We start from the raw sequence: 72089 nt of genomic DNA on the forward strand, positions 1-72089 counted from the left end.
CCCTTTTGATTTTCGGTCGTCGGATCTCGGTTCTTCGGCCCGGATTAGACCGGCCAATTCTTATACCCCTTCGGTCCACCATGGACCGGTGGACCGATGCCCTTTCAGTGGTCCACAAGCCCGTGGACCAATTCCATGTCATTTCCAATTAAGAAATAATTCAGTAATTGTTTTATTGCGTCATAATCCAATTTCCAGTATAAAATTATTTCGGTTTACTCTCTGGAAAACATGTAAAACTTGCAGTTTAGTCCCTACATCTTCAAAAGCTTATAACTTTTTGCTCGTAGCTCCGATTTTGGCGATTTTTGCGTCAAATCGTTTGTAGCGTCGTGTAGAATCTTTTTGTAGAGTTTTTGAATAGTTTCAGTACTGTTTGGTGTGCTGTTCTTAGAGTTTTGTTTGGTTTGTGTTTTTCCGGTCCGTCGTTTAGGAGCTGAGCAGTTCGGCAACCTCCAAGACCAAGTTTTCGAGGACTTTGAGCAGCAATCCGGTGAAGGCAAGTGCCCTTGAGCATTTCTATACCAGTTTTAGGACTTGCAGGTGTAGTCTTTATCCTTCAATATGCATGCTGTCCAAAATGATATCCCATGCTAGGGTTTACTAGTTTTGTCTCAATATTTTCCTTGTCGCCGTTGATGTATCGGGTTAAGAAGATGGGTAGATCATGCTAGCGCTGTCCGGGTGGGAAAATGGTTAATATTGACTAATGAACCCTGTAACACTGTCCCGGTGGAAAAATGATAATTCTTTGTAGCAACATGGTATAGGTCTTCCCCAACAGAATGGATGGATTGTGGTGGTGCCTATGGCAAGTTTGTGTATGTATCTGTTTGGGGTCCTAAGGACCGGTTCTTGGGCATGTAACCAAGTTATATCCGTACAACCACGAGGCCTATATGGGTACGGCCTGGCCAAATAATTAGCGACCACCGGTTCTGTGGGCATCACTGGTCGAGTATGTGGCACAAGAGGGGGCTTCTGCAGCGACTCGGTCGGCTGTTAGCGGTGAAACCTTAGTGGGTGCCTACAAATCGGCGGGAGTTTTGTAAAGGCCTTGTAGTGAGACCCCGACTCCTTACCCCGGAAGTATGGAGTAACAAGGGAATCACGACTCGTGGATCTGTGCAAACTCTGCAGAGTATCAAACTGGTCGATCAGCCGTGCTCACGGTCAAGAGCGAGCTTGGACTTCTTCAAGATTAGTTGGATCTGGGTTTTGGTATGGTTGGTCGGGTAGCCAGGTAATGGGATTATCTGGTGAGCTTTGGGGTAACCGGGTATGGGATACCCGGTGAGTCAATCCCTTTGGTTATAACAAGTGTCTTCACACCTAGTAAATAGGATGCCTGTTGTTAGGAGTATAGGTTAAGGCATCGTTTTAGTTGCTTAGTGCTAATAACCCCTGTCAAGCCTTTTTCTTGTGTAAAGCCTCATACCCTACTTTCCCCCTGCACTTGCGGAGTACAACCTTTTGTACTCACCCTTGTTATTCTCCCTTGCATTCTTTCGCCAATCAGAAGCTGTCTTTGAAGCTGGTACCTTCGACCTCGATGACTTCGATCCCGAGCTGCTGTTCTAGGCTGTGGAGCCCCCGGTTGACGTCTTCGCCTGTGGAAGCTGGAGCCGCTGACGCTGAAGACCCCTCTTGTCTCCCGCTGTGTTTTCTTTCAGACCCTCGGGTCATTTTGTAATAAGGTTAAGTACGATATATCTTTTGCACTGTGATGATAACACTAATGATGTAAGCGCATGTATGGAAATTGTTCCTGGCATACATGTGTTGTGCCCGGTTTTGTTTCCTTTAAAACTGGGTGTTACAGAAGTGGTATCAGAGCCGTGTTGACCGTAGGACGCAGCCTAGGTAGACTGGACACGCTAAGGACTTATGTTTGTACAAAATTTACCTTCACAAAATTGTTTTCCTCCAGTTATTTCTTTCTCAGTCTGCTGCTTTTTATAAAATGGTTACTAATTTCTGACTTTTCCAAAATTTTAGATGGCCCGTACGAAGATCACCCCACGCAAGCGCGTGCTGGTTCCCGACGTGGAGGTTCCTGCGGGTGCAGTCTGGAGGTACCAACCCCCAGCTGAGTTCTACTCCGACGGACAGCTGGCAGGGTACTTCGCCCGCACGTTGTGGTATCTGCTGCAGGGTCTTGGCTACCACGACGCTCCACTCTTCAAAGGCGTCAGAGTTCCGCTTGGAGACCGTGGTTACTCCTGGACAGTGGAGGTAACAATGTTCGAGAAGCCCTCCGCCGACGACCTTCGCCGAGTCCGCCGAGTCCACACAGCCACCGCCCCCAGAGCTACGTTCGAAGCAGGGATCGAGGACGCTGCTCGCCAGGCTCTGGCTGTTCTCTGCCGGGAGAACAGACAGGACCTCCGCCTCACCCAGTTCGGGAAGTTCCCGCAGCGCCCGTCAGGCAGTCTGGAGGTCATCTTCGCGCCCGTCAACAATGAGCCGGATCTCCGGTTGCGAGAGCAGGTCCGCCTCACCGCCGCCCTCTACGCCGAGCTGGACAGAGCACTCGATGAGTTGGAGGATCTTCACCAGCGCCACGCCGAGCAGGAGCAAATGATCTACGAGCTAGAGATCATGCTGCAGGATCCCGACCAGCACCCCGACGAGGCTCCACCAGCACCGCCTTCCGCCCCTGCACCGCCCCGCTCTCCTTCGCGCAAGAGGCTCCGTCAGGCAGATGTTGCAGGACCTTCAGGCACCGCCGACCAGGAGTAGAGTCGAGCTAGGAAGATGTCCCCTAGCAGAATAAGTCGTTTAGACTCGTGTCATTTGTAGTAGGGTGTGCTTGTGCTTGTGCCTGTTCTGTGTAGACCTTGTTTTGAGTTGGATCTTTGCTTGAGTGTTGGTGTGATGTAGGGGTTTCCCCTCTACATTTCATCAGTTATTATAATAATAGTCGGGAGTCCTTTCTTTCCGTTCCCTTCAGTTTCTTTCAGTTCTTGTCTCGTCTTCCGTCCCTGTTTTTCCCTTATGCTTCTCGCGCCTTGGCAACAACAGATGGTGAACACCCGACGTAGCAACAACACCAACGACAACATCAACAACAACACTGTCAACAACAACGCTGCCAACAATAACAACCTTCCTCCCCCGCCACCCCTCATGGACGCTAACCAAGTCATGACTCTTCTTCAAGGTTTGGTCCAAGCCATCAACCAGCAGCCTCAGGCTCAGCAGGCACCGCTGCAGCAGCCACAGTCTAGACTCAGGACTTTCTTGAGCACCCAGCCACCTACCTTTTCTCAGGCAATAGAGCCAATGGAGGCAGATGATTGGCTAAGTACAATCGACAGCAAGCTTCAGATAGCTCAGTGCAATGGAAGAGAAAAAGTTCTCTTTGCATCCCACCAACTCAGTGGGCCAGCTCAGGAGTGGTGGACTGCTTACACTGCCGCTCATGAGGACCCCCAGGAGATCACCTGGGCAGAATTCCGAAGCAGTTTCCGCGCTCACCATGTTCCTATCGGAGAAATAAAACTGAAAAGGAAGGAGTTCCTCAGTCTCAAGCAAGGCCCTATGTCTGTAAGAGAGTACCTCACTAAGTTCACTCAACTGTCTCGCTACGCCCCCAGTGATGTTGACACAGATGAGAAGAAGCAGGACTGTTTTCTTGAAGGTCTAAACTCCGGTCTACAGTATGCCCTCTCTGCCAACGAGTACCCTAATTTTCAGAAATTGGTGGATAGAGCTTTCATATTAGAAAAGAAGCGCCAGAATCTAGGTGAAGAACGTAAGCGCCATCTGCAGGGTCAGTCTTCTGGCAGTAACACTCGCCCCCGTTTCAACGCCCCTGCCACTGGTCCGATGTTCCGCCAGGGAGGTCAGAACCAGCTGCAGCAAAACCAGCAGAGGTCGCCACAGAAGATGCAAAGCCAGGTTACAGGGTCTTACAAGCCCCCGATTCAGCAACAACAACAGCCTCGCCCCAACTTCCAGCAGCAGCGACCCAACCACAACCAGCCACAACCGCAGAAACGCACAGGTCAGGGGTCAGGCAACATTGGTCCGTGTTTCAGTTGCGGCCAATTCGGGCATCTTTCCAAGCAATGCCCTAAGAAGCAGCAAGGTCAGGCCCAAGGTAGCAACAACCAGCAGCAGCAGCCCCGCCAGAACGCGATGCATGGTCGCGTCAACCACGTTGCAGTGGAGGAAGCCCAAGAAGCTCCCGACGTAGTGCTGGGTATGTTCTCTGCAAACTCTCACCCCGCAACAGTATTATTCGATTCAGGTGCTACGCATTCTTTCATATCATACCAGTTTGTGAATGCTTATAAATTGCCAAGAGCATTAATGAAAAATAGAGTACTAGTAAGTTCTCCTGGAGGAGCAATGGAATCAAGGCAGGTATGCCCTAAAGTAAATATAAGCATAAGGGGGGTAGATTTTCTTGCCAATCTCATCATTCTGGAATCCAAAGGAATCGATATCATTTTGGGAATGGATTGGCTGACCAAGTACAAAGGAGTCATAGGATGTGCAACAAAGACAGTACAGCTGACGCATACTGATGGTACCAAAGTGGAATTCCAAGCTACAACAGAGTCAGCCATCAACGCCAGATTGAACAAAACCAATGCAGTGGAAGATAGCAGGGTGGTCAGCGAATTTCCTGATGTCTTCCCGGAAGATTTACCAGGTATGCCACCTGATCGAGAAATTGAATTTGCCATTGAATTAGTACCTGGAACGGCTCCTATATATAAGAGGCCATATAGAATGGATGCCAATCAGTTGGCTGAGCTCAAGGAGCAAATGCAAGAGCTACTAGACAAAGGGTTTATTCGCCCCAGTTCTTCGCCCTGGGGAGCCCCTGTAATCTTCGTTCCAAAGAAGGATGGTACACAGAGGATGTGTATAGACTATCGAGCTCTGAATGAAGTAACAATCAAAAACAAATACCCTCTGCCTCGCATTGAAGATCTGTTCGATATGCTGATAGGAGCATGTGTGTTTTCCAAGATTGATCTTAGATCTGGATATCACCAGCTGAAGATTCGTGCTTCGGATATCCCCAAGACTGCATTTGTTACTCGGTACGGTCTATACGAGTACACAGTAATGTCTTTTGGACTGACCAATGCCCCAGCATACTTCATGTATCTGATGAACAAGGTTTTTATGGAATATTTGGACAAGTTCGTGGTGGTATTCATCGATGACATCCTGGTTTACTCCCAGAACGAAGTAGAACATGAGGAGCATTTAAGGATGGTATTGCAGAAACTCAGGGAGAACCAGTTGTTTGCCAAACTGAGCAAATGTGAATTTTGGTTGAAGGAAGTTCCTTTCCTCGGTCACATCATATCAGCAGGAGGTGTGTCCGTAGATCCATCCAAGGTAAGAGACGTTCTGAATTGGAAGCCACCGCAGAATGTGTCTGAGATTCGTAGTTTTCTGGGTTTAGCAGGATACTATCGTCGATTTATTGAAGGTTTCTCCAAGATAGCGAAGCCAATGACCGAACTGTTAGGGAAGGGAGCAGAGTTTAAGTGGACAACAGCTAGAGAAGCCAGTTTCAATGAATTAAAGAAAAGATTGACCTCAGCACCAGTTTTGATCATGCCAGACACTCAGAAGCCATTCTCGATATATTGTGATGCATCCCGTCAAGGTTTGGGATGTGTGCTTATGCAAGAAGGCCACGTTATAGCTTATGCATCTCGGCAGCTAAGAAAGCATGAAGAGAATTATCCAACGCATGATTTGGAGCTAGCCGCAGTTGTTCATGCACTCAAGATTTGGAGGCATTACCTGATTGGACAAAGATGTGAGATATATTCTGATCATAAGAGCTTAAAATATATTTTCACTCAGCCGGATCTTAACCTAAGACAACGCAGATGGTTAGAGCTTATTAAGGACTATAATTTGGGAATCAACTATCATCCAGGAAAGGCGAACGTAGTAGCCGATGCCTTGAGCAGAAAATCTCAGGTTAATTCTATGACTCTCCAAGAGTTGAGTCCCGAGCTATGCAAAGAATTCGAGAGGTTGAATCTAAGTATGGTGTGTAATACCGAGATGATTGCTATGGAAATAGACTCAACACTTGAACAAGATATAAGGAAGGGTCAGCTTGAAGATGACAAGATTTTGGAGATCAAGCAGTTGATCAAAGCAGGCAAAGCCCCGGACTTTTCTGAAGACAAGCAGGGTACAATATGGTATAAGCATAGGATTTGTGTTCCGGACATAAAGTCTATTCGGGATACTATTTTAAAGGAAGCTCATGATTCAGCGTATTCTATTCACCCTGGGAGCACCAAGATGTATCAAGATCTTAAGGATCAGTACTGGTGGTATGGAATGAAACGTGCAGTAGCAGAACACGTAGCTTTGTGTGATATCTGTCATTGGGTCAAAGCTGAACATCAAAGACCCGCAGGACTGCTACAGCCACTAAAAATACCTGAATGGAAGTGGGAAGAAATTAGCATGGATTTCATAGTGGGTCTACCACGAACGCAATCAGGATATGATTCTATATGGGTTGTGGTTGATCGGTTGACGAAAGTGGCTCACTTTATTCCAGTTAAGGAATCCTATCGAGGTCCAAAGTTAGCCGAGTTGTACATGTCCAAGGTTGTATGTCTGCATGGAGTGCCTAAGATAATTGTATCTGATCGTGGCAGTCAGTTTACTTCAAGGTTCTGGCGACGTCTGCATGAATCGCTGGATACAAGGTTGAATTTTAGCTCAGCCTATCACCCACAGACTGATGGGCAAACGGAAAGAGTAAATCAAATTCTTGAAGATATGCTGAGAGCATGTGCACTCAAGAATGGTAACAGTTGGGACAAGAATCTACCGTATGCAGAATTCTCATACAATAACAGCTTCCAAGCTAGTTTGAAGATGTCCCCTTTTGAAGCTTTGTATGGGAGAAAATGTAGAACCCCGTTGTTCTGGAATCAAACCGGGGAAAGCCAAGTTTTTGGTCCTGAAGTCCTGAGAGAAGCAGAAAGGCAAGTACACGAGATCCGGGATAATTTGAAAACCGCACAGTCAAGGCAGAAGAGTTATGCGGATCATCGACGTCGGGAACTAACCTTTGAAATAGGAGACTTTGTGTATCTCAAAGTATCACCAATCCGAGGGCTACGTAGATTCAAAGTCAAAGGCAAGCTATCACCTCGGTTTATTGGTCCGTACCAGATACTGGGAAGACGAGGAGAAGTAGCTTACCAGCTGAAGTTACCACCTCAACTTTCAGGAGTACACGATGTCTTTCACGTATCACAGTTAAAAAAGTGCTTAAGAGTTCCAGAGGAACAGTTACCAGTAGAAGACCTGGATGTGCGAGAAGATCTGTCTTATGCCGAATATCCGATCAAGATTCTTGAGACGTCAGAACGAGTTACCAGGAACAAGAGAGTCAAAATGTGCAGAGTGCAGTGGAAGCATCACTCAGAAGAAGAAGCCACCTGGGAAAGAGAAGACGATTTGAAGACGGAGTTTCCCCATCTCTTCTCCGATCTTTTCGAATCTCGAGGGCGAGATTCATCGTAAGGGGGGTAGGTTTGTAACACCCAAAACTTCAAAATTTGCAGTAATTTAAAATTTTGCTAGAAATTAAATAAGTGGATTTCATTTTAGCTCTATAGGAAATTAACTTCTAAATTTAATTTGGAATAGGTTGAATGTTTGTCGCATTCATGCCGTTGTAATTGCAATAAGGTTTTATTGTGTGGGAAATTCTTTTTGCTAAAATTCGCTAGAGTTCGCTCGGTTAAAATCTCTTTTGGAAAATAAGTGTGAAAACCTAAAGCAAGGAAGAAAAGAAAAGGATTTCTCTAATGGAAAACCTTCCTGGGCCGTCTTCCCCGCGCCGGCCCAACCCGCCTCTTTCCCCCTCCCTTTTCTCTCCCGCCGTGGGCCGCGCCCCTCCTTTTTCCGCGCCGGCCCGCAGGCCGAGCCGGCCTACCGCGCCCACCGAGCCGCTCGCCTCTGCCCGCCTCGCTGCCAAGTGGGCCCAGCTCTGAGCCGAGCCACCCTCCCGCCCGAGCCGCCGAGCCGCCGGCTCGCCTTCTTCCTCATTCCGCCGCCGGACACCGACGCCCCCAAATCGCCGCGACCGTTTCAAATCGAAGCCTCCCCGTGCTTTAACTCTCCAATCAAACCACACCACCGTGATCGCCGCCCCCTATTTCCTCCATTTGAGCCGTTTCCCCCTTGAATACCCACTCGTTTGCATGGAAACCGAAGTTTTTAAGTGCTTTCAAGCCGCCGGCCGACTCTCCTCGAATCCGGCCGTTCCACTCCTCCTCTCGGGTATTTAAGAGCTCTATCGGCATCCTTGTTCGGTTCCGCACCCGAATACCCCATCTCCCCTCTCTCTTGTGCACGGATTCGAGCCGCCGCCGTCACCTCCATTGCCGCCGGTAAGGAGCTCGGTCGCCACTCTCTTTCTCCTCAACCGAACCGTGATTAAGCTCGTTCTTCGCTCTTTTGGTGCCGTCGGACCTCTAGGAGCTCACCCCGGCGCTTCTTGGAGCTTCACCCGCCGTCGAACGCCGTTCCCGCCAAGCCGCTTCACCTCCGCCCGCCGTTCTCCGTCGCCGGCCATCTTCGGACCTCCTCCGCCGCCGTCAAGCCCGCAGTAAGTTTCCCCGCGAGCTCCTCGATGCTTTGCGCCTAGTCCCGAAGCAAACCGTGGCCGGATGCGCCTTTTGCGCATCGCCGGCGAGCCCGCCACCGTCCCCGTCGTCGCCGGCCGCCGCTCCCACTGTTGAAACCGCCGGTGCCACCCCCTTTTGATTTTCGGCCGTCGGATCTCGGTTCTTCGGCCCGGATTAGACCGGCCAATTCTTATACCCCTTCGGTCCACCATGGACCGGTGGACCGATGCCCTTTCAGTGGTCCACAAGCCCGTGGACCAATTCCATGTCATTTCCAATTAAGAAATAATTCAGTAATTGTTTTATTGCGTCATAATCCAATTTCCAGTATAAAATTATTTCGGTTTACTCTCTGGAAAACATGTAAAACTTGCAGTTTAGTCCCTACATCTTCAAAAGCTTATAACTTTTTGCTCGTAGCTCCGATTTTGGCGATTTTTGCGTCAAATCGTTTGTAGCGTCGTGTAGAATCTTTTTGTAGAGTTTTTGAATAGTTTCAGTACTGTTTGGTGTGCTGTTCTTAGAGTTTTGTTTGGTTTGTGTTTTTCCGGTCCGTCGTTTAGGAGCTGAGCAGTTCGGCAACCTCCAAGACCAAGTTTTCGAGGACTTTGAGCAGCAATCCGGTGAAGGCAAGTGCCCTTGAGCATTTCTATACCAGTTTTAGGACTTGCAGGTGTAGTCTTTATCCTTCAATATGCATGCTGTCCAAAATGATATCCCATGCTAGGGTTTACTAGTTTTGTCTCAATATTTTCCTTGTCGCCGTTGATGTATCGGGTTAAGAAGATGGGTAGATCATGCTAGCGCTGTCCGGGTGGGAAAATGGTTAATATTGACTAATGAACCCTGTAACACTGTCCCGGTGGAAAAATGATAATTCTTTGTAGCAACATGGTATAGGTCTTCCCCAACAGAATGGATGGATTGTGGTGGTGCCTATGGCAAGTTTGTGTATGTATCTGTTTGGGGTCCTAAGGACCGGTTCTTGGGCATGTAACCAAGTTATATCCGTACAACCACGAGGCCTATATGGGTACGGCCTGGCCAAATAATTAGCGACCACCGGTTCTGTGGGCATCACTGGTCGAGTATGTGGCACAAGAGGGGGCTTCTGCAGCGACTCGGTCGGCTGTTAGCGGTGAAACCTTAGTGGGTGCCTACAAATCGGCGGGAGTTTTGTAAAGGCCTTGTAGTGAGACCCCGACTCCTTACCCCGGAAGTATGGAGTAACAAGGGAATCACGACTCGTGGATCTGTGCAAACTCTGCAGAGTATCAAACTGGTCGATCAGCCGTGCTCACGGTCAAGAGCGAGCTTGGACTTCTTCAAGATTAGTTGGATCTGGGTTTTGGTATGGTTGGTCGGGTAGCCAGGTAATGGGATTATCTGGTGAGCTTTGGGGTAACCGGGTATGGGATACCCGGTGAGTCAATCCCTTTGGTTATAACAAGTGTCTTCACACCTAGTAAATAGGATGCCTGTTGTTAGGAGTATAGGTTAAGGCATCGTTTTAGTTGCTTAGTGCTAATAACCCCTGTCAAGCCTTTTTCTTGTGTAAAGCCTCATACCCTACTTTCCCCCTGCACTTGCGGAGTACAACCTTTTGTACTCACCCTTGTTATTCTCCCTTGCATTCTTTCGCCAATCAGAAGCTGTCTTTGAAGCTGGTACCTTCGACCTCGATGACTTCGATCCCGAGCTGCTGTTCTAGGCTGTGGAGCCCCCGGTTGACGTCTTCGCCTGTGGAAGCTGGAGCCGCTGACGCTGAAGACCCCTCTTGTCTCCCGCTGTGTTTTCTTTCAGACCCTCGGGTCATTTTGTAATAAGGTTAAGTACGATATATCTTTTGCACTGTGATGATAACACTAATGATGTAAGCGCATGTATGGAAATTGTTCCTGGCATACATGTGTTGTGCCCGGTTTTGTTTCCTTTAAAACTGGGTGTTACATGTGACCTTCGAGTAATTACTTGAGGTGGCCAAAAAAGGAATAAGGAAAAGACTAGTGTAAAACTAGAAACAAAACATATGATGAACTTTTGCAAACTTTTACTGACATTCACATTTGATCAGCATACGAATAAGAACTTGTCAGAGAGCACACACTAGACCAACTAGGACTTTTAGAACCTTGGTTGGTTGTTAAGCGTGAGATGTCTAACAATCTCGATGCCGTTATACCTTATGAGGTGTAATTGTCCATCATCGACCCAACACAATCAACGCAAAGCCAGATAATTTTTTGCAAAAATACTTACAAAAGAATATGGTGTTATTATGTAGCCCTCAACTCTCTGGTCGAGGAGAAGATTTCTTAAGTAGAGAGTAAGAAAGAATATACCTGTACCATTGAAGGAATATAGCATAGCCCTTGACCTTCTACTCGATGACGGAATAGAGTGAAGAGTAAAGCCTTAGCATTGAAAGTATGCGATGTAGCCCCCGACTCTCTGTTTGATGTGATAATCGAAACAGAGAGTAGAGCATATGCGTCATACTTGATGTGGCCCCTGTCTCTTACTTAATGACTGGATTTGAGTAGATAATGGAGCATAAGCGCTTAATATTATAGGATGTGTCTCCTAGCCTTCTGAATGGCCTAATAACCAGAGACAAAAAGTGAAGCAAAAGCATTGAAAAAGTATGATGTAGCCCCCGAGTCTGCACTTGATGTGATAATCGAGTGGAGAGTAGAGCACAAGCACAAAAAATGTGTGATGTAGCCCCCGACTCTCTGCTCGATGTGGTAATCGAGTGGAGAGTAGAGCATAAGCATCAAAACACCATTCTCAATCGTACACTCGATGGGCTTAGCCCCCGAGCATTGGGTTATAATTATGCTATGGTCACCGAGTAAACTCGAGCGGATGGGTAGGTGAGCATTAAAAACCTACTCCCATTCATGCTCATTTTAACTACAACCTTTGATTTGACACATCATAATGACCATCCATCCCTCTTTGTAGAGATTTGACAGGTCATAACACTCCCATGATGCCTTGACTTCCGTCGGGCGCGCATCGCGACTGAGGCGTTCTCGAGCATGCTATCATTTTGGATCTTGAAGGCTCTATTGATGTAGTACGACCCGTTCCTACAGCTATAAATAGAGGGGACTTAAGGCTATTTATTTCCACTCTGTCTCCTCCCTTTCTTCCTTTTCCTTGCCCGATAGAACTTATAGAGATTGAACCATGGCCTCAATTGCACCGCCGTCTCCCAAGTCAAGCCCAAGAATTAGGGAAGATGGAACTTTCTACCCAAAGCCTCTCGCCATTGTTCCACCCGGCATCATCACCATTTCTTCCAATGAGGAGGAATCGAGTTAGGGGCCTAGAGGAAGAGAGCATAGAGAATCACTTGGGGATGGCTGACCCTTCTATCAGCGGGTGTAGCGCTTCATTGCCGCTTATGCCACACGGCAAGCGATGCGAATGACATGAGAGAGAGATGAAGCTGGTGGTGATCCTGATGAGATCATCAACCATGATGCTCATCAAGTTTTCGACGATGAAGCCTCCGAGCCCCGGGCGACGAAGAAAGTGCGGTCATCTTCTTCATCGACAACCGCCAAGTCAACTATGTGGCCCACAGAGGGTCTGCCAGGCTCACCGGCGCCGGTCAACAGCTCTAGCAGGGTCCTCACATTGGCCATTTTTCCTGGCTCTTATGTTGGCCGATGTCTGATTCCCAGGGTTATCAACTGCTGCCCTAGGGAAGAGTATAAAAGGTTTCTCAACTCGTTCAAGGACGAATAGGGGTCCACACACTTCTGAACTCTTGGAGGTGGTGGATCTTCACTTCTTGCCACGCAGGTCGAGAGGAAAAGAAAACGTATGTAATAGGTTAGTTAATCTGATCGAATGTAATCGACTTACCTGTAACTTACCTTATCTATGAATGAAACTTGTTGGAGTTGATCGATGTGCCACGAGTTCTCGAGTATCTCACCATTTGGAGTAGATAACCTTACTGATCCAGGTCGAGTAACTTCAACTACTATATAGGGTCCTTCCCACTTAGGTGATAACTTATGGCGCCGGGATTGTTTCTACACCTTTCGTAGGATAAGATCTCCTATAGCGAGTCTACTAGGCTGGACTTTCTAACTATAATATCTACGCAATGTTTGCTGATACTTAGTCGCTCGAATGGATGGTTGATCACGGTACTTCTCAAGTAAATTGATGTCCACTCGTAACTGCTCTTGCCTCTCTTCGAGTAATTTTCCACTCGAGGTGATCTAAACTGCAATTTAGTCGGGAGCACTGCTTCTGCTCCATAGACTAAAAAGAATAGAGTTGCACTAGTGGCCCAGTTAATTGAGGTGCGAATGACTCATAGTGCCGAGGGAAGCTCTTTCACCTATCATTTTGAGTAGGCCTTTAGCCTGTCGAAAACTCGAGTTTTGAGACCCTGTAAGATTATACCATTGGTGCGCTCAACCTGACCATTGCTCTAGGGGTGAGCTACAGTGGCGAAACAAGTTTTAATGCCGAATTCTTCACAGACCGTAATAAAGGTTCTGCTTTTGAACTGGCTACCATTATCTGCAATTATCCGATGCGGAATTCTGAATCGGGTAATTATGCTCCTCATAAACTTCTTAGCCGCTTCTGCGGTTATCTTTCCAATGGGTTTAGCCTCAAACCACTTAGTGAATGTGTCAATAGTCACAAATAGGAACTTATAATTGCCTTGGGCCCTTGGGAACTGTCCCAGGATATCCAAGCCCCAGACGGAGAAAGGCTAAGAAAGAGGAATTGTTTGCAGAGCTTGGGCCGGTCGAGTGGTTTGCCTTCTAAAAAATCGGTAGCTCTCACACTTTTTGACCACCTCAGAAGCATCCTGGAGGGCAATCAGCCAATAGAATCCAAGGTGGAAAGCTTTTTTGACCAAGGTACGATAAGACGCATGATTACCACACATGCTTCCATGGATATTGAGCAATAATTTATTGCCCTCTTCCTGAGTGATGCACTTCATCAAGATTCGGTTACTCCCCTTTTGGTAGAGCTTGTCGTCTACCAAAGCATATTCTTGGACTTACGAACAATTTTCTCTATAGACGCATCATCGTCAAGGATGTCTCGACCTTCAAGATAGGCTTGGTATGGAGTTATCCAAGTCAGCTCATATTCGAGTAGTGCAGTTATCGTGTCTGTGGTTTCTGCCTCGCTGACCTAGCCAGACTGCTAGTTAGGTTGGGCAGCATCCGTTCACCAAACTATTGGGACAGATGGTCTGAGGAGTTTCTCCACGAAGACTCCTACGACACCGGTGCTCGAGGAGAAGCGAGTCTAGCAAGTTCACCCGCACCAAAGTTGTCACTCTTTTTTATGTGCGTTACTTCTAGCCCTTCGAACATTTCCTCAAGCTTTTGCACCTCATACAAGTAAGCCGCTATGTTGTTGTCCAAGCACTGGTACTCCTTTTGCACTTGGTTTACGACTAGCTGTGAGTCCCCTTTCATGAGAAGTCGCCTGATTCCAAGTGACGCAGCTATGTGGAGGCCATTTACTAATCCATCGTATTCTGCAATATTGTTGGAAACTTAAAATATAATTAAACAACGTACCTGAGTCCGTCGCCTGTCGAAGATTTGAGTATGATGCCAGCACCCGAGCCTTCAAAAATAAGCGATCCATCAAAGAAGAACGTCCAGTGGTCCTCGACCACACTTGGCTTAGTTTCATCAACGCTTGTCCATTAGACGATGAACTCCACCAGTATTCCCGACTTCACGCTTATGCGTGGTGCATAGTATACGTCGAACTCATTCAGTTCAAGCGCCCATTTGGCGATTCGTCCAGTAGCCTCCCTATTACGTATGAGTCCTTCAATGGATACGTCATCACGATAGTGACCTTATGCGCCTGAAAATAGTGTCGTACCTTTTGGGAAGACATCAAGACTACATAAAGCAATTTCTACACTTGTGGGTATCATAGTTTTGCATCATGTAGGACTTCGCTCATGTAGTAAACAGGTTTTTGGACCTTGGCCTTTTTCTCAGGGCATTCCTGTTCGACCACCAGAACTGTGCTTACAACTTGTGGGGTAGCTACAATGTACAAAAAAAGCTCCTCTATTTCATTAGGCGGGATACGAATTAATAGAGATGATTAATACCTTTTTAAAACCTTGAAGGTGTTCTCTGCTTCTTCTGTCCACTCGAACCGGTCATGTTTCTTCACCAACTTGAAGAATGGCATCCCTCATTCTCTCATCATGGAAATGAATCGACTAAGGATTGCTATACATCATGTTAGTTTTTGAACCTCCTTCAGTGTTCGAGGTGACCGCATTTAGTCAAGAGCCTCAATTTTGTGTGGATTAGCCTCAATGCCATGACTTGGCACCAGAAAGCTGAGAAGCTTGCCAGACGGCATGCTGAACATGCACTTTTCACAGTTGAGCATCATGCGATACTTTCTGAGGTTGTCGAATGTTTCCTTGAGGTCGTTAATCAATGCATCTTTGGTTCTAGACTTGAGTACAATATCATTGACATAAGCTTCTACATTGCGCCCAATCTGGGGTTGTAGACAATTCTCAATACATCTTTGATATGTAGCATCGGCATTCTTCAAACCAAAATGCATCTTTACATAGCAAAATACACCGAAAGGAGTAGTAAAAGTAGTTTTCTCTTCGTCCTCAACTCCCATGCAGATTTGGTGATACCCCAAATAGGCATCTAGAAAACACATCAACGCACAACCTGCCATGCAGTCGACTATCTGGTCAAGGCGCGGGAGAGGAAAAGGATCCTTGGGGTAGGTTTTGTTGAGGTTGGTGAAGTTGACACATATTCTCCACTTGCCATTAGCCTTCTTGACGAGGATAGGGTTTGCGAGCTATGTAGGATGACGAACTTCTCGAATAAATCACACATTTCGGAGTTTATCGACCTCCTCTTGGATGGCTTGCTTCCTATCCTCAGCATATCTTCACTTCTTCTGCACCACGAGTTTAGCGTCGGATTTAACAGCTAGTCGATGCTCGATTACTTCCCTACAGACTCTGGACATATCAGACGGTTACCATGCAAACATATCTTGGTTTTTTTGGAGGAAAGCAACGAGCTAGAGTTCCTATTTGGGGTCGAGACCAGCCCTGACCTTGACCGTTTTGGCTGGTTCAGACGGGTTGAGGGGCACTGCCTTGACACCACCATTAGTTCTTTGTCCTTGGCTCTATCATTGGCCTCTTCCTTTGCCGCATCGTTGGACTGGGACATGCTAGCAAGGCTTATGAGCCTGGAGTCACTGACAGCATGATGCTTCTAGCGGTTCAACTTCGCACCTTTTAAAGTAATTGATGATTGACTAAAGTGTTCTACCATATCCAGGCTCTACTTGTCACACTTGACTGCTACTCGTTCATCTCCTTTGACAGTTATGACCTTTTTAGGGCCCGAGATCTTGAGTGTCTAGTACGCATAGTGCACGATAGCCATAAACTTACCAAGCATTGGGCGGCCTAGGATCACATTGTATGTCGTCTCAAAATCCATGACATCGAAGGTAAGATTCTCTATGCAGAAGTTGTTGGGCGTGCCAAACGTGATAGGCAACTCGATCTGGCCAAGGGGCATCATCGATGAATTGGGGGTTATGTCATGGAAAGGCTCGACTCCCTTCTTGAGCTCTGACCTCTCAATCTGCATCCTGTCTAAAGTCTTAGCGAAGATGAGGTTAAGCAAACTACCCTCATCAACCAAGGTTTCAGAAACTTTGATATTGAGGATAGTCGGCTGTACCATGACTGAATATCGATGAGGATGTGGGACCATGGGTAGATGGTTGACTTGGTTGAAGGTAATCTAAACTTTTGACCACCTGAGGTACCGAGTAGGCCCGGTCAGAGCCAGGTTGACTTCTCATTTGATCACCTTGTAATGTCTTTCGGACTCGTATGCAGCAGATCCTCCAAAGATGTGTGCCAAACTTTGGTTAGGCTCGTGGAACTCAGGCTCATCACCTTTAGCATCTGTCTTAGCCTGTTTTCCATGGTGCTCGACACCGGTGTCTTTAAGCTTTTCTTTGACCTTTTTGAGGACATCGCATTCATCAAAGTCATACTGATTGGTCCGATGAATGGGCACCACTTCTTGCCACCTCGACTCAGGCCTTTACTGTCTCCGGTGTTGCATGACTTGCTCTTATCGACCACAGTTACGGTCATGTCCGGACCCTTGCACTTGTCACCAGGCTTGCCCTTCTTCCCCTCGTTCTTTGAGGACTCGAGATTATCCTTCCAAGCTGAGGGTTTTTGGCATGCGCCTGAGCTTTAGCTTTCTTTGCAGATTTGTCAGCCAACTCAAAGATCTCCTTGACCGTCTGGATCTTCCGGGTAGCAAGCTTCTCAACCAGATCTGTATTCTTGATGCCTCTCTTGAAGGCGATAATGATCGATTCGTCAGAAATATCTAGGATCATGTTTCGCCTATCACTGAATCGTCAGATGAAGTATTAGAGGGACTCATCCTTTCCTTAGTTCAATTGATGGAGACCGTTCTCCATTCCTAGGCGCTCGAAAGTACCCTAGAAATTGGCTATGAACTGAGCCTTCAACTCGGCCCATGATCGGATCGAGTTGGGAGGCAGGTTCAACAACCCGGACCTTGCGTGTCCATCAAGCGCAATTAGCAAGTAATTGGCCATTACCCTGTTATCACCACCCACTTGTCAGATAACGATAGTATAGATCTACAACCACTCGTTGGGTTTGAGCTTCCCATCGTACTTCTAGATTGGGTCCACCTTGAACTTATCGGGCCACCGTATCGAGTAAAGCTCTGGGATGAAGGATTCACACCCTCCGTTGAATTCCTTAGGAGGTAGAGGAGGAGGACTATCACACCTGTCCCTTCAAATAGGGAGTCACGTCGACCATTCCGTCCTAGAGATCTACGATCGTTGTAGCGTCGATCATCCTCACGGCATTCCTCATGGTTGTTCTTGATAACCTCCCGTAAGTCACATCTATTGTGAGGGATGAGGTTCCTTAGATCTCCCTGATTTCTGCGTTCATGGACGAGGCAGTTGCAGTTGACCTGTAGGGCTGTACTCAGGGTCGACCTCCCAAGCTACCTGCTTGCGACCCTTCTACTCGAGAGCGTCCGCGTTCGTGGCTCCTCGAACTAGCACCTTGCCAGCTGGGGGACCTATAGGCACCATGATTGTTCGCTCGAGAAATTAGAATCTGAGTCGCATCGAGTAGGGTCCTAACCTGATTAACCGTAAGGGGTAAACGATTCTCCAGATCCAACTCTGAAAGAGATCTCAGAATCAGATGGGCTCCTTGGACATTAGCATCTGGAGTGCTAAAAACGTCACTACCGAGGCTCGGCTGCGGTCGAGCCGATGAAGCCTCGTGATGGCTGCCCTGAGGGAGTTCATTCCTTGATCTCAAGACCAGTTCTGGTGGAGGCGTGTCGACTGGAAGCCATCGTTGAAGATCAGGAGGCGTTGGTCTTCCTGCGGTTCGTCGATGATAGATGGTATTAGGAGCGTATAGAGATTTGGCTGTAGATGTCCCCGGCGGTATATCTCCAACATTGCTGGTGTTGGTGACCACCACAATTGGATCCTCGGGGATTGTTGTGCCATTATTCACCACAACATTTGGATCTACCGCCATCGGATCGGTTGGTGGGACCTTGGTTCCTCTAGCCATAAACACGAATCAATCTGTTCCTCTGGTTGTCGATGGAGCCATTGTCACCACTCGCATCATTATCGGTGTCCATGAACTGCAGAACATTAGGCTCCTTAGGATCTCATTCAAGGTGCCCCACCTCGCGGTATGTGTCCAATGGGCTGGACTTGAGAATATCGGTTTGGATCAGTCCACCCTAATCGTCCCAGCGGAGAACCATAGTTCCAAACGTGATCTCCGATCTGGCTAGAGGCGATTTGAGAGCGATCGCTGGTGACTCGAAGCAATCGTAGAAGCCGGCATCGAAGAATCTGGTTCGAATGTACACTCAAGACATAGTCAATCCTGAAAAGCAGAAGCCCCCTACCTAGCATGCCAACTGTCGAGGGTTTTTACCTAACAATATGTTCGTAAGAATAATGGGGTTGTCTTTGTGATCTAGGAATCGAACAAGAGACGAGGCGCACACGATTTATATAGGTTCGAACCCCTGATTGGACTAATACCCTACGTCCTATGTAGTTGATGATGTATCTGTATTCGCTCAAGTACAGGCAATGTGTCTAGATCTATTACAAGGAGTAGATGGAATCTAAACTAGATTAATGACGAAGTCACCGGGTATCTCCTATGGCCCTAGTGCATGCGTCGAGTTGCAGATGAGTTGTGTTCCTCTGAAAAAAGTCTCCTGTCGGGGGTCTGGGTCCCTGCCTTATATAGGGGTCTTGTACCGGCTCCCATCTCACCGTAGTCGATAGAGAGTTTTTCAACTTGTCCACCAAGAAAGATCAGATAAATCCGGCTGGGATACTAGTTGTTCTTGAGTTGGGTACCAAATCAAGATCTTCCTAGTATGCGCCTTCTAGATCTTCAGGAGTATCAGGTATCGCAAATTTGGTTCCGTAATATCCAAAGTTGTTAAACATGCACGCAACATACCTTATCCTTATATGGTATACTCTTTATGCGTATATACCCCATAGTGTGATATTCGACAACATTACTTCAAGAATGATAAAGAAGCATAGAAGATTAAGGCTATGTCAAAACCCATATTGCTTGTGGGATTAGGCTTAATGAGTTTTTGCTATCAAGCTCTCTTTTGGATGGCTGGTTGATTGTGGATGAGAAAATCCTAAGCCGTAAGGTTATGGCATGGATTTATTTAGGTAATATACTTTTATCCAAAGTATGGCTATGATATTATTGTGTTTTAATCCATGCATATCAACTACAAATCTATGGATTGATATAGGAGACACAGGGGAACCCAGAAATAGGGTCCGACAAGAATGTACGTGAGGTCAGCACCAGTCTTGAGAATGAATAGCGACGTGTCAGATGTAGAGGCGATGAAGCCCATCGTGCGAATGTGTGCAACAAACCACTGGTACAACGTAGGAGGGACCTACTTCAGACCATTGATAGACTTCAGCAGAGGACGAACATGATCGGGATGGCTGGAGTCCACAAATCCAGTTGCCTGCTGATAGTAGATCATCTTGTCTAGTGTGCTACAAAGGAATGCATTCTTCACATCAAGCTGATGAATGGACCATGCGAGTCTTAGCACCATGCGAATTGTGACAACTTTCAAAATAGGAATGAACGCCTCATCAAAGTCAACCCCTAGGCCTTGAGAGTAGCCGCGCACAACCCAATTGTTCTTGTACAGAGAAATTGTACCATCAAATCGGCACTTGTGCTTGAAAATCCATTTGTCGGAGAAGATGTTGGCATCAGGAGGATGAAGGATGAGTACCCATGTGTTGTTGTCGACCAGGGCTAGGTACTCGTCGCTCATGGCTTGTCGCAAATGCGGGTAGGTGATGGTCGACGGTAGGGGCAATACGGTGATGTGCTCAGTAGACAGGTTGAGACAGTCAATCGACTTGACAATGCCATCCCGTGCGCGAGTCACCATAGGATGAGGACCAATGCCAAGATGAGCCACTAGAGACGAGACGACCGATGATAGAGAGGACATGACTGCAGCCACCTATGGGGGTACGGTGTCCTCAGGAGCAGGCGCGAATGGTGTGGCCGCCAGTGGCAGTGAGGGCGTTTGAGGGGTTGGTGTGGCCGCCAGTGGCAGTGAGGGCGTTTGAGGGGCAGGTGACCAGGGGGCGGTCACGAGGAAGCGAGAGCCATAGGGTGGACCCTCATGGGACACATGTGCCAAGACGCACACGACCATAGGGTGGACCGGCAGCGGGACAAGAACCATGGCACCATCAGTGGAGGTGCACGCAAGGCTAAAGATGACCCCGATGGACAAGCAGCCAGTGCACAGGGCATCAGATGAGGAACTTGCATAAGGGGGCAACAAAGTAGCCTGAACATGCATGTTAGTGGTAGGGAGTTAGCGAGGAGAAAAATCCAAGGAGGCAACAGGTGTAGGGGATGATTTCATGGCAAAAGGAAACACCGATTCATTGAAGACGACATGCCAAGAGATGATCGTGCAGTGAGAATCGAGATGAAAGCAATGGTAACCTTTGTGTGAAAAAGGATAATTGAGAAAGACACAAGCCAAGGAGTGAGCTTGTTGGTACAAGTGGAGGATGTATTGGGAGGCAACCGAAGACATGGAGATTGCTAAGATCAGGATGAGAACCTAAGAGCCATGCAAAGGGAGTCCCAAACTGAAGTGGTGCCATGCCAAGGGGCGCTAATTCAGGAGATAGGTGGTGGCGGCGAGTGCTTTGGTCGAGAAGGATGGGGGCATGTGTGCCTGGAATAGTAGAGTGTGAATGAAGTCATTTGTCATTCGGATGGCATGTTCAACCTTGTCGTTTTCTCGAGAGGTGTAGGGGCAATAAAGCTAGAGGAAAATGCCATGTTTCTAGAAGAACTCAATATTAAGGTTATTAAAGAATTCACGACCATTGTCAGCCTAAAAGCAACCAATGGGCCCTTGCCCCTAGGCTTAAAAAGAAAGAAATATATCATGAACGTCTGATTTTTGGTGTTAGGGAAATGTCCATAAATAATGTGAAAAATCATCGACCAAAGTAAGATAGTATTTATAGACTGAATTGTCACATTGCAAGTGACATGATATGTCCAAAGATCACAATGAATTAACTAATATAGAGCAAAAATGTGAGACTGGACCTATCAAACAGTAGTTGTACATGTTTGCCAAGTTGACACGCATGACAACTAGACTGGCTGACTTTATTACAAGATATGAGAATCGACTAATGAAGCAATGACATGACATCACAGTCGGGACGCCTGAGGCAACGATGCCAAGTGTCGTAGGGAGTGGCGATGGATAGGAGAGCAACATGGGGAGCGGCAGGAGTGATGACGCCAAAAGTGTAGATGTCGCCATCATTGTTGCAATGAAGAATCACAATAAGTGTATGCATATCCTTAATAAAAATAGATCATTTTCAATGGAACAATAATTATCCCAAGAAAATTGACACACATAAATCAGGTTTTTAATTAAGGAGGGAACAATGAGAATATTATTTATAAAAAATTTGGGATTAGGAGAAAAAGAGAGGTATGCCCCATGTGAGTAATGGGAACAGAGTGTTGCCCATGGTGACAGATGAAGGGGTGCCTGTGGGAACAAAGGTAGAAGGATACTGTCATTTGAATCCATGCGAGATGTGGTGCCAGTGTCCATCACCCGCCTATCTGCGACAGAGCCTGTATGACAATGAGGACGGCAATGAGGGAGGATTGATCCCACCGTTGGCCCGGGGTGATAAAGGAAGACGTATAAAGGAGCACAATTGTAGTGCGTATGCTTGCGCCAATGCCGGCACAAGGCACCAATTGAGGAGGCTGGGTGCACCGAAAGGAGCGCCCTTGGCCCAGCGTCGGGAAGCCAGGGGCGCACACCTTGGGGAGTTTGCTCCATGGGATCATGTAGACCCTAGGGCCACTCAGCAGGGTGGGGCCAGCGGGCATGGGACTAGGGTGTGGGGGAGACCTGTCCGCATCAAGGCCCTTGCCCTTGCCATGTTTGCACATAGAGCAGGGCGTGACTGGGGGCACATCGCTGGCAGGGGGCACTAAGAGATGATGTCGTGTAGAGGAGCACCGATGTAGAGCTAAAATGGGCCTCGTTGGCCAGTTTCATCTCCTTTGGATAATGCAGGGAGGGGGTCGGCAAAGGTGATGATATCAGCAGTGTTTGATAGACGTCTATTGAGGCCGCGTAAGGCGTTGAGGACCAGGTCGCCATCTTGGATGGGGTGCCGACATCGCGAAGAGCATCGGTTGTCATCTTGAGTTGCTGGAACTACACGTTGACATAGAGATCGCCTTGCACCTTAGAGTGGAACTTGGTGCTGAGATAGTGGGCATGGGTCTCACGGTTGTCGAGGAAGAGGTCGCACTACTATAGAATAAGCCTTATATGCAGGCCCATCACTACCGATTCCTTACAAGCCGGCAGTGATGAAGTATCACTATCAGTTCGTATCAAGGACTGACACTAAAAGTGCATTCGAAAAGAACTGATAGTGAAACTTGACTATTACTACCGATTCTAGCTAAGAACCGGTAATGATACTATCACTACCAGTCTTTCTTATGAACCGGCAGTGATACATCACTGCCAGCTCTACCCATGAACCGACAGTGATAGTTCATCAAGTATCACTGTCAGTCTATGTTACTAACCGATAGTGATAATGAGTATCATTGCTGGTCCATGTTACGAACCGACAATAATAATGGATGACAATTTATCTTAAAAAATAATAACTTTTTCATACGAAGTCGGATGTGGACAAACTTTATATGAAAATTGTAGCCTTTGCCCAGATCTACAACTTTGTTGTTTAAAACTTTTTCATTTAAAGTCATTTATATGTCCAAATAATTGTTTGAAATTTCAGACAGAAGAGATAAAAACGATTGCATATGCTATTGTTATCGTAAGCACTTCTGTGGTGGGATTGTAAGGACATATCACGCGAGCTGAGTGATCCCATGTTCGAATGCCACGGACCGCACGCACGCGTATTTCGCGCAAAAAATCGTGTGATTTGCGACTACGTGCGTGTGGGGGTGCCGATTCGAGCAAAAAAAATCATTTTTTTGGGTCAAAAATGTTGATTCGGACTATCATTGCCGGCTGAAACCGTCAGCAGACGGTGACAACAACTTCACTGCCGGTCCACAGGTCGGTGACTATCACTGCCCGTTGCTCACTATCGGCTCTAAAATCGACAGTGAGAGCCACTTTAGAACTAGCAGTGATTTAACACTTTTTGTAGTAGTGTCACGCACGGTTTGATTTGTCTCCATGATATCGTTAGAGATGGAGGCGTACAACCACATGCGGATGGTGCAGTTTTCCTGTGTCCATGTGGCGTCGTTGGGGTTAGTTGCAACAGATCCATCGATGTGGTGGGTGAGCGTGAATTTGCCACAAATGGCTATGAAGTATGTGCTCCACTCGATGTAGGTGGAAGCTTGGACACAGAGGACGATTTGGAACGTGCGTTTGATGGCTATCGATCATCAGTGACGGATCAAGATTATAATCTGTCATTAATGTTTAGTCAATAGTGATAAGTCATAGTTACGAACCCGTCATAATGACTGAACATTAGTGACGGATTATGATAGGTCATTAGTGATGGATGATAACCTATCATTAGTAACACAATAAGAGTAACAGATATATGACCTATCATTAATGTCAGTTATCATTCATCACTAATAATTTTTTTCATATAGTGTGGTTGCTATGCTGACGGCAGATATGGCGAGCGAGAAGGTCAGCGACATGGCCGGCATGGAGGGGTCAGTCATGGCGCCGGTGGTGTCGTGCCGATAAGAGAAAAAAATTCTCTTTTTCCCGGCAGCGAACACGGCATGTGGATTTGGATTTTGGAGTAGTGCTCATTGTCGTTGAGCGCACGCACCAGACTCCAGAGCAACACCCGCTGCCTCTCTGCTACTTCCGTCGCCAACGAATTCTCAGCAATAGATGCGCCTGTTGATTGGGGGCTCGTGATTGGGGAATTATTTATTGGCTACGTGAGGAGAGCGTTACACGAGATCACATTAGGCGAGAGGATTAAGAGTCTGATGTCTTACGATATTAGATGAGGAGAGAATAAGGGCCCGATGTTTTTTTAAATTCTAGCTATTTTCCTTTATTTTTTATAATAATTTTTTTATTTGTACTATATAAAATATTCTCACGTTAGCTTTTCTCCTACTCTCCTCCCATCTAATAAAAACGTTTAAAATTTAAATAATTTACCTATTTTTACTATTCACTCTCGTCCTACCGTCTTCATAACTAGCTACGGATATGAGATATGTTTTACTTAGTAAAAATAAATAAAGAAATCAAAAGAAAAATTAGTAAATAATCACCTCTTTTTTAAATCTTATATGAAATCAAACTATGGTATCGCTCCTAGTTATATATAATATATATAATAGATATGTGAGCAAACACATGTGTTTTGTATAGAATTTCATGAGTCTTCTGTGAATATCAGTGGATTCCATTCAAACGAAAAATTATGTGGATTTTGTTGGTACAGAATGAGGGCGAACCCATGGCAACACTGAAGTTCATATGAAACCATCAAAAGAAATTAAAACTCTTAGTACTAAGTAGGACTTAGCATAGAATCAGGAAAACATTTCCTCCAGGGTATTTCAGACGGTCAAGCTTCAGCTAAGAAAACCAGCCAGTCATCCAAAAGTTGAGTTGCCGAATAGGCAAGCTGCTCAAACCCGTGCTTCTCAGATCAGATGCTTCTAGCAGCTTTGGACAATCTCTAGCTCCCCCAAATAGCGCCTATCTCACATAGAAGAAGCATGGTCTGGCTAATGATGACGGCAAAACCCAACTGTTGATTCAGAGCATGGGGCTCTCTAATTTGCCGATTGCCACCGATTGCAGCACACGGACGTGTGCATTGTGCAACAACAAAAGGCGGTTTATGAGCATGTTGGTTCCTGCAAAACTGGTCGGCTTACAATCTCTCTCCAAAGTTCACCTTCAAATTGACAGGCTTTGCACACTCTTTGAGTTGGTTCTGCACTCGCACGATCGACGAGTAGTGCACCCTCGTCAGTGAAACTTCCTTGAGGCTTGTCAGAAGCCGAAGCCCTGATAGAACACCGTTGCTCAGGCAACTGGAGACTTGGAGCACTTCAAGGCAAGGCATTGTTCTCTCTTCGAAATACACCAGCTGGACCTGCGGCAAGTCAGAGAGCTCCAGCACAACGAGACTCGGGAACGACGAGCGCAAGAAATGGAGCTCTTTGCCTAGAAAAGACAAAGACCTCAGGCGCAGGATCGAGAGGTTCGGTAGCCTCCCAATGACCTGAATCGCATCCAGCTCCAGCCGGGTGTAGCATAGCTGCAACTTGGATAGATTCTGGAGCTGGTGGATCCACTGCGGTATGTTGACTAGCTTGCCTTCCACCTTGAGACTCTCGAGATCTTTCGGAGGAAAGAGCACCTCGCCCGCCAGCGAGCGCCGGAGTTTAGACTGCGAGGTGCCACCTGAGGACGAGCCGCCATTGACAGTATCTGGGGCCTCCGCCACAGCTGGCCCATTGACGGCGGTTCCATCCATGGACGTTGTCTCACCTAAACAACCATCTAAGGTTGGCATCCCCACTGATTCAGACAACCGCTGCACAGACAAAGATCGCAGCCGATTATGATTGGCAATTGCAGACCAGAAGTCCTTGCTGTTCCTGTCGTAGACGCCGGTCACTGTCAACTTACGCAGATGTGTAAGCCTTTTAAGCACTTTCATTGTGTGTTTCCCCCAGGCAACGTTGACGACACTTAGTGTGTGCAGGGCCTTCAAGTCCCCGATCCCTCTGGTAACTCTTAAACCATGTAGAGTATGATGCATCCAGCCAGCGGTAAGAAAGAAGCTACAGAACTTTGAGATATCTTGACTGTTCATGTCGGCATGTAGGAGTTTTGGTCTGCATTGGTATGCACACAAGTCCAGCAGCGAGCAGGAATAGAAACAACACCAATTGCGGCATGCCCCCGTAGCAGATATTTGCTGCAAAATTTTGTCCACGAACTTTTCATATATGTCGTCTTTATGCACATCCTGTCGCACAAAGCCAACACGCAGATACTGAAGCCTCTCAAGATTGACAACAGTTTTTGGCAAAACCATTATGAATGTATCTCTGACGTCCAGTGTCTGGAGGTGCCTCAGATTGCCCAAGCAATCTGGCAGCTGTGTAACACCCCTGCATCCTCGAAGGGAAAGATATCTGAGGTGATGGAGCTTCCCAATGTGAGCGAGATCATGGTCTCTTAAACCTGATGTGTCTTCCAGATCAAGCACCCGAAGCAATTTCATCTTGTCAGAAATTAGAAATGATCTCCACTCTCCAAATACAGTCAATGATCGCACGTGGGACAAGTCCAATATGCTCTCGAAGACATCCTTTTCTCTGGCCCAATTGCTACTTACTGAAAGGTGACGAATCGTTCCTTGTACCTTTGAGCTGCACCCCTCCTCCAGTATATAAACAAGGTTTTCCTCCATAGACTTGGATATGCTGATGTCACGGATCAGGTCATGAAGTTGACAAGAATCAATTTTTCCAGTGCTATGAGTTACTCTGTTCGTTGGTAGGATCATACTCCTGTCGAAAAGTTCAGCCAAGTGCTTGTCTCCAACTTCTTCGGCAGACATGTGACGCATTTCACTTGAGTAGCCCTCTGCGATCCACCGCCTCACCAAACGTTTCCGCCTAATTTTGTGGTCTTGAGGAAAAATGGACATATACAAGAAGCTGGACTTGAGATGATATGGCAAGCCATTATAACTCTTCATAAGGATTGCCTTTATCATGTAAAGTTCTGTATTAATCTCCAATTCAGCACTAATATGATCATTCAACTTCTTCCATTCAAGCGCAGTTCTAGGTTTATCAGATAGAAAGCCGCCAATGGTAGAAATTGCGAGGGGAAGTCCACGGCACTTCCTTAGGATAAGTTTTGCTTGCTCCTCCAGATCAGATCTTAAATCATTGTATTCATCCTTCTTGAATACCTGTGATTAATTGAATAACACCTTTAGTACCCAAACAAAAAAATGATCATTGTTATAGGTTTGAGAATTTGAGAAACTAGCTTAATCTGATAAATAGAGCACACAGTACCAATTAATAGCCAGCATTCGCTTTTGCCCTCACTTCGTACAAAGTATTAACCTAATGGTTTCTAGGTTAGTTCATTCAAGGATATCATGCAGATCTGCATTTTGTATTGATTTTATTGTTAAAAAGGCCCAGTAAAATGAAGACAACTAAACATGTTAGGGAAGGGATATTATTAAACCACGTGAAACTTAAAGATCATACTAAATTTCGGAAGAAAAGGATTAAAAAAGTCTTGTATACATCATAATTAGAACGAGACATGAGCATATCCCCAAGTCTATAGAGGGAACCTAGTTTATAAACTGGAGGAGGGGTGCAGCTCAATGGTAGAAGGAACAATTCGTCACGTTTCAGTTTAAGCAGTGCTTGCATATCTTCATGAAAATTTAGGTCAGCGATAAGCCTGCCGTAGTTCCTCTAAAAAAAGTAGCAATTGGCCAGGGAAAAAAGGATGTGTTCGAGAGCATATTTGACTTGTCCCACGTTCGATCATTGACTGTGTGATTTGAATTATTTCATCACGTTCGCTCCCCTGTTTTTACGGAGATGAAACCCTACATTTTTATGATACTCATTTTTTGCACGGTAAGACAGTAAACTGGAAAATAGAGATCACTGTCGGTTCTGAACAAATCCTCCAGCTCCACCATCCACCAATCCTTTACATGTCTCCAATTTCACTATGGAGATAGCAGTAAACCAACAACAAAACAATGACCCCGACCCTACTGTTTTGTTATGCTTGTGATGTGTACCATATCAAGCAATCCAATATTTGTTTTGTGCTTAATAACTGTTACTGTTCGAAACTTCCCTGTTTTGCAAAGGAGTCAGTTGGTTACTAAAGTCAGTTACTCATATTAAGGCTTATCTACCAAGACATTACATGATCAAACCGCAGGAAGTCACTATGAAGAAAGGAATTATGCTACAATTTCTGGAAAAATCACAAAAGGTACACAATGAACCCACCTAACGCAATGTTAGTACGACTCACTCTTGGGAGTTTTGAATTAATAATACAGAATTTGTCACTTAGTGCAAAGATCGACAGACAATTTTGAGACAATAATTTGAATTGTAGAACAAGACTATCATTGAGCTCGCACTTTCGGTGCGAAAAAAAAAATTGTAATCAAGTATGCTCAGCTTTCATATGGGTTTAAGATTTTTTCAAACTACTTATTATCATTGTAATAATCACCATTGGTATTTCCCTGACTCTATTGCCAGCAATCTCTAAATGAATGCATAGAAAATGGATAGTCGCTAGTACGAACCTTCTTTTTGAAGAGGTCGAGGGCATCCTTCTCTCCCATGGCGTGAAGCTGGTAGATGTTAATGTCATCGCCTTCCTTGGAAGAACAATGTTTCGCGACACTCCTTTCCCTTGTGGTGACTATGATCCGTCTAGCTTGTCCCATGTACTTTATGATGGAGTCCCACTCTAGAGTGGACGATACATCATCAAGAACAATGAGGCACTCGGGCTCCTGTAGAAGCCCAGCTAGCTCACGCTTCAGATCCTCGTATTTCATGGTCGCTAGATTTTTGCCATTTCCCCGTGCCATCCTGGTGATGTCTGGCCTTTTGTTCTCCCCAGCAGAAATCGATTGTGCATTTTCCTGTAATCTCTCTGCCAGCCCCCTGAGGAACACCTCGAGGCTAAATGGATGCTTCACAGTGACCCAAGCATGCTTCCGAAAGAGGCCAGCAAGCTCCGGGCTTTGGTAGACGCCCTTGACAAGAGTGGTTTTCCCAATGCCTCCCATCCCCCACACCGAGACCACGGAACGCTGCTCGGGCTTGCTAATCATTTCGATGACTTGAGCTTTCTCCTCTGCTCGCCCGATGAGCAGCGCTTCCTCGAAAGCCAATGCCTTTGTCGCCCTTCCCCCACCAAGGACATCTCCATCCGCCAACTTCGGTTCCTTTGGAGGATTCGAGGAGCTGGAGGCGACAGGGGCTATTCGGTTCTCACCAGCAGGAGCATTTGAGCCGGAGCCGAGACCAACAGCACGCTCGACCTGAACACACAAAACAATAGCCATGTAGTGAATTGAGTTCCCGTTGCAATCTTGTTTCTTTCTGCTTACTGATTTGCCCCCACCTTAAACTAACTAATTATAATACTTTCAGTTTACGTCTTTTAGGCAAAGAGGAATACCGAAGCAAGCCCGTAAAAAGTAGGAGATGGGTAAGTTAACTTGCAGTGAAGAGAATGGAGCCGTTGCAGCACAACCCCGAGCGTCTCCCAGACTATAGCGAGCGAACTCTAGATCTCTCCACCACAAATCCTGTAATCCCTCAGACTCAATCTTCAACGCGCGTTTACTCCTCTAGTCCGGCGGATGCGTGACAGTTTGGTGAAGAGTTGAGATCAGCTTCAGAGGCGTGAATGCCTCCTCCTCGAGCCCTTCAACAGTGTCATCCCGGTCAGTGAGGTCCTCTCAGCAGTGGGGGAAAGAAGTTACTGCAGATCAGGCTGCTCACCAACCATGCAGTGGATCTGGGGAAAAGTTCTCTCAACATCACTCTCAGATCAGGCAAAGGCATGAAGAGAACAGCGGCGGTGTGAAGGCACAAAAGGCACCTCGATTCAAGGCCATTGAAGAAGGTCACCCACCTTCCTTTGTGCAGCGCAGAAACAAGATTTGTGATGCCTCAGTGACAAGAGACAGCGACAGCTTTCATCATCTCCCTCACGCGGGCTCCCATTCTGAGACAGAGAATTGGGCTCGAGGTTATGACTTCAACTCGGAAGAATGGAGTACGGTGAAGCCGAAATTCTGGTGGCGTAAGAGGTCCATGTATTCAAAGCCCTCCCCCACCGGTGAAGCTACATTGAAGTCGAAGAAGTGCCTATGTTCGAACCTTTCCTTAAGAAACTTGCAAGGAAGGTGCTTCAACTGCCTTGCACTCGACCACAAGGTTGCTTCCTGCCATGACCCAACGAAATGTTGGTTCTGCAATCGTTTTGGTCATCGTTCCTTTGAGTGTAGCTTGAATCAGCCCAAGTCGCTTCTTCAGACCACAAGCTCTGCTTCCTGTCCCTTTTCAAAACAGCCACAACAATGTTCACAAGTTCATCCCCCGTAACTTCCTCGCTGCAGTGCGCAGACAGACCCTCCATCCCTTTCGCCTACCAAGCTGACCCCCTCCTCCTCCTTCGAGATGGCTATATTCCCTAGGGACCCAACGGCTAGACCGTTGGAGGATTTCACCGCAATCTCGGCCATAGGTTGCCTCAAGCGGAGGAAAGAGCTGCCTCTGGACAGAGCTACCATTTGTTGCCTGGGAGGGGCCCGGTCATAGACGGGCCCTTTCATCCTCTCGGATGCCCTGATGATAGAGTTCTGCGTCACTGTCCATGAGTGCCAACTAGTGAAGCACCATCTGGAGGATTTCTTGGTCATCTTTGGTAGCAGAAGTGCTAGAGGTGTAGTTGTCAATGCTCAGCTGCTGCACTACCGAGGTCGAGAGTTTCGCTTCATGGCGTGGAGTGAAAGAAGACAAGCCGACTCGATCAGCTAGGGTTTCCGCGTTCGTCTGCGTGTTGAGGGTCTTCCAACTCATGCTTGGTTTGAGGAGGTTGCGGCACTGGTCATTGGGAGGTGTTGCGCTCTGCATTATGTTGAGGAGCAATACAGGAGAAGAGAGCGCACGCGGACTTATGACCTTTGGGCCTGGTGCAACAACCTTGATCTCATCTCGAAGATCGTCTGGATGACCATTCCAGATGTCGATCGTGAGCTGCCTCCAATCTCCATTCCTCTGCCTTAAGCTGAGATCCGCTATGATAGGCCAACAGATGTCAAGAGAGGGCATACTTATAGGCTCTTCATCCACTTGGAGGTTATCCAGGATCTGGCGTTTCTCACCGACAACCCTCCAGATCCTCGTCATAGCAACAGGCAATGGCAACGGTTGCTGGATTGGCAGTATGACATCCCTGATGGTGGCGTACAGGCTAATCACTTTCCTCATCGTCCCTGCCACCGAGAAGGCGGTGGCCGCAAGGATCGGGATGGAGATGCAAACGAGGATTGACATCAACGTAGCTCAAGCCGGCACCGAAGCCTCTCCCTCTGGTCGTGGCTCTCACGCCCTTGCCGCAATAAGGGCAGTGCTGTTCAGGGAGGGGACCACCGCGGGAGATATGGAAGTTGCGTGGATGGCGCTGCACACCTCCTTTCAAGTTCTCCACCGAGAAGCCTGGTTCGTCATCGTCAATATGGAATCTAGAAGCAACAGTGGTGCAAGAAGGTATCTTTCACGTCGCTAATCACCACGTTCTGTACTCCACCCCACCAGCTGCTACCAGCTGCTTCCTTCCCCTTCCCAAGAAGGTGAAATATTGCTGATTCACGCATCCTCCAGCAAGTCGCTAAGCTCAGCTCCCCTTGTCTACGATCCTATGCTTGATGAAATGGCTACTAGCTTCACTTTTGCAGGTCTCCATAGCCAAACTCTCCAACACCCGGCGTCCTTGTCCCTTTCCCCACCTCTAGCGGCCTTCATCGCGAACATGGAGGACATCGGTGGGACGTTCAGTGACTCCACCAGCCAGGAGATCGAGACCGGGGATTGTGATGGTCATTAAGTTTGCACTCCAGCTCCTGACACTCAGCGTGAGATGCTTCTTCTGTCGACCTCCACGGTCACGGGGGAGGTCCAAGGGCGCGCTAAAGAGGCAGTTCTAGAAGACAACACCAATCGAGAGAGCACCCAAATCAGGGTGAATGAGAACAACTACAATGCCGGTCACGTCAACCTTGAGGTACAGAATTTGAAAGTTTTCTTGATTCAGTCACTCTGACACCTTCTCCTCCCCTGTCTCCAGTACCATCTGTTTCAAGTCCTTCTCTGAGTGCCTCTACACAACAACATCGTAGATGCCTCAACATAGTGTTAGATTTGCAAACAAATGTACACGAGGCAAATCTACTAAACAACTTGCGCAAGAAGTGCTTACCAAAAAACTAGCTGAGCTTTCACCACCCAGTTCATGTAATAAATCTTTATCTGGTTGCTACTTGTAGCACTTTGACAGCTGCTCAACAAATCCGCGATGGAGGTCATCACCATGCTGGTGGATAAGGGGAATCACCTCAAGTCAAAGAAATCCAAGAGGGTGGCCCCCAAAAAGGTGGCTACGGCGTGATGGGAAGGGCTCTGTCAAGAAGAAGATGCATCGTCTGGTTCCTCATGGATTATCGTATTAGTGTTATGATGTTCGTAGTATGTTCTATGAAGTGTAGCTCTCTAGCTGTGTTCAGTTGTAGTTGTTTGTGTCAAGGCCATCACGCCTTTAGAGTGTTATATATGTGTCATGGTCAATATGCCCCTAGGATTTTATCTAGTCTCGCTTCAATGAGTTTCAGTAGCTTGTTGCTTCCTATCATCCTGATGAGCTTCAAGAGGACAAGTGGGGTGAACCGGTGGAGACGAAGAGTACAACAGAAGATGTTAATCTGCTGTCAAATGTTGTTTTCGTCAATTTTTGTACCTTCCCACCCCTTCAATCAGACTCCAAGCAGTGTTTTTGTTCTTCCCATGTCTTAGTTTAACTGCAATATTCTATGCTGGAACGGCCCTAAGTTAAACTCCTCGACGAGAAGATCCGTTGTGTGTAACATGGTGATTTCCACGGGGCCAAAATTGTTTGCTTGCAAGAAACAAAATGCAAGTTTGGTCTCAACATGATGTTACTGAAACCCTAGGACCCAATTTCGCACAAACATTTGCTTTCCTTCCTTCCATAGGGGCCAGTGCTGGCATCCTCCTTGCTTGTTCCTCAAACCACTTCTCCATGGGTAATGTTACAACAACAGAACGCACCATCTCGGTAGATATCACAATGCTCAATGGTGTATGGACCACAATCAGAAGAACAAAAGTTGGCTTTCCTTGAAGAATTAAAGGTAGTCAAGCAACAGGTGCATGCTGAATGGCTTTTATTAGGCGACTTCAACCTAATCTATAGAGCCGAAGACAAAAACAACGGCATACTGAACCACCATTTGATGGGGAGATTTAAGCGAACTATTGATGAACTACAAATTAGAGAACTATCATTTAAAGGGAGATGTTACACTTGGAGCAATGAACAAGAATGCCCTACGCTAACCCGCATTGACCTTTGCTTCGTCACCCCAGACTGGGACCTTCTATTCCCTAGGGTAGTTCTCCACGCTGTCTCCCTGATGGCCTCGGATCATTGTGCGTTACTAGTCCATGGTAAGGAAGCCTCAGTGAAATTTTCAGGTTTCCGTTTTGAATCCTTCTTAGTTAAAATGGCAAACTTCTTAGAAGCTATTCAGGAAATTTTCAGGTTTCCGTTTTGAATCCTTCTTAGTTAAAATGGCAAACTTCTTAGAAGCTATTCAGGAAGCCTTGGATCAGCCATTCACAAAGTGAACCCTTTGTTATGCCTCTGGATCAAGCTAAATTGAACAACAAAGGCGTTGAAGGTTTGGGCGCGTAGATCGATCGGAAATATCAGGTTGTGCTTGGCAATTGCGAATGAAGTTATCCTTAGATTGGATGTGGCTCGAGAACAGAGAATGCTCACCCTGGATGAGTGGGAATTCAGTGGGCAGCTGAAGAAAAAAAGTGTTGGGACTTGTGATGATTGATCGTACCCCTTTGAGACAACACTCTAGAATGACATGGGTTCGGAAGGGAGACATGAATCAAATTTTTTGAATCAAATTTTTTGCAAATTAGAGCCAATGCGTGACAGAGGAAACATTTCATTCAATTTCTACAAACAAAAGAAGGTATGGCTATAAATGCCGAAGAAAAGGAGGCTGAACTCCTCAGGTTCTTCAAGGGTCAATTAGGCACTAACAAGTAGAGAGATCTTTGCCTTCGATGGGAACAGATGGGCTACCAAATGATGAATCTAGCTGATCTGGAGCAACCATTCATAGAAGAAGAAATTGAGCAATCTATAAAGAGCATACCAAATGAGAAATCCCTAGGGCCCTTCAGTTTTATGGGGATCTTTTACAAGATTTCCTAGAACATTATAAAAGAAGATGTGGTAGAAGCTATCTAGAGTTGCTACAACCTAAACAGTCTGGATCTTGCTCTCATGAATGAGTCCTTCATTCTTCTGTTGCCGAAAAAGAGGGAGGCTTTGCAGGTGGCCGATTACCATCCGATCAGTCTAATCAATAGTGTCTCTAAGATTATAACAAACTGTGCTAGCAAACCATTTGGGAAAGAGACTTAAAGATATTGTCTCAATCAGCCAAAGTGTGTTCATCAAGAAAAGATGCATTCATGATAATTTCATCTACGTTCAAAGTGTAACCTGAGAGCTGCAAAGATAAAAAAAACTGGCTTTGTTCAATATACTTGATATCTAGAAGGCTTTCGATTCCATAAATTGGCCTATCTGCTTGAAGTGATGCAAGCCTTAGGTTTCGGTCAAAGATAGAGGAACTGGATATCAGAGCTTCTAAGAACATCCACATCTAGGGTTCTTCTCAACAGACAGCCGGGACAACAAATTTGACACGCCAAAGGCCTTCGTCAAGGGGACCCCCTGTCGCCAATGCTTTTCATAATAGCAATTGATCCTTTGCAACGTTTGATAGAACTTGCGGCACAAAAAAACATAATCAAATTGGTGTTGCCATGAGGGGCGAGTTTGAGATGCTCTTTACATGCAGATGACGCAGACTTTTTTGCTCTTCCAAACACCTCTAATCTCACGACTCTCAGCACAATCCTTTTGGTGCTCGAGAAATACTCGGGATTTTCAACGAACATGCAGAAAACAAAAATTTACCCGATTCATTGTGAGAGTGCTCACACTGAGTCACTTCTGCAAAATTTCCCGAGGAAGATTTGTGAATTCCCCTAGCGCTACTTGGGTCTGCCGTTACACACCAGAAGGCTGAAGAGATCAGAAATCAAACCGGTGATTGACAAGCTGGGAACCAGGCTACCGGGTTGTAAAGGCAAGTTCCTGCCTTTGGCGGGCAGAGAAATGCTAATTAAGACAGTCATGTCATCTTAATCGATCCATTCTCTTACATTGTTCCCTCTTCAAAAATGGCTCACCAAAAAGCTCAACTGCATTAGAAGAGCATTCCTTTGAAGAGGTGACGAATCGGAGAAAGCCACCAGGGGGGGGGGGGCACTGCCTTGTAAAACTGGGACATGGTGTGCATGCCAAAGACACTTGGAGGCCTCGGCATTTTAGTTTTTCAGAGATTCACTCGTGCTCTTCATCTTTGATGGTTGTGGTATAGTTGGAAAGAAGAGGAAAGGCCTTGAGCACAAATGCAATTACCTTGTGATCAGGTGGACCAGGATCTGTTCAACGCTTCAACCGTCGTAACCCTTGGAGATGGCAAGATAACTCTTTTTTGGCAATCTAGCTGGATCAATGGCCAAGCACTAAAGAACATTGCACCGAGTATTTACGCAAAATCTAGAAGAAAGAAAAAACTGGTTTGCAAGGTGCTTCCCAATCATAATTGGATTAGTTGGATTGGTCCAATTGAAATACAATCGGAGCTTGATCAACTGACACTACTCTAGGAAAACTTACACGGACTATGCCTCACCAAAGGCTCCCAAGACTCCATCACCTGGAGGTGGACTGAAAATGGAAAGTACAATACGAAAAGTGCAGATCACATACAATTCATAGGAAAGTTCAGAAGGCACAATATGTCCAACATATGGAAAGCAAAAGCAGAACCAAAACACAAAAACTTCTCATGGATCCTTCTCCAAAACAAAATCCTAACGGGAGACAATTTGGCCAAGCGTGGTGGGGGGGGGGGGATTCTACAACTTGTCATCTATGTGATCAAGAGGACGAGACGACCACTCACCTGTGTAAGGATTGCACTTTCACCAAATAAACTTGGCATCTGATAACCACCTGGTATGGTCTGGAACAAATTGCTCAGATGGCCTCCTTCCAGACTATTCGAGCTTGGTTGCACTAAGCCAACAAGCATATTGATCATGACCATAGAGGAGATTTCAATGGTATTGTCATATATTTCTAGTGACACATTTGGAAGGAACGAAATTTTCCAAAACCAAACGTTGCTTGCGCATAGAGTAGCTTCTCTGATTAAAGACTTCGTTGATGTTAGGATAGCTGCTTGGAGAGAGCAAGTTGATGGTTTAAATGAAGAATAAGTTGTTTTAAGCGCTAGGCTCCAAGTAATTGTTTCTTTCTCTGCTCTTCATGCCTGTGTGTTTTTGTTGTCGTACCTCCGGTTTCTAGTCTCTAGATTTCCCAAACTAGGAGAGGTTTGTTTTGGACGCGGTATGCTGCGTGTCCTCTGTACTTGACTCTCTTATCTATGAAAAAAATTAGTAGAGCTCCTACTGTCTCTTCGAAAAAAAACATGCAGTGAAAAAAAGAAGAGACGTAGGAGACTAGTGCTCTGAGTACGTATTACCTTCTTGTAGAAGAGATAGAGAGTTTGCTCAGCTGACACCCACTTGAGCTCTGACATTTGATATGGTTGCTCGGTGCACAAGCTTGCAACTTCAGCTTGCTGTGCTGAAACTATGATGCGGCTACAATTCTTCCTGTCAGGGAAGTACGTTTTGATGCAATCCCAGTCAACAATTGTGGACAGGTCGTCAATCACAATCAGGTACTGATTGCCATTCACCTGTTGATGGAACTCATTTAAGACCAAATCCATCTGCTCCATCTTCTCGATCTTCATGAGAGCATTAGCCCCTACAGTTGTGCCTTCGTGACCCTTTTCAATTGAGTCGGGAGAATTTTCGTAGAACTGCTTCACAAGGTTCTTGATGAACTCCCTGGGATTGAAAGGACGCATCAACCTAACCCATGCGCGGCAACCGAACTTCTTCTTTACTGCTTCGTCGTCGTAGACCTTCCTGATTTCGGACGTCTTTCCGAGGTCTCCGCCTGTTCCCCACACTGAGATTACTCTGAGATCCACCTCCTTGCTGCTGATCAGATCCGCAAGGTTCACCATGGAGTTTTCCTCGATGCCAAAGCCGAATACCGCCGCGTCGGCAGTGGCAGCCTGCTCGGCCGCAGCGGCAGGCTTGGAGGCAGATCCATCCTTGATGAGGCGGTAACGCAAGTTCCTGCTGCTCACGTCCTCCACCCTGGCCTTGAGCTCCTTCACCCCCTTAGCAATGCCGCGCCTCTCCCACAGGGTGCAGATGATGCACCACCGAGATGGCTTCTTGTCGGAGTGAAGGGCGAAATCCTGGAGGTTGTCCTCGACGTCGTAGGCCAGGTCGCGGACCTGCTTCACCCAGGTCTTGAGCACCTTCTGCTCATCTTGCTCATCATCTGCTGTCATCAGGAATGACTGCATCATCTCCAGCTCGTCCGCGACGAAGGTAACGTCGCGCTGGACGCCGAGCTGCAGGGCGATCTCCTCCGCCAGCATGGATTTGGCGTAGTTGAGAGCTCCATTCAGCACGGACTTGCCAACGCTCACCACCGTGGCCTCCATAGCTCTGCTCTCTTGTGTAGATTTTGGGAGAAAGAGGGGGCAGGGATAGCGCTAATTCTGGATGAAGATTAAGGAGTTCTTGCTCTTCATAATGGAGGGAACTACACCTTTTTTTAGTGGGAAAGGAAGTACACCTACCGCAGAAGCAAGTTGTCATTTTTTTAACAAGACTGCCATACGGTCAAGCCAATACGACACAGGCAACTCAAGTGCCACGGTTCCTCGTTAGAGTGGAAAGAGATCGTCTGAACTTCGGTGAAATCAAGTGACTTCAGCTAGTACGAGCCATTGATTTAAGATGAATCGATCAGATTTAATAGTATAGTGCTGTAAATAGTAAAAAATTAATATAGGATCTGTTTAGTAGACTCTACGGAGAGTGATTTTAGGTAAGAAGTGATTCTGTGGTTGAAAGTGATTTTTTAGTGATTTTTTAAAATAAAATATATGGAGAAGTGATTCTCTGCGGGAAGTGAATCAGGGAAAGCTGTTTTTTTCAACTTCCAACTTTTAGCTCATTTTAGAGAATCACTCCCACAGATTCTACTCAAAGAGCTAAAAGCTGAAAGCTGCTGTTTGGCAGAGCTCCCTTATTCCAGTCGGGAAGCTGCTCTGGGAGCTCTGCCAAACAGGTTCATAGTAACTAACGGATTTGCTACAGTTCTATTACTATTGTACCGCTGCTACAGTGTTTGATGTCAGAGATATTATTTATCCTCTCATAAAATACTTCCTTTCTGACTCAGAGGAACTGAGTCCCATTAGAGTGGGCAAAAATCTAAAAATAAATAGCAGACGTAACCATATTTATTAAAATAGATAATATATTAGCGTATTTATAAATTTAGCATATGTATTTGACACTTTAGACATCAAAAAATCAATTTCGATAGATGAGGTATCAAAAACTCATGTATTTGGCACCTGAGGTGGTGAATACGATACTGTTCACCGTATTCGGTACGTCAGGTGCTGAAAACTCCCTGTGTGTCAAATATAGTGACCAGTGCCGTATTCGACACCTAATGTGCTGAATACAGGCCGGCCCAAAGCGACGCTCGGGTCGGTTGGTGCTTTCGGCACGGCAGGTCACATCGTGTTGCGTTCTTTTGCTTTTGCCGCCTTTTTGAACGCGCGCTGCTGTGTTTCGCTATAAGGAGCCGCAACGTGACCAGAGAGTATACGAGCAACGTGAGCAAGGGAGGAGAGAAGATGAGAAGCAGCAGTGCAGTGCGTGGAGAGAAGCAGCATGAGGTGAGGAGTAGTAGTGGCGCGAGGAGATGAGAATCAGGCCAAGACGAGGAGGAGCAGTAGCGCGAGTTACAGTAAGTATTTAAATTATGTATTTAATTAATACTTGCAGCAATTAGTAATTAGAATAAGTAGATTTTTTAATCCGTTTAATTACATTTGTATAATTATTTGCTTAGTCAGTGTAATAGTAATTAGTGTGAATTTGTATAATGGTAATTAGCTTGAATTTGTATAATATTAATTATTTGCATAGTCAGAGTAGGTAGATTATATAATAGTAATTAGTGTAAATTTGATTAGTCAGTATAATTAAATTATTTAATTAGTTTAATAATATGATGACCTAGTGGTGGCACTTTGTTTTAGTGGTGGCGTAAGTGGTGGACTAGTGCATGCATACTCTCTATAGGTGAAAGTAGATTGTCGTTGCAATGAGAGGAAAGAGAGAAAAAGAAAAGGTAATTGATAAAAAATAGTAGTGCACACAATTTGATAAAAATTATTTTCAGGAAGACTTAAAAAACTTGGATTGGACAGAAAAATTTGGTAAAAATCACAATGCACCAAAAAATTATCAAATTGATTTTTTTAATTAATAGTGGTGTACACCTATTTAATTAGTATTTTAATTCAATCTATTAAAATAGTAGTGCACACAAAAATTCATGCCCTCTTTTAAAAGAAAAGAAGCAGCTATGAAGTCAAATAGAGCAATATTTTCAGTGTCTTCTACTCACCGTAGACTAGTTCTTTTCTTTCTTCAACTCACTCAGTATAAACAAATCTATGAATAGGTTAATAGTGCAAATGTGAGCATTGATTTTTTTGCTAGAAACTACAGGTATAGTAGTATTTACCGTAAAAAGGAGATGATCACTCGGGTCAAGAGTGGCATGTTGATGCTTCTGACTTTTGGAAGAGTAAATATGGTGTAAAGAAAGCTAGCAAAACTTGTTTCTAAAATAGTTTTGAAGTCAATTTATAATGATATTGAATATTTAGTCAATATAACTTTCATGTTAGTTTAATTAATATTCAATATTAAATATTAATTATTTAATTTGAATTCAATATTGATGATTTAATCAGCATTGTTAATTACTTAAATATTTAGCATTGTTAAATATAGTACTATTTAATTTGTATTCTTAATTTATTTATTATTTATCGAGGGATGTAATTAGTTATGTATCATACATACATCTAAATAGTTATTTTATTATATGTACTTTGTGTTAGCAGATATGATATGACTTTCCATATTTATTACGGAGAACGTCCCGTAGCTTGCACGGGAGGCTTGTAACAATTCAGAACTGTCAGCACATAAAGAGTTCAGTTGAGGTACATAATGACCTGGGTGTCCTAAAATCACATGTTATGAGCATTTTGCATGAACAAGCAATCTCATATTGTTGTCCTGGAGGGTGTGCGACCATAGCTTGTTCCAAACAGCTCAGTCATTGTCCATACATTGTTCAAGATGAGAATGAATAACACATGAGCTTTGTACTCACGTAAGGCATTGGAGGAGAACTTTGATATAGGGGTGTACGTAAACATAGTATCACGACTAGTGTAAGGTGATGCAGTGACTACCGTGGAAGGATTAGGCCAACAGCTGATGTATAAAGAGGATGGAGGGCATGTCGGGGAGGGCGGTTCTGGTAGAGAGGGAGCTAGAGTGGACCCTTTTGAGGTAGATGCATGATGCATGGATGATGAAGCCGGTGGTGGTGGGGATGAACAAGCTACTGACAATGATGATCCGGTGCCTACGATCTAGTACTTTTGTGATGCTGGGCTGCTGGATTGTGTCGTCGTTGAGTATAACACCTTATCTAACTAGGGATACCGGAATTACGACATACGACTTGGGCAATAGTTTCGTAACAGGGGGAGGTCATCCACTTTGTTAGCAACTATGTTGTATGACAAGAAGGGACCATAAGTGCGCTCGATCTAACCCTACGAAGTATGAGGGCAGGTGTATTAAACACCCGAATTGTCGTTACTTCGTACGAGCACATATGCCTAAGTATAAGAACTATTTTGTGATAAGTAGAGACACCCCACATACATGCAGCGAAGAGGGTATTAGGGATGTGAGCCATGCCGTTGATGCGAGATTCATAGCCAAACTCCTCATCACTCTTGTTGGCACAAACATTTGTTTATCGCCAAAATCCATTATGAAGGAGGTGTAGACTAAGACGGGTATACTGATTAATTACCACATCGCGTGGCAAGAGAAGTAGAAGACGTTAAAGATGATGTTTGGAAGCTTCGAGGAGTCTTACAACTATGCTCTAATGCTACTGCAGAAGATTGCCATGACGAATCCAGGGACTCAGTGGGCTATGGCAATTTAGCTGATCAAGCTAGAGGATGGGTCATATAGCACCACTGACCGATACATCATTAGGTTATTCTGGTCCTTTGGACAATGCATCAAAGCTTTTAGACATTACATATCAGTTATATGTGTAGATGCCACATTTCTGAGCGACAAGTACCATGGTACCCTTATGACAACGATAGCGGCGGATGCAAATGATCAGATCATTCCTCTCGCCTTTGCAATGGTTGAGAGTGAGAACAATGATAGCTGGCTGTGGTTGTGGTTCCTCACTTTGGTGAGGACACATGTCGTGGGAAACAGGGAATGAGTTTGTATTATCTCAGATCATAACAAAGGTCTTCTGCATGCGTTGAACGTGCTGCATGATAGCACAAACAACTCCAGTGCATGGCCTGATGTGGAGAGAAGATAGTGCATGCAACACTTGGGAGTGAACCTATACACAAGGTACCGCAGCAAGTCTCTTGTAAAGATATTTAAAGGGTTGTGTCTGTAGGACTACTCAGTAAAGTTCAACGAGATATGGAGAGAGTTAAATGAGACCACTCGCAAGATGATGGCAGATCAACAAGCATAGGAGGACCATCTATGAACGCAAATGGTTGGGGGACAAACTATCATTAGCCGTTCACGTGCTGCATTCAGCTAGTAGATAGCGGGGAAGCTGGCAGAGTGTTGGGCTCTATTCAATGACACTCACGGTGATCATATTGTACCCTTTCTTATGCAAATAGTCATTCTAAAATTATTGTATCCCATGTTAGGTACATAATCATGACAACAAACATAGCGGAGGTGTTCAACAATGTCCCAAAGGGAGTACAAGGCCTCCCGTTGTGTGTCATTATTGATCTCACATTCTATTGAACGGTGGACTACTTTCGAGACCGTAGTAATGCTGCTATGAATTGCAGCATGCGGTTCGTGCCTAAGCTGGAGGAAATCATATCCAGAAGGAGGAACAAGGCACACTTTCATCGGACAAGGATCTACGACCTAACCAACAATGAATTCAAGGTCATGTGCTACCGTAGGTATGTTTCAGGGTATAGCGCATGGGATACCATGCAACAATGTCAACTTGGGCCTCACAAGGTGAAGTGCACATGCAATTAGCCAAAACTGCATCATATCCCGTGCTCGCATGTCTTAGCCGCTTACTGGGACATGGGCAGCAATGATGGATCACAATATGTAGCACCATACTTCACGATCGATACTTGAGAAACGCATGGCTTCCACAGATGTGGTCCTTCAACATTGGAAGCAGCTACAAAGCGATCGAGGGGTCTAAGTGGATACCTTATCCCCGAGCATGACGCACAGATCCTAGAAGGCCTAGAGCCATGAGGCTACAAGGTGATATGGATGAAGCAGATACTGTTGATGGCCTACGTAAGTGCAAACTTTGCAAACAACTTGGCTATGATAGGATGACATGCCCGACCCAGCAGTAAACTATCAGGCCACTATCAAACTTTAGTGTATTAGAGTTGTTGTATTTTAGTTTATTGTTTGAAGTTATTCGCAATCATGGTTTGTATTCTAAATTTTTATTCCCCTATTAGTTGTACTAATCATTTTGTAATATATCATTTGGTACTATCATCACATACGATGTTTTTTTATTGAACCATGAAGCTTGTTATTCACCTATTTATTGAACCATGAAGCTTGTAATATGTTCTAATTTCTTATTCACCTACTTATTGAACCACAAAGCTTGTAATATATTCTAATTTGTTATTCACCTACTTATTAGCCATGTAGCTTGAAATCATTGCCATGGCTCATGGTGGTCTTCCCGAGCTTCTTCAGCAACGGTACGACAAGAACCATAGGGGACAGATGATTTTCATAGGGCAACATGTACCATGATTATATGTGATTTTTAATCGCCACGATAATTTGATACTAACTCAGTACATGTATTAGATACCTTTTGAAGTTGATTCCGTTGCGAGCCCGGAGTGTCCACACGATTAAGGAGTTAGACTCTTGATTCCATGAGCCACTCACATGGGCAGGACTACTACCTTTCACTCTCATGATGGCCAGAGCTCCCATGGCCGGTGGTGGCAGGACACCTCTCCCGCCAATTAAGGAGCCACTGCTCACAGTTATCGTCGACCAGTGGCGTCCTGAGATGCACACATCCCCCATATTGTATAATTAACGAGTCAGCTCGCGTCACATCCTTATGAGATAACATCTTACAGTTGGAGATCTGCTGTGCTGGTTGCCACGTACAGAGGATTGTGTGATGCAACCTAGCGATAAAAGAAGAGGGGATCAGCTACAGGCTACCTACATCTCTTATAGCTATGGAGCTGGGAGTACCTATTGGTTTGTCAGCCTTGAGTGCTCAAGAGCTACTATCCAGTCCCCATCTCCGATGGCATTACAAATGACATGAGCCCTACAATGGGGTATTGATCGATGCATGCCAGGTTGAGATGGAGTCAACAGCAAGACCATTGTAGCTACTCCTGAGTGATTAGTGATTTGGATGTCCTTAGCGCTGATCTCGTGGAGTGGGATCCATGGCGTATGGCATGAGTGGCCGAAATTGCGACTAAGGGCTCATTGCATCATATTGTTGGCGTGACTCAGACTTATGGATGACCAAATACTTCTTGTTGTACATGAACAATGTGGAAGCATATTCTCCTGAGAGTGTATAGAAGAAGTTCAAGTACGAGAGGTGGTGCTAGTACCTCCCTCACGAGATGCTGGTCGGGCGCACAAGTGTGTTATTATAGGTAGCATTAATACCTTTGGTGATCCATGTTAATAAATTATAACTGTTTCGTTCACGTACAGGAGGAGCGCACAGGGGAGCGGAGGCATGCGGGACTCGGCATTAGTGAATGTCGAGCACTTATAGAGGTGGACAGAGTCAGCAGTGGTGGATGTCATCGTTCCTATTGGACAATATAATGACACCACATACTGGGAGTACCTTTCGTGGTACCGTTCGCACACGTGTTCCACCTTACTCAGCAGACTTGTATAGCTGGGACCCAGACCCTTCTCCGAGGATCGTGCCTACCTTCTTCATGTTGGGGTAATTGTTGCGGTACTTATAATGATTTTTATTAGTTAAACCTCTATATTATTAACATGACCCTCACCTTATACAGACCGAAGAGGAGTACGAGATGCATACCCAGGTGGAGCATGCTTGTGGGGAAGCAGGTGGGTCATCAATGCGGAGGGATCGGAACCCTTTTCGGGACTACATGGGGACGAGAGGGTCCCACTTCCTGTTCGTTATACGTGGTCTAGGTGGTTGTGCCCCGTGTTGGAGTGGATATGATAAAAGGACGTTCACATACCACATCGAGATGGCGTACAACCGACAAAGAAATAGGACATGCTACTACCATGATAGCTCAAGATGACGACGACGATGACGATTTCATGCCATAACAACCCCTCCCTCCGAGGCCTCCATCTCCAGAGGACATTGATAATGCTGAAAATGATGGTGGATTTGCTGGTACCCATCCTTACAACTTTCCATTACCACCTCAGAGACGACAACCATCTTACCCTGATAACATTGACTGGCACAGCTGGCATTCTTTCACTAATTTGTGTTGCCACTTTTCCTCCGCCATCTTGACATGATCTAGATATTCAAAATCTATGCACTACGAACTATGAAAATGGCAGGCATGACTATTTATTTTGTTTACAAACTATTTATGAACAATTTGTCTAATCAATGTGATGGTAAGTTTATTATATTAACATACCATCCAAGCACAATTCTTTCCAACATATGAAAGGTATTTGTGAACTCAGGCTTTAGACACGCCAATGTATCACCAGCATCTCAGGGACTAACATTAATTGAAACTCCAAAATCAATAATGTGATTGTGTGAACTATTCAACCTCGGGCTACGCTTGCTTTAGGATGAATTCTTAAAGCAAGCTTCGACTTTGGATTAAGATCAAAGGGATGGATGTTACTTCTACACCCACTCAAAATCAACAACTTTCATAAGGAATGCTTTCATAGGATTCTATACCTCCATGCAGAGGCAACAGTAACTCATTGCTGAACTTTTGCATAATCAAATGACCACACCAAGCAACAACTTTCGCAGAAAATCTCTGCCAAGCATCAATGCCATAACTTCTCCAACTTTCACAGGGAATCCTATGCTCCAGCCCCAGTCAAGCCCATGCACTTAGTCCATGCACTAGTCCCAGCCAACATAAATAATCCCACCCTCATCCATGGATAGACCACTCCTTCCTCAGCTCTCTCAACTGCAATGTCTTCCTCATCTCCACCAAGCCCACCCAAGAAAACATTGGGGGATTTTCATCCCTCAGGGGATCGAACCACCAATGTGCTTCTATAGCAATCCTTATAGGCTTTGCGAGTCCCAAGACATGTCCTACACATATGGCCTACACTTCCTCATATGTGCCAACTACCGTACGAACGTAGGGAGTACGAGCAACATCAGAAGAAACTACAGCTCAAGCATTAGGAGGAGAAGTGTATGAGGAAGGCAGCTAAGGAGGGCACCGCGACTAAGGCACGCAAAGCAGAGAGGGAAAGGAAGCGGGAGAGGGCCCGTCACGCTAAAGTGGAAGGCCCCGATACCCTACGAAAGGGTAAATATCCTAGGTGTACTCAGTAGAGAGTATTTATTGTAACCCAGTCTATTTTCATTCCCTAAGGAATGTTTGGTTTAGTAGCGACATGCTATTAAGTTAGTCTTTAGGCGTACCGTGCATGCCAATGTTTGTTATTGTCATCTCTTTATGGTTAGGGTTCATTCATGCAGTGACGAAAAACCTCATATCGCATTTAATGTTTATTAGCGTATGTAACGTCTATACTGGGTTATATGATAATCATACTTCACAACTATTATTGTTTGACAAATTAGATTTTGTATCCTTCTGACGTTACCCCCCTAAAAACTTGCCTACACAAATACATTAAATGAATAAAATATTGACAAAATTATGACACACTCATCTAGTTTCTTTCTTTATTTATTCGCTCGTGCCCTAATAAAACTAAATTGTGCTACAAAACCAGCCCGCTCGCATTTTATAGCGAAACATGACAGCTTGTGGGTTCAAAAAAGTGACAAAAGCAAAACGACACAACCGTCACTTTGGGCTGGCTTGTATCGGTACCTGAGGTGCCAAATACGACATTGTTCACCGTATTTGGCACCTACAGGGGGTTTTCGGCACCTGAGGTGCTGAATACGGTGAACAGTGTCATATTTGTTACCTTCGAATACAGGAGTTTTCGGTACCTCAAGTACAATAATCGATTTTTCGATGTTTGAGGTGGCGAATACAGGTGCTAGATTTGCAAATATGCTGATATGTTGTCTATTTTAGCAAATACGATTACGTTTGTTGCCTATTTTTAGATTTTTGCCCATTGGAGTGGGGAGGGATTATTGGTCTCTGAATACTGAGGGCAAGGTGGTTGGCTCGTTTAAAAGTGGTCTTTGAATATGGATTATTGCCTTTCAATCATTGCCATTGTTAAGGTTGTTGGCTTGTGCACCATACCTATTCTCGAGTAACATACGGTGTTGTATCGGTACGGTCGCGGTCATAAAATGGCGACATAACTTTCAATGCATGCGATGCACATGTATGACATACTTCATGCATAACCAATAATATAACTTCCAATATGTGCATAATACTTCAAAAACGGCATACTATGATAAAGAACAGCTGCAAAGTGACGTAACTCGCTTTCTTCACTTCTTAATTCAAGATTCAAGTAAACTTTGGAAAAGTAAATATTAAGCTAACAAGCTCATGTATAATCGAAAGACATAACTTTCAACATTGGTATATACGTCATGCTACGCATACGAGGAATATGAACAACTACAAAAAAGAATATATAACCTCATAATCCAGGGAAAATGTCCAATCCTCAAAAGGTGGAAAATAAATAACACATTCACATTTCCTTTAATAAGTTATTAGTAAGTGCGGCAATTAAAAGATAGAAGTAAAAAAATAACAAGTTAAAATATAGTCATCTGTTACATTCACTTGCCTTCATCGATGACGAAGGCGGGAATTAGATGCATCTCAAGGCGGCACTACCTGAACAAGTGCATAAATTAGCACCAAAACATTGCAACAACAAAAGCAAAAGGAGAGACACTCCTACACCCAAAAACCCCACGAACATGAAAACTGAGGTTTACTGAAAAACATCTACTACTAAGCTTGCAAGACGTCGAGTGAGAACTTCCACTAACGGAGTCAAAGACCAAAGAACAAAGCAACGACGTGTGAACTTACTCTCATCGGACGACAACACAATTTAACAGTTACTCCCAAATCACTTAACCAAAAACAACAAGACCAATGCCAACAGAGAGCTATCGGCGGGGCCTACAACTTTCATTTTAACCATATGGTCAAATTCATCACCTATTATACCTCAATTTCCAATTAATCATGGCACGCTAAATGGTTCATTGAAACACTAATTTGATGACGGAAATGATCGTCCCCACACATCTACGAGCTTCTAAGGACTAATTGGAAGTCACCTTTGCGGCGAGAAAGTTGAATCAACGACGGATTTGGTTATTCTAGCGAAAACCCCTCCACTTTCCTTATTCTTCTTTCTTCTTCTCCTCCCTCTCCTTCCTCCTCCTCATCCTCCTCCTCCTCTTCTTCTTATTCTTCTTTCTTTCTTTCTTTCCTTTCCTCTTGCTGTGTTGGCCCTTTGCCTCCAGCCCCCTAGCTGCACACACCCCCATGCCCCCATGCTCTCACCGGCAAGCGGCCAGGTGACAGCGGGGGCAGGCGATGACAGAGCTGGAAGGAGCTCTAGCATGGCTGCAGCAGCAGGACGGATGGGTCGAGATGGGGTAGCGGGCCGGGCTGGCAGCAGTCAATGAGCATGAGCAATGGGGTGGTGCCTAGCCATCAGGCGGTGGAAGTGTAGCGACTGGCGGTGGAAGGGTAGCAATGGCTAGGGTTATGGGGGTGGTCAGGTGTGTGCGTCAGGGGCGAGCGGATGCGATCGGGGTGGTGACCGATCCCATCCGACTTATCTAGATCTTTTTATTTTTTATTTTTTTCTTTTCATCCAACAGTCTGGATTTATTAGTCTCACTATGGCTTCATCGAGTGCCCAAATGAGACATTAGATAGCAAAACAAAATCATCTTGACGAGATCTACGCATTTGCGGTCTCCAATCGTCCATCCGAGCAACGGTTCAAAAGTTCATACTTCGCCCTCCTTGCGGGTCCCGTGGTCCACATTTGATTTTTTTGAAAAAAACTCGGTATTACATTCTCCCCTCCTTAAAAGGATTCGTCCCCGAATCTACCCACTCCGAATCTATAGCAACAAAGGACAACAAAGTATGGATAGGAAGATAAACAACAATTAACACTCATCAGTTTCTAAGAGCCCGAGGTACTTATTTTGCACTTCATCCTCAAATTCCCAGTTTGCCTCATGCTCAGACCAATTTGACAAAAGGACCTTCACATACTTGATTACCCTTCTACTCAATGTACACTCTAGAAAAAAAATCAATATGCATACAGGGTGACATTCCAGTGGAGACATTGCTCTACTTCTACAAGCATCAAATCAAACTTAAACTCAAGGTCACAAAGATGTTTCACAACATAGGCACATGGAAGACATTGTGAACCCCCTTCATATATTTCTGGTGTCTCCTACTAGTTGGACAAGCTCCTAACATGACGCCTAACATCCGTATGGCTCTTCTGTCGGCTTTGAACGGTATCTAGATTCTTGGGAATCTCCTGCACCTTCTCTATAGTCTACTGAACAAAGTCTGGACCAAGCAAAGATCTCTCACCAGCAACATCCCAACAAAGAGGAGAAACACACTTCCGGCCATCCAAAGCCTCAAAAGCAGCCATCTTGATACTTGCCTGAAAGCCGTTGTTATAGGAAAACTCAACCAAAGCTAGATGGTCCTCCTAACCACCCTTCCAAGACAGAATACATGCATACAACATATCCTCAAGAGTGTAAATAGTTCGCTCTGATTGACAATCCGTCTGAGGATGAAAAGTTGTACTACAAGCTTCATGCTCAAAGCACAATGTAAATTCTGCTAAAACCAGGACACACAATTGAAATTTTGATTCGAAACAATCGACTTCGGCACACCATGCAATCTCATCATTTCCTTAATATGCAAGGAAGCCAAAACATGTGCCGATTTGGTTGTCTTCGTTGGAACGAAAAGCACAAACTTGATAAGCCCATCTATCCCAACCCAAAAGAAAGCATCTCGCCCTCGAGGCAAGCGAGACAAGCCAACCACACAGTGAAAATGCTTTTAATTCCACTCCAGAACCTTCCATGGCTACAACATATCTGCAAACCATTTAAGCTCAGCCTAAAGCTGCTGACAAATACCACAAACTTCCACAAAGCTAGGAACAACCTCCTATCTTCTCTTTATCCCGCGGCAATCCTGCAACAGGATACCATTCTTCACATCAATCTACCAGGACATAAAGATTCCTTTTAAAACGCATAGCTTACTACCGTCAAGTCTAAACTTGAGAGAGCCACCTTCCAAAACCTGCCTTTTGACCACTTGATGAAGATGATTATGTCATTCTGCTTCCTTCGCACTCTTAAAAGAGGAAACAAATCCAAGAACCCATGGCATCTTCACTGATATTATACCACCAGGTCAAGAGAGAATCTTTGACAAGCTCCAAAACTAAGGCATTAGCTAACTAGGAACACCCTCTTAGATGAGTGCAATTGCACCCAAAACATTGCTCCACTAACACAACAAACTCAGGTCAAAATCTCGATAAGAACAAACAATTTTCTTTGCTTCAAACTCAACACCTTCAAAAGAAGGATAAGCTTAAAACCTTTATGGTTTAGGACTAAGGGAACATTGGACTTCACTTCTTCCACCAACACTGCTAACCACAAAACATGAGTAGGGGTAGACCTACTCAAGAGACAGTCACAACCTTAAGGAATGAACCTTTAGTTGGTTACTCTTACTTTGGTGCATCACGGAGTATAGACAGAACAACCAGGAGTCTACAACTATTTGCCTAACTCAAAAGTTCCAAATACCCAGCAGCTCATCCTTCAAGGCGCAAGTTTAGACTTGCACACTCCAATCCAAATCTCAAAAAACCTCCATCTAGAGAGAGCCAAACCATTTACTAGACTGTGTTGGTCGTCACGTCTAGAAACATGCTAGACTGGTGTGCAAAAGAACTTCTCATCTTGCTCATGATCTCAAGCCTGCCATGCTACCAACAACCACACCATGGCTTCTTCAACCAAACATCGCATCCATAACATAACCTCCGCAAAAGCGAAAGAGACGCTGGTTAAACTAATAGACAAGATGGCCACTGTGAAAATCCCATGGAAAGGGGTGAAGACATGCTTTTTACAAGCTCAACTCTGTCATTACAACCCAAGGATAGCTGCTTTACGAAGCCAATTTAGGAAACAACCTTTGCAACAATAGCTCACAACCATCATACTGAACGCCGATAGACAGCACTCCTCTCCCAGTCCACAAAGAGCAAACATCCTCATGGACAACACCAAAACCACAGGGGTCCACCTCAACAGGGTCATCCTCTTTCACAACACTCCCTTAGACAGAGGAGTACCAACTAACTCTCAAACATTACTCTAATCCCACCTCTCACACTTCAAGGTGGACTCCACCTTACAAGCCAACCTTAGGACACACATTGGTGTCCTAGAAACCAAGTACCCAAAAATATCACTTTATGAAAAAGCTATTCTTGCTCCTGATAGGGATAACCTTCCAATGTACAAACCTACCTAGACATCTCCCAATTAACCTCCATCCTAACGAAAGAACCAGAGTAGCTAACGAAAACCTGCTCCTAAGAAATCAAGTTGAATTGTGCCTTGGTTTATATGTGATGAGTGATTGATAAGGTTGTGGTTTTGGTTTAATGATTTTTGGATTGCATGAGTATGTTTATGTACTGCAATTATGATCATGACTAACAAAGTTGTAGAGAAAATAGAGTTTGCATTTTTGTCTCTGAGCCTAAAAAAATTGTACACGTCGGATGATCTGGCACTGGGAATTTTGTACACGCCGGATGATCCAGTGCCTGGGAAGACTACACGCCGGAGTATTTCAACTTAGAAGCAAAAATTAAAGTTCACGCTGAATGATCCGACAATGGGCACATTGAACATTGGAGCAGTTCTTGCAGAAAGATTGCAAATTGGCTACTGTGGACTTACAAGTGCCAGATTGTCCAGAGGTGGAAGATGTGAATGCCGAATGATATACCGGACCATTTTTGGAAGAGAGATTGAAAAATGGTTGTCTGGTGGAGATGAACTGACCGGATCGTACGGCGATGAGAAATAGTTCACACCGGACTATTTCTTGTAGAGAGGATTCTAGACAACAGGTCTAGGGAGTTTAACACACCAAATGGTCTGATGTTTAGGAGGTGAGGATGCCGGATCATCTAGCATTCACAGTTTTCTATGATATGTGTCTTAAGCTGAGCATTTCAATTTGGAACTAACTGGAGATGGTTTGGAGATATGTGTTTACTTGTCTTGTGTTGTGCAGGAAATGGATGCAACTTGGCGACCGACGGCGGGATGATCGGGGCCAAGCGGGGTGCTTGGTGCCGGATGATCGAGAAGACCGGGCGGAGTCAAGGGTGATACTAGTTGTGCACATGGAGGTCGAGAAAATAAAGGAAAGAATGATGAAAATGGCATGTTGACAAAGTCAAGCAAAGGGGATGCTGATGCAAGTGACAAGGTAGCTCGGAGGGATCGGGAGCAGGAGAGACTTGCTGGTGGTCAAGATCATAAGACGGAGTACACATGCCAATATTAGATCGCTTGCTTAAGGTGTAAGAAAGTGGTGGGGAGTCACACTTTGAGAAACATGCAATGTCACAAAGCTTGCATCAAGGCAAAGCTAAGTCACAAAGAAGCTACAGTCGTTCGATGGACAGAGCGAAAAATAGACCTAAATGCCCTGGTGGTAGGTAGGAGGCCATTGGAAGAGAGGGGTATTTTGGGAACAAGGAAGCTTAAGGGTTAGCTACCTCCCTATGCTTATAAATAGAAGGGTAAGGCTGTGTAGGAGGTTTGAGCCAGCCATTTGAGCCTTGAGAGATAGGTTTTGGAGAAGAGGAAAGGAGATCTTAGCCTTTCTAATAGGTGAGAACTTTTTGTGAGGAAACCATCTTGTAATTTGCCTAAAAGAGGGTTGTCCTCCGCAAGAATTGAAGAGTTTGTTTCTTTTGATGCTTGTGTTCATCTCTTTCTAGTCTCTTTTTATTGGCTCCCTTGCTTTGTTGCGAATTTTTTCTTTTTGGTTGGAGGCTGAAATTTTCCCACCTTGAGAAGTTATTTTTCTTGTTTCTAGAGGGTTAATCTTTTCATATGAGTTGGTCTTGAACCATCCCAACCCTCTAAATCCAGCAACATGGAGAATCTCTTCTTGAGGTGACCAGTTTTCTTATGTTCAGGAGTGTTTCTTCAAGTTGATTGCTTTCTTGCGGTATGACTCATGATATGGCCTTAAACAGAACCTAGAGTTCTTATCCATTGAATAGGAGCATTTGTTGTAAAAGTCTTGCAATCTATTTTTGCTTTCACATGTGATTTTAAGGTGCGTTTGCTTCAAGAATAGGAGAAGACCATCAATTTCATAAGAAATTTGTTTAGGCGCCTATTCACCCCCCCTCTAGTCGCCATTCTCGGTCCTACAACTCCACTGTTGGAAAAACCTGAAGCCGAAAACTAGCCAATTACTTCTTTGGCTCCACTCACTCTGCGAGAGCCAACAAGGAAGAAAGGCTTAGACCACGTACTAAGAACCACTCAAGAGAACTCCACAACAAGCTCTAGCGACATCTCTGGCTACTCAGCCAAGAAAAGTTCAGGCAACCCTCAACTCCAGGATACACTAGATGAGAGAAACTCACTGGGCTCAACCACCAATGCTCAACAACAACAAGTTGACTCATCATCCCATCAAGAAGCTATAGGGCACAACTTTAACGACAAATCCTAAACAACACCAACACGCCTATGGGCCATGTATAACCTTGGCTTCCTACTTAGAACAAACGAATCCCCATGTCCAACATAATGGGGTTTGCCAAACGAACACAAGAAAATGCTTCACGAATCGAGTAACAAATCTATCTTGGCCTTGCAGGCACCAAACTTTAGCACTTCATACATATAACAACACAAAACAGGTGTAGTACCACTGAAGCAAATGATAGACTCCTACTCCTAGAACCTACATTGCCATTCCAACTACAAAGAAACATTTCAAACCACTCCACCCAAGCTATCATGAGAACAACCACTCAAATTGCAAGGTAGCCTTTTAAGACTATAAAGAGAAACCACACAAGAACCTGCATTGCCATTCCAACTACAAAGAAACACTTCAAATCAAAAGAAAGAGACATAGAAATACAAACCCTTAGGCTTAAACACTAGGTCCCAACAATGTCAACAACTAGAGTACAACCCTCATCAAAATGACTCAAAGAACCTTTCGGAACCTCACTTGGGTCCAGCCCGCATCACATCACCATGGTCGGCAAAAAACAAAATTGACTCCATAGGGAAAATTCCTACACCATTCTATGTTTTAGGCTAAAAACGATGTCACTCCGACTTCTAGGATGTGGCACACATCGATCCACTTCTCTAACATCCCAAGAACGTATAGTTTGGATACATGGCATGGGGGTCGATCCATCGCATACACAAAATATTCGCTCTGTATGTGGATCGTTGGATCACAAACCCAACACTTAGTCAACCTCACTTGGCAGTGCAGAAAAGGAATCATAGAGGCCCTTCATTCAACCCATCTGCAGTGCCACACAACAAACATCATACTAGTCCTTCTCAGCAGGTCCTACAGGCCACGAAAACAACTTTGACCTCTCGACATCCTCACCACTCCCACATAGATAATTACAACACCATAATAGCTTACCAATGATCAAACACCAATGTATACATATAAAGAACCAATTAAGTAACTTCAACACTTATTTAAAGCAATAAAACAAGACGAGCAGAGATAAACAAAACACATGCAATGAAATGCATCTCATACCCATCCTGCATGTGCATGTGTATCAGCTTTAGCCTTTAATTACCTAGAACACAAAGCCTAGGCTCTAATACAAGCTGTAACACCCTAGGGACAACCCCCAAGCCCAGAGTGCCACCGAACTAGCCTACAAGACTGCCAAACCCTAAAAAATTTGGCAGCACCTCCCTTGTAACTAGAGGCATAACTGACCAACCACACAGAGCGAGAAATAAGTGTATCATCATAATAACAATAATAAGCATCTTAACAAGAGGAACATGCCTCAATCATACAACTATGCCACCACAAGACAACCAAATGTACGAATGACTAAGGGACACCTAACTGACATTAGAAAAACAAAAAACAAAAAAATGAAGGTGATCATGCATAAGTCATGCTACTACTAATCCTACACGCTTGACATCACCTCAAGGTGCATCTGGAAAGATAGCGAGTGTGAGATTCAAAAATCTCAGCAAGTGAATTGCTTTAACAAGCTATTTAGCTACAATTGATTAGACATTCATATTTAACAAAAATAATAAGATGAACATGTTAACATTATCTGAAAACATAATTAAGCATGATGATACAACATCCACATGCTATCATCCGCTAGATAAGACTTCACCATACCAGTATCATCCAAAACAGTATTAAAAACTTCCTAGCAACATAAGACCAACATCGATGCATTTGAAGTAAAGACATTCATATGAATGCATATGTATACACATGACATACTCTTTCTCACCCTTATCCCTCTATAGGAAATGTAAGGGTGTGCACCGTACCCCTTCTCGGGTAACATACGGTGTTGTATCGGTACGATCATGACCATAAAACGACAACATAACTTCCAATGCATGTGATGCACATGTATGAAATGCTTCATGCATAACCAACACATAACTTCCAAGATGTGCATAATACTTCAAAAACTGCACACTATGTTAAAGAAAAATTGCAAAGTGACGTATCTCACTTTCTTCATTTGTTAATTGAAGATTCAAGTAAACTTCAAAAAAGTAAATATTAAGGCAATAAGTTCATGCATAATTGAAAGGAATAACTTCCAACATAGGTATATACATCATGCTACACATACGAGGAATATGAACAATTGCAAGAAAGAAGACACATCTCACTTCCTTTACCTCATAATCCAGGGAAAACATCCAATCTTTAGAAGGCAAAAAATAAATAACATGTTCACATTTCCTTTATTAAGTTATTAGTAAGTGCGGAAATCGAAAGATGGAGGTAACTAAATAATAAGTTAAAGCGTAGCCATCCTCTATATTCACTTGCCTTCATTGATGGCGAAGGCAGGAATTAGCTGCATCCCAAAGTGACATCACCTGAACAAGTGCATAAATTAGCACAAAAATACCACAACAACAAAAATAAAAGGAGACACACTCCTACACCCAAAAACCCCACGAACATGACAACAGAGGTTTACGGAAAAACATCTACCACTAAGCTTGCAAAATGTTGAACAAGAACTTCCACTAATGGGGTCAAAGACCAAAGAAGAAAGCAATGATGCATGGACTAACTCTAACTGGGCAACAACATCGATTTAACAGTTACTCCCAAACCGCTTAACCAAAAAGAACAAGACCAACGCCAACGGAGCCGCTTAACCAAATCCAGCACCTATTATACCTCAATTTCCAATTAATCGTTGCACGCTAAACGAATCATCGAAACACTAATCTAATTATAGAAACGATCATCCCCACATATCTACAAGCTTCCAAACACTAATAAGAAGTCACCTTTACAGCTAGGAAGTTGAATCAACAATAGATTTGGTGATTCCCATGAAAACCCCTCCTCTTTCCTCCTCCTCCTCCTCCTCCTCCTCCTCCTTCTTCTTCTTCTTCTTCTTCTTCTTCTTCTTCTTCTTTCTTTCTTTCTTTCTTTCTTTCTTTCTTCTTTCTTCTTTTCCTTTCTTGTTGCTCAGCTGGCCCCTTGCCTCCAGTCCCCAACCCTAGCTGCACCTGCTATGAAGAACCGTCCAGATAATATTCTAACTAATCACTAGGAGGATCATTATTCATAATCACAACCTTAATGGTTAACCACAATATCATCCCGGTAGTCCCGTCATGTGTTTTGTGCCCAAGATAGGAACACATGCCTTTCCAACATATATATCACAACAAAGCTTAAGAAAGAGCAAATAATTAACATTATATTATAGTTCTTAAGCATGCAATAAGTTATTATAATTTACAACAAAGGAGAGCTAGGAGGAGACTAAAACATGCTCAACTCCTAACCAGCAAAAGAATCTAAGCAGCTGAAGACTAAAAGCTATACAACAAAAGGAGGACAGAGTTATATGCCCTTAGGCTCCATCACAAAAGCACGCCAACTGAGTAGGATGCACTAATCAAGCCCGCCACCACACTCGGCAGGCGTGAAGTAGCCAAACACCACCTCTTCCTCACCTACAAAACCTGTAGAGCAGCTAAGTGCGAAGGTACTTGCAAGACTTAATCCATATAGGATATATATAAATAACTCGACTCCAAGGATCATGCATTGAGTTATTAGCAAGGAAACAACCACAAGGTTAAATACATTTAATATGCTTAAGCAACCTAGACATATGTGTGGGCACCAATACTTAACCAACATAAATAGAAATTCAACAACTGGTACGTGAGTGTAAAAGGAACCAAAGTAATATATCAGAGCCAACATCAACATTTTCCGACCATCACCCATACCACCATTAACCCACAACGAAACTCTACGATGGTGCGTATGGACAGAAAGCATGCGCATGACCGAGAGCGCGGTATTTTGAAATATTTTTACACCCTGCAGGGGGATACTCCTTTACCCACACGACACGAGGACCATTCGGCTTGTGCCACCCCCTAAAGTGCACACAAGGGGGTACTCGTGACAACCTTTCCCAATAAACCCCAACCATTTGATACATGCATCACTCGGCGCAGAGGTATCCATAACTACTCCCAGAGCAAACTAGATACCTCTACAAACCCGCTCACTCACACCGTTGATGTTCAGACCCAAATGATCACAGCTACAGAGGCATCCGGCTTACCTTACCATTAGATCAGCATGTGGTGAGTACATTAAGTGCTTAAGCCAATGACAGCCAACGGTCAGTGCTTAACCGATGCAAATCGGTCTACGGTATACAGGCTCCCTCCCCGAACTACCCCGGGAACCTCCTCCAAGGCAGATGATACCCCTAACATTGCCCACATCTCGTCTCATCCTCACCACTCATCCGACCATCATCAATATTTGCAGTATGAACCATAAGTAAACCTATAGCTCATGAGCGATGGTACAATCTACCACTCGACTTCTACTAGTGACCTATGCATTGCTAAGCATCTCGTATCACTTTTATATTAACGACATTATATGAAGTCTAGGTTACAAGGATACTGATTCATCAATAAGTCAAGGTAGAGATCATGCATCAACATAAGCTCTACCCACATCGACCCGATATTAACTCACTAAACATGCAAATATACATAAAGTATAATTTATTAATTTAGACTGCACAATTCATTCAAAGGGTGCAATATGCTTAGATGCTTGCCTTGCTGCTCAGGTGACCACCTGACACTCCCCACACAACACTCACAGAACTCAGGAAGGTTGGCATCGCCTTCAACCATGGTCGGGTCACAGGCCAGTTCTTCGCTCACTAAACAAGAACGCGTGCAATGATGAGTATGAATGAAGTGCAACAATATATGCCACTATATGCATATGAAGAAAAGTCATAAACAATATGCTTTATAATGCATGATTATTTTTTTCCAGTTAGAACAAGTCATAAGAAGACTAGCAAAATTAGATTCGCCAATTTTGGACTTGTAAAGAATTAACAGTGAATTAATGAAGCTTTAACCTAATTAATTCATCCCAAAATGTTAATTAATTATTTAAGAGCTGGGGACATTTTTAATAGGTAGATGAGGTTATTATGAAACAAAAAAAATGGTTTCATAATTTTTAGAGCCATGGAGAATTTATTATGAATTTTGCAAGCCTCACATCGCTTGATGAACAGTAACTACGGAGATTCCGCATTTTTGTGACGTATCCGTTAATTTTTGCGGAGTCTCCGGACTTTCTAGAACAGCTGTTCTTCGTGGGGAAAAATAGCTAATTTGATTTGTGAGCTTCTCCAATTCAAAGAGAGACATGTTTGAGATAGTTTAGAAAGTCTAGAATTCACTCATCAACCTAGCAATACGATTCCTAACTCAAATCTCCCCAAATTCTTTAATTTAGTCCAAAACCTCAAGAACTCATGAATTTCACAACCCTAACTCTAAATTCAAAATCTATCAAACTAAAACACGGATTCTTGCCATGGATGCCTAGAGGACTTACCAAAGATGCTTTGCCGAGCTTGGAGACTGTCGGTTGAAGGAAGAAAGATCGGGAAGAGGATGAACACCGGTGCTTCTTGTGCTTCAACCATGAACACCAAAAGACATCAAAACCGACTCAAATCCTTCGGGAAAATGAAAATAAATTGGAGAGATGGATAGCTTACGAGCTAGTGATCGTGTAGACACCACATGCACACCTCGATTCCTTCTCTTGTGGTGGGATTTTGGGGGAGAAGGAGAGAGTGCTTGAGAGAGAGGGAGAGGGGGCTGCTCCCCTTGCTTGCTCGGGTTGGAGTGAGGGCACGGGCGAGAGGGAGTGGGAGCAAATGGCTGCATGTGAGTGAGAGAGAGAGAGAGTGAGGTGTGGGGCTGGCCAGCTAGGTGGGTCCCACATGTAAAAGAAACAAGTCCATTTTAACTACGAAATCCATTCTTTTCTCTTCTAAATTTCTTTCTCTCACCTGATTGACTTAAAACAAATTGCTCTAATGTGCCAAAATAATTTACCACAAATTTAATTATGATGCTAATGATGCATGATTAAGCTTAATCACACGATTACAGAATTTGGGACGTGACACCCGCCCCCTGCTCTCACCAGCTGGCGACTGGGTGACGGAAGGGGTAGGCGACGACGGAGCTAGGCGGTGCTCTGGCCAGGCTGTGCTGGCGGAGCGGATGAGCGGCGATGGGGTGTTGGGCCAAGCTGGCTGTAGCGAACATGGCCCCTTTAGGGTATTTAAGTGATTTTGGTGATTAATTACAATAGAGCCAATGAGACTAACATATTTGTTAAGTATATACTTGAGTAGGTCTCATGGATGCAATACATGAAGAATCACCAAAGCAACACTCAAGAAAGCTTGAATTTGACGAATTCAGAAAAGGTTGCTTTGACCGGATGGTCCGGTTCTCAGTAAAATGTACATGCCGGAGTGTTTTCAGCTCAGAAGAGAAAATTGAAGAACATACCAGATGGTCCGCCATTGAAGTGATAAACACGTCGGAGCATTTTCTAGGAGCTATTTCTTTGTGGCAAAAGGAGTTTGAACATCAGATGGTCCGACGCTCAGAGGCTTGTACATGCTAGGGCATTCTCAGATGAAGGCGAAAATGCTATACACGCCGGATGGCTCGGCGATAAAGAGTTGGCTACACCAAAGCGTTTTTCAGGAGATATTGCAACATCTTGTCTGGTGTGATTCCACACATCGGATGGTCCAGTGATTAGATGATCTACATGCCGAACAAATGCATAATGAGAAGTGGCTCGGTTGGCTCAAGTCTACATACCAGATAGTCCACTGATGGAGTTCAAGGTTACATCAGAACATCTGGTGTTTGCAATGAGTTTGAGTGGGCTTTCAACGGCTAGTTGCTAATGCTGTACACGCTGGATGGTCTGATGTTTGTACTGTTGTTGACATCGGATCATCTGATGTTCACAGTCTATTTGAGCCATTAGAGCAACAGTTAGTTCGCTGGGTTAAGGCTATAAATACCCCTCCACTTGGCCATTTGATCGTGCTGGAGTCCAGAGAAGCTCATATACACTTGAGAAGACATCCAAGCCACCAAAGTGCTAAAAGTGATCATCCAAGGCAATTAGTACATGATTAAGGGAGTGATTAGTGCTATTAGGCCTAGAGAAAGTTGTTTCTAGGTGTTGCTTCCTAGTGATGGGATCGAAGAGTGATCCTACATTGCACCAAGTGGTACACCAGCACCTTAGAGTCTTGGTGACTTGTCGGCACATGATCCTTGGTAGCTTATGCTTGTTTACCCTCCAACTTGGTGTGGAGTGGCGGCAAGACGCTTGTACAGGGATGAGGAGACCGTTGACTTGGTGGCTCAAAATCCAAAGTGAAGATGACGACAAGTGACCGGAAGAGAGGCTTGTGGTGAAGTCTTGCCTTGGTGGCTTGTTGGTTCAACCTACTTGAGGTCTAGGTGGCTCAAGGGTCATGACCTGGTGCTGTCCGGGAGCAATAGCCTTGGTGGCTACTCCAACGTGGACTAGTGGTGGCGTTTGTGCCATCTATACCGCAGGATAAAAAACCCTTACGCTGATTTTGCTTTCTCTACCTTCTTTACATTTTCACATTTATATACTTACAATCTATCTTTACTTTTTTACCTTTCTAGAGTAGTTTGCTAGGATTGGCTATAGGTTGCAAACCTTTTTGAGTGGTAGAATTGACACACTAGATAAATCTAGAGCATATTTAGATAGAAAGTGATATAGATTTATCTTGTGAAGTTTTTAGAGCCAATTAGTTTTATGTGTCCTAATTCACTCCTCCCTCTTAGGACGTCACGATCCCTACAGTTGGTATCAGAGTTGGGGCTCACACTTTTCACAAGGATACGCCAATTCAAGTGGCATTTGAGCCGTAGTCTCATTTTGATCAGTTAGGCTTCACCGCCTAGTGAGTTGTGATGTCCGGGGTAGGGATTGATACCTGTAGTGCTCCACGTTTTGATGGCATTCACTTCCCCCGTTGGAAAATTCTAATGACTTGTTATTTGCAAGCCAAATTTTTAGATGTTTGGAGAGTTGCCGAGGAGGGCATGAAGGAATTTCCTACAAACAAGGAGAGGCAATTCGATGCTTTGGCGAAGAGTATCATTTTATCATCTTTAAGAATTAATGCATTCAATCAAGTATATTCTCTCACCAATGCACATAATATTTGGACTAACCTCATTGAAATATATGAAGGAACAAATGATATGTGTAATGAGAACTATCATCTGCTAGTCACTAAGCTCAATAGCATTAAATAACTTACATATGAAAGTGTTAATGACATGTACTCACGTTTGAATAATCTTGTCAATGAGATTAATGGGCTAAGTTTGACGCCAATTGGAGACGATCAAATGGTGATAAGAATACTTTAAGCTCTCCTTCCAAAGTACAAGTTGATTGTCTCCATCATCTATGGCAACAACGACATTAGCAAGATGACTCTAAGCCAAGTTCTCAACAAGATCACCGTCCATGAAATGACCATAAACTTGGAGGTTAAAACTTCCTCCTCATCTAGTGCCAAGAATCTTGCACTCACAAGCAAGCAAGCTTCTCACCCACACATGAAAGAGAAGATAAGAAGGCAAGATCAAGAGTCAAGCTCAAGCGAAGATGATGGTGACGAAGATGAAGAGAGCGATGAAGAAGATGAGCAAAACACCTAAGTAATGAAGAAATAGATCCCAAGATCACCAAGCTTATCTCAAGATTGGAGAAGGACCTCAAGAGGATCAACGTCAAAATTAATCATCCAATCTCCATGAAAGACCTGGTCAACACAATTGATAATATCAAGAAGGAGAAGAAGACCAAGAATAAGAGGGAGACAAGGGGAAGAGGCAAAACATTTGCAAGCATAGGAACACGGATGAGTGAAGATGAAGACTCAAACTCAAGTGATGAGAGCCTTACTATCCACTCCTCCAAGAGAAGCTCTTCCTTAAGGTCGTCATCACGTAAGTCATCATCACACAAGTGCCTTATGGCCAAAGGTATGGAAAGCAATATAAGTGATGATGAATTCGACGAGGATTCACCCTCTCAAGAAGAACTTATTGAATTGATAAATGAGAAACAAAAGGCCTTAAAGAAACAAGCTAAAAAACTTAAGAAATTCAATGCCCTTAATGATATTTATGCTTTTTTAATTATAAACAATTATTGAGCAAATTTAAATTGCTAAATAAGGAGCATGAAGAGCTTAAGACAAAACTTAAGGGCATTTAATCTCAACTTAAGACCCCTTTGAAGCAATATACCTCTCTCTTTAATTTTAATCCTAAGGTAGATGCATCTACTTCTTGTGATGATTTAATTGATCTATCTAGTTCACCGTTTTGCAATGAGACATGTGTTGAGAATATTGTTGTAGAATCATGTAATAATCTTATTTCACAAGAGAATGATGAGCTCAAGTAAGAAGTGGAGAAGCTCAAGAAGGACTTAGCGAGATTGAAGGGCAAGAATCATGCCCAACCTCCTTAAGATACCGTACCAACATGGTGAACAAGCATGCAGAGGGATCCACCGTTACATGCTCCAAGTGTCATAAGAAGGTCACAAGTCCTTCCAATGCAAGCAAGTCAAGAAAGAGGCCAAGGAGAAGAAGAAGACAATAAACCTTCCAAATAAGACCCCCAATTTATAAACCAAGCCCAACTACAAGATCAATATCAAGAGCAACTAATACAAGCTCAAAAATAAGAACAATGGCAAAGTGTTGCACACATGGTTGGGAGAAAGGAACAGGGGTAGAACCAACCTATTTGGGTGCCCATGAAAGTCATCACCAACATAAAGGGCCCCAATCGGTTTAGGTTCCAGAGAATACTTGAAGTCCACGGGTCGGCTCGGAGGATTTTGAGACTTGATGTATAAGATGAAGTGAAGGTTCAATCAAAGAAGTCAAGTGTACAAGATTAGGCACATTGATGAAGATCTTGATCATCATATACCCAAATCCTCCATCCAAATGTAAAAGAGGTAACGGTAGCTAGATTTTTGTTCATGCTTGTTGTTTTGCATCTAGTACCTTTGCCTTGTCTAGGATTGTCGGTGCTTATTTTATTTTCTTACAATGCCTAGTGTAGCTTTTCCATATAGTTAGTTGCTTGTGTTTCTCTCTAACCTATGAGCAACCTATATGGTTTATTAGTCGTAGATTCTTTACATGACATATTTTTATAATTGGTGTCCTTTATGTGCCATGAGTCAATCTATAGCATTAATCCCCATTGTTATTAATGACACTTACATGACATAGTTCATTTGTAATGCCTATTTATTAATTGCACTATTTTTTGTACATGCTCTATAATTAGAAAGGAACTCACTTTTTCACCTTATAACCTAGGGTGGGAGATAATTTTAGAAATTATTAAATCAAATTAGAGGAATATTAGTGAATTTTCCAGATTTTTTGGAAATTTTTGTGAGGCCTTAAAAATTTCTAGAAGTTGCAAAAGTAGCACTTTTTGAGGAATTTTTGTTTGAATTATACACAATATTTTTTGGTGAATCTAGTTAAAATTATTTCCTTATGAATCATAGAGAACATACAAAAATCAACACATTTTTTGTGCCTTTTTTGAGCTCTCGGGTACTGTTCATAGAGGGCATGGTTCATCTGCACCGCTGAATATGGGCCCGGGTGGCAAATGGGAGAGTAAATCTGGTAGGGTGGCATTTTGGAGTGCGCTGTTTGGTAGGATGGCAAATAGTTAAATTCCCCTTTGATTGTAGCACTTCTTCTTCTTTGTCTTCCTTTTTACTTCTAATCCATCATTGTAGTAGTGGATCTTCCAAAAATCTTTATGAAATCGAATGATTCTCCTAATTTCCTTCCTTCCATAACTGCATATATCACATTTAGATTTTTTTTTGTAAAATCTAGACTTTAGTTTATTAAATTACTCAATAATGTTGAACAAAATCATGAAACAACATACACATATTGTTCAAATGTTATTAGTGATTTTTGTAAAAGTTTGACTTCATGGATTCTTAAAAGATAATTGTTTGAGAATGGAGCAAGTAACATCTATTTGAGTTCACATGCAGTACAACATACATAGATTCTTAAAAAATTCAAAGAACTGTATTTATGTTCTCTAAATTACCATGAAATTACACATTTTGGAACTCATATCATGAAACTACCCAAACTTTGCTCATATTATCATAAAACTACACTCTATAGTTAACAATGATAGCTTGGACGTCAAATAACAACATGGACCCACGTATAGGACATAAGTGATCACATCCTAATGGTGTTTTAAGTATGGGCATTGGATGTCGTTAACGTCAAAGGTAACAGTGTTAGTAAAGATGCTAACATCCATTAATTTTTTATAACAGAATTATCAAATGTTGGTAAATCAATCTAAGAAAATATTTATAAAATTGAGGATACTTGGGCCTCTAACTACTTGATCATAGAGAGCTTGATGAACATGGGGATTAGACGAGTTCGGGCCCCCTTTTGGTAATAGCCATATGTCCTACTATTGCTTTCGTCTTGTATTATCTCATGAATCACATAGTACAATAGGGTGTGTTTAGATCTATTCCTAGGCTACTTGGCAAGTTCTTCTGTATATTGGATCTAGTGTAGGGTTGCATTGTTGAGCTCTCGTAGCTTGTGTCTTGCATTGAGCAATCACTACTATAGAAACAATTTCCAGAGGCGGGGGGTGGTAACCCATTTACATAGACGTTTAACCACCTACTTCTGGTCGAAGCCCTATGTAAATGGGTGATTTCCACAGGCGCAAAAGATACCGCCTGTGGAAATCGATTACTAGAGTCGGTTCACTTAGGAAATGCCTATGGAAATGGAAATTAAGTGGTTTCACAGGTGGTTCCTTAAGCGGATTGCCTCTGATAGGCGGTCCCCGAATTGACATTTTTTGGACTGAAAAAACCAAAATTTTGTTTTTGCCTGACCTACAAAACTAGGCTTATATGTCGGCCCATCACTACCAGTTCCTAATGGGCCGACAGTGATGTGGCATCACTGCCGGTTCGTAAGCCGTGCAGGAAGAATCAATCATTATGGCTTATGAACCTGCTCCCTCATCACTACCAGCTTAATCCACCAACCGGCAGTGATAGCATAACATCACTACCGGCTGGTTAAATGAGCTGATAGTGATACCCCCTTCCCCACTTCTCCAAGCTCGAGCTAACAGACAGTTCGATCAGAACTTTCTCTCCCATTCACAAACTCTCACATGGTAGCACCCACTTCATTCCTTCTCCCCCTTTGATTCCCCCACCACTCAAGCTCATTTTTGGTCAAGAAGAAGGTCTAGATGAGCTCTCTCTAGCTATCCAAACAAAATCTATTCTTTCCTCTCCATTTGCTCATTTGCCTTTTCTTCATTTCGAGCAAGTGAACCCTGGATTTTTCCCAAACAGCAAGCAAGCTTCTAGGAGCCTCTTGAGCTCAAGTAAGTTGAAATCCCCAAGTTAAATACTATATTTAGCATTTAAACTCAAAATTTTACCTTAAAAACCAAAGTTGATCTTATCCCTTCTTTTGATTTTTAATGAATTAGAAAAAATTTCCATGATATTTAGTTATATAGCAAGATCCAATTGTATTTTTGATATTTTATTTAATTAGCAAGCTTCAATATAGAAACTTTATGTATGAGCGTATTTATTTTTCATGTTTCCTTAATGAGTCATAAATAAGGGCTTCAATAATTAAAAAAAATTCTAGGGATGGCACCAACAAATACTCATTCGAAGCGGACGCGAAAGCATGCAAAAGGAAGCTCCTCTAACCCAGGCCAATTTCCAGTAGGAGATGATGAGGTAATTTATTTGTTGGTGATCGCAAAATCTTCTAGATGTTATGAATTTGGATTTACAATAATGATATAATTGTAAATGGACAGAAGATGGATGTACGATGCGAGTTGTGTAAGCGCAGAGTACAAGAACGACATGAATTATTTCTTAGTACAAGCCGTAGCACACAAGTCAAATACACAGTCTCAATACATGTTATGTCCATACATCAATTACAAGAACAAGAAAAAGTTTTCCACCACCCAGCAGATACATTCCCACTTGATGCCAAGGGGCTTTATGCCTGGCTACACTCGTTGGACCGAGGATACATTGTCCATGCAAAAGGAAGCACGGTGAAGCTGAGATCGTACAAGAAGGGCAATACATTGGCAAAGAAGACAAAGACTTGTGCACTGATATGCTGGTTGATGAATACACCAATATACCGCCTATCGAGGATACGTTGGTCGATGATGATATAGAGGAGATGTTGGCTGACGCCAACACCAACGCCGATGATCTGGAGTAGATGTTGCATGATGGGGAGGGGAACTTCACAATTGAAAGAGAGATTCAAAAGTTCCAACGTATGGTAGAGGACCCTAAAACACCGTTGTTGCTAGGCTGCGAGAAAGAGCTCACAAAGTTGCGTACTGTGCTTTCACTGGTACAATTGAAGACAAGGAACAGGTGGTCTGATACAAGCTTCACATAGTTGTTACTGTTCTTGCAAAAATTGCTTCCAAAGGGAAATATCCTGCCAGAAAACATGCAGTAGGCCAAGTAGGTTGTGTGTCTATGGGGGTTGGAAGTGCAAAAAATACATGCATGTCCAAACGATTGCATGTTGTATCGTGAAGAGCATGTAGACTTGGAAGCGTATATCATCTATGGTGCATCGCGGTACAAGCATGACCGTGATGATATCAATGGTGAAGGAAAGGATAAAAGGCCTCTGGTCAAGGTGATGTGGTATTTTCCTATAGTCCCCCATTTAGAGCATTTATTTACGAACAAAATGCATGCCAAACTGATGCGGTGGCACACCGAGGAGCGCAAGGATGATGGAATGCTGAGACATCGCTAATTCTACACAGTAGAAACATCAATAGGAAATACAATGAGTCGTTTGCAGAAGATGTGAGGAATATAAGATTTGAGTTGAGTACGGATGGGATGAATCCATTCGGCAGCATGAGCAGTAGTCATAGCACTTGTCATGTGACTCTATGTATCTACATCCTTCCTTCTTGGTTGTGTATGAAGCGAAAGTACATTATGATGCTAGTGCTGATACCAGGGTCGAGGCAACCTGGCAACGATACCGATGTCTACCTGAAACATTAATGGAAGATCTTATAATAATGTGGAACGATGGTGTGCAGGTATGGGATGCATACAAACGAGAGAACTTCACCCTACGTGCAATGCTGTTCATAACAATCTAGGATTGGCCAGTCCTTAGCAACCTATCGGGCTAGACTGTCAAAGGATATTGTGCATGAATGTATTGTTTGGATGAAACAGAGAGCTTGTGGCCGAAGAATAGCTGAAAAATGGTGTACCTAGGCCATTATAAATTTCTTCGCAAGGATCACTCGTACCGCAACAAAATGAGAGCTTTTGATGGGAAAGTTGAGACATCTCCTAAGCATCGCACTGGGAGACAAGTATATGAGATGGTAACACACTTCCTTCTTAGGAGCGGTGCTTCTTACTCATCTGATGGAAACTTATCCTTTACGACCTCTAAAGACCCGGAAGTGACGCAAGATCTTACGAAAAAGCTTGCGAAAGACCACAAGCAGTCTGCACAAGCCTCTCTCAAGCCAGATAGGGATATGGACAAGCTCATCTTGGTCCTGGGAAACAAGGAGCATGGTGGTCACACACGAGGCGTTGGGGTGATGGGTTGGAAATATGGATTCCCAGGCGACGTCGACGGTTACAAGAGTCGAAAGAGATCCCAAGCAGAGCGAGATGTAGAACGAGAGACAAGATAAGTTAGGATGATGAAAATGCTTGAACAAGCGCTAAAAAAGGAGAGGGAATATACAGAAGAAAAAATAGCACAAGCAGTATGACAAGCCCTCATGTGTGAACAGGGTGCCATTGTGAGCGAACAGGAACAGCCAGCAGCGTCTCCTAATGTTGTGCGCTCCAGCCACGGTGGTCGTCGGAGTAGCTGTGCATCCACCGGAGTTCCGGGAGCTGATTCCATCACTTAAGTTGTGGACCTCATCACAGCACGGACATCGTGTGAACTACACATTGATGCTAGGAATATTACTATAAAGGTGGCTTCTGGCGTAGCTTATCCCCGTGACTCCCATGAACATTTGCACAAACGTCCGATACCGGAGGGCTACACTGTGGTTGAAGTAGAAGAGATAGTTGACCAGTACCGCCATATTAAGGTCGACTACCCCGTAGAGTAGGGGGCGAACACTATAGGAGAGAACGAGCACACATTTATCGCGTGGGAGAAAGTCTACATAGTGTTTCCACTAGGGACATCTCTCGAGAATCTCCCTCTCCTAACCATCTCCCAAAAGAAATCTACCTCCTCAACCATCACCTCAAAGCAGTTCATCACTCAAGAAGCCAACACCATCAAGAAGCCAGCCATTAGCTCAAAAAACAAGATCAGGTTCTATAACATCTAAGTAGACGACATCATCTAAGAAGTCGGTGGCATCTAAGAAGTTGGCGGAACCCAAGGATGTCTATTCACTCACTGATGAGGAAACCAAAAATATTGTGGACACCAGTGTCATGTCTCATTCCCATCCTCCACCACCTCCACCGAAGCCTATTGTGCCTAAAGATGCTTTGAAATTTTTCATGAAAATGGCAAAGCTAAACAGGTAGGGGCGGCTTCAAGTAAGCCGTTGACTGACTATGAACGCATCAGCAAGAAGCAGGCCAAGAGCAAACTAGGCCCAATCATTAAGGATGTTCCAAGTATTATGAGCTTCCTAGCTGATTCAAGAATAATAGCAGAGGAACTAGCACGGCTTACTGTGGGAGGGGATATATCAAAGTTGGATGTTACATGGCCATTTGAGTTGAGCAAACCTTTGGTCAAACCAGATATAGAAAGAAACATTACAACTCAAATGCGCCGATTATATCAGTGGTACTTGGAGCAGTCCAAGCAGGGTTTTCAAGCATTTCCCCGTAAGATACGTGGATGAATATTTCCTCAACGGGAATGGCTTCTTCTGGTTGGAATTCTTGCACTTGTATGAACTATACAAGGAAGATGCCCTCGATGTGGTTATAGTCAGAGCATAGACTCTGTAAGTGACTTATGCATATAATTCATATTATATGATCTTGTACCTTGAAATTGCATAGCTAACTTCTCTCTTTTGTAGAATGGAGATCCAATCATATGAACAAGACTTAGATAAGAAAGTAGGATTCATCGATCCTGGGCTTGTAAACCAGAAACTTGTAACGAAGAATCCAGACTTCACCGAGGACTACTTATTGAAGTGTCTGCTTCACCACCAATATAAGAAATTCATACTCTTACTTTACAACTATGAGTACGTGTTTGTGCGCCAGGGTGTACTCATTTTATGGGCAACTCGATTCTAGTACTAATTTGCTATGGTAACATATTTTGCTGTTTTCATTGGATCATCTTTGTCATCCACCAAGACTTGAGCAAGATCATTATCTTGGACTCACAAAATAGAGATAAGATGACTTACGAACACCTCATTGACATGCTAAACAAGTTAACTCAATCATTTTATCTTCTCGACGATTGCATCTATGTTTAATTGGTATTCATATTCACGTACAGGGAGTACATAAGATACCGCGAAAAGAGTATTATTCACTTTCCATTCTGGAAGCAATACGATGTAGAAACTGACTTTCCGGTACACAATCCATATTCATGTCTTGCATTTCCTACTAAATAAAAAGGTTCAATTCATTCCACTGGAGAATCCTTTTCTCTTGAAGTGTATGAGGCAGCCACTCGAAAACAATCTTTGCGCGTTTTATGTTCTTACTTTCATGCACGTATTCAACCCAGATGGAGACGTTGTCAGGTTTAATGATCTTAAGGTATGAAATAACATATCGATGCCTTCTTTTCAATTTCTATACATGTTCAAGGACTAATTCTTTTGATTCTTCAAACGCAACGCTCCAAACTACGCACAAGTGTGTTACAACATGTAGAAATACATGCCCTTCAAGAATAGATGACCGGGTTCTTCTTGGAACATGTTATCAACCTAAGCGGCGAGTTTCATGAACCGATCGTGTCGTCCACGCGTGAGAGACCTTCAGATGATATTGTACCTTCTAGTAGAGAGTATACGATAATGAGGAAGGCTACCAAGAGGCTTGACAATGTATTATATTTCACAAATTGACATAATATTAATGAATGAAAATAATTTCTATTTATTAATGAATGATATGAATTACTATGTATGATGCGAATTTGGTATCGTCGAACGACTCTTCGATAGAATGGCCTTCCAACAATGATGCCAAGGAGGAGCAAGAAGCAGTATCTAATAAGCATGCCGAGGAGGAGGAGGATGAGAGGCGAGCCTGTAACCTGTGCACTGCAGGAAAGCAAGAAGCAGCATCCCGTAAGTGTGCCAGGAGGAGGAGGATGAGAGGGTGGCCCGTTAGTATGCTGTAGAGGAGGGCGAAGGCTCAAACCATAGAGGTGTTAGACTTTGATGTCTTTGATACGTCGGTGAGACTATAGCATAGGCGACGGTACAGTCGATCAGGCATGGCCGGGTCCTCTGCTCCACCACCATCGGCTCCCCGGCATCCTCGGATGTACACACGCCATCAGTCGTTAGTGCGAAGACGCGGTCCTCATCGCAGGAGAGGTAGAGGGATACTGGACCAGCTCAATTCGACTGACTTTTCAGGGGGTGATCTTTGAGAACTATTTTATATATATATATATATATATATATATATATATATATATATATATATATATATATATATATATATGTGTGTGTGTGTTTGTCGATGCCTAACTTGTAATTTGTGTTCATTACTATGAATTAATAAATGTGCTTTTATTATTGATTTACAGTAAATATATGTATCATTGTATGCATGTATTGAGAGAGAGACGGAGAGATTGAGGAGAGAGAGGGAGTACAGAGAGGATAGAGAGAGGGAGGACCGAGGAGGGAGGAGAGGGAAAACACTGCTGGCTGAAACCTTCAGCCTACAGTGATTCTAGCGAATCAATGCTGGTTGAAGGCTCCAGCCGGCAGTGGTGCCTTGGGTATCACTACCGATCAAATCCTTCAGCTGACAGTGATAACCCCCTTCACTACCGGTCCATCGAGCTGGCAGTGATAGCCCTCGACTATCACTGCTCGTTGCCCACTGCCGGCTCCAAAATCGACAGTGAAGGGGGGTTTTGGAGCCGATAGTGAAGGGGGTTTCTCTAGTTGTGCAGGCACCCCCCCCCCAGCGGTCATGCCATCGCAAGACACAAGTCACGTGATTTTTTGTGTGAGTGCTATTCATGGCACTCGAACCCCAAGACCTATTAGCTCGTGCGATACGTCATTATCATCCCACTACAGAAGTACTAGTAATACTAATAGCATAAGCAATCATTTTGATCTA

General features: G+C 44.1%; 1 protein-coding gene across 2 annotated transcripts; it reads right to left on the bottom strand.

Moving 5' to 3' along the window:
* Positions 1–24766: 24766 nt before the first annotated feature.
* Positions 24767–38146, bottom strand: LOC133898455 (probable disease resistance protein RF45). 2 transcript variants are annotated; one of them, XM_062339157.1, is made up of 3 exons: positions 36897–38143; positions 28737–29483; positions 24768–27347 (listed from the first exon to the last, which is right to left on the bottom strand). In XM_062339157.1, the coding sequence occupies exons 1-3, from the start codon at positions 37941–37943 to the stop codon at positions 25284–25286; spliced, it is 3858 nt and encodes a 1285-aa protein (XP_062195141.1). In that variant the 5' UTR covers positions 37944–38143; the 3' UTR covers positions 24768–25283. The 2 variants fall into 2 exon arrangements, with proteins under 2 accessions (XP_062195142.1, XP_062195141.1); XM_062339158.1 differs by lacking the exon at positions 28737–29483 and having other exon boundaries at positions 24767–27347; positions 36897–38146.
* Between the last annotated feature and the right edge of the window lie 33943 nt (positions 38147–72089).

The sequence above is a fragment of the Phragmites australis genome, chromosome 18, assembly GCF_958298935.1.
Source record: "Phragmites australis chromosome 18, lpPhrAust1.1, whole genome shotgun sequence".
Lineage (NCBI taxonomy): Eukaryota > Viridiplantae > Streptophyta > Magnoliopsida > Poales > Poaceae > Phragmites > Phragmites australis.

What these genes read in the sequence shown, in the direction of transcription:
- LOC133898455 (XM_062339157.1), bottom strand. Translation starts at nt 37,943, where the DNA reads ATGGAGGCCACGGTGGTGAGCGTTGGCAAGTCCGTGCTGAATGGAGCT. An exon ending in TCTATCTCTTCTACAAGAAG is followed by an intron (nt 29,484 to 36,896) that starts GTAATACGTACT and finishes TTGTGTGTTCAG; the next exon opens with GTCGAGCGTGCTGTTGGTCT. An exon ending in TCGACCTCTTCAAAAAGAAG is followed by an intron (nt 27,348 to 28,736) that starts GTTCGTACTAGC and finishes AATTAATCACAG; the next exon opens with GTATTCAAGAAGGATGAATA.